This window comes from Amaranthus tricolor, chromosome 6 (genome assembly GCF_026212465.1).
Source record: "Amaranthus tricolor cultivar Red isolate AtriRed21 chromosome 6, ASM2621246v1, whole genome shotgun sequence".
Taxonomy (NCBI): Eukaryota; Viridiplantae; Streptophyta; class Magnoliopsida; order Caryophyllales; family Amaranthaceae; genus Amaranthus; species Amaranthus tricolor.
Window position 1 is genome coordinate 10,495,960 of NC_080052.1, and position 72,089 is coordinate 10,568,048.

The 72,089-nt window shown below is 35.1% G+C and overlaps 4 protein-coding genes and 1 non-coding gene across 6 annotated transcripts; 2 read left to right on the plus strand and 3 right to left on the minus strand.

Annotated features, from left to right (window-relative positions):
• Window positions 1–1,654: 1,654 nt before the first annotated feature.
• LOC130815070 (transcriptional corepressor LEUNIG-like) lies at window positions 1,655–17,562 on the plus strand. The gene is made up of 18 exons (XM_057681408.1): window positions 1,655–1,864; window positions 2,460–2,557; window positions 2,652–2,761; window positions 8,129–8,425; window positions 8,529–8,620; window positions 8,705–8,792; window positions 9,127–9,211; window positions 10,174–10,223; window positions 10,957–11,208; window positions 11,327–11,491; window positions 11,697–11,939; window positions 14,776–14,893; window positions 14,974–15,083; window positions 15,171–15,320; window positions 16,020–16,178; window positions 16,270–16,386; window positions 16,677–16,889; window positions 17,140–17,562. The coding sequence occupies exons 1-18, from the start codon at window positions 1,830–1,832 to the stop codon at window positions 17,281–17,283; spliced, it is 2,526 nt and encodes an 841-aa protein (XP_057537391.1). The 5' UTR covers window positions 1,655–1,829; the 3' UTR covers window positions 17,284–17,562.
• Window positions 17,563–24,966: 7,404 nt separating this feature from the next.
• LOC130815069 (ABC transporter G family member 32) lies at window positions 24,967–37,376 on the minus strand. 2 transcript variants are annotated; one of them, XM_057681406.1, is made up of 24 exons: window positions 36,629–37,376; window positions 35,017–35,137; window positions 34,813–34,901; window positions 33,440–33,524; window positions 31,873–32,032; window positions 31,668–31,744; window positions 30,889–30,942; window positions 30,354–30,444; window positions 29,939–30,240; window positions 29,574–29,855; window positions 29,165–29,481; window positions 28,910–29,070; window positions 28,728–28,831; window positions 28,481–28,631; window positions 28,242–28,364; window positions 28,045–28,136; window positions 27,636–27,968; window positions 27,252–27,542; window positions 26,805–26,888; window positions 26,590–26,723; window positions 26,278–26,505; window positions 26,022–26,193; window positions 25,681–25,935; window positions 24,967–25,583 (listed from the first exon to the last, which is right to left on the minus strand). In XM_057681406.1, exons 1-24 carry the CDS (start codon window positions 36,907–36,909, stop codon window positions 25,311–25,313), a joined length of 4,260 nt encoding a protein of 1,419 aa, XP_057537389.1. In that variant the 5' UTR covers window positions 36,910–37,376; the 3' UTR covers window positions 24,967–25,310. The 2 variants fall into 2 exon arrangements, with proteins under 2 accessions (XP_057537389.1, XP_057537390.1); XM_057681407.1 differs by lacking the exons at window positions 35,017–35,137; window positions 36,629–37,376 and having other exon boundaries at window positions 31,873–32,042; window positions 34,813–34,859.
• Window positions 37,377–51,813: 14,437 nt separating this feature from the next.
• On the minus strand, window positions 51,814–52,740 carry LOC130815540 (uncharacterized). The gene has a single exon (XM_057682028.1). It carries the CDS (start codon window positions 52,738–52,740, stop codon window positions 51,814–51,816), a length of 927 nt encoding a protein of 308 aa, XP_057538011.1.
• On the plus strand, window positions 52,331–52,438 carry LOC130816755 (small nucleolar RNA R71). The gene has a single exon (XR_009043294.1). It is a non-coding gene; the product is annotated as a small nucleolar RNA R71 (small nucleolar RNA).
• A 42-nt stretch (window positions 52,741–52,782) lies between the features above and the next one.
• On the minus strand, window positions 52,783–59,167 carry LOC130815541 (uncharacterized). Its single transcript, XM_057682030.1, has 5 exons — window positions 59,142–59,167; window positions 58,718–58,993; window positions 58,194–58,207; window positions 57,764–58,037; window positions 52,783–52,948 (listed from the first exon to the last, which is right to left on the minus strand). The coding sequence occupies exons 1-5, from the start codon at window positions 59,165–59,167 to the stop codon at window positions 52,783–52,785; spliced, it is 756 nt and encodes a 251-aa protein (XP_057538013.1).
• Between the last annotated feature and the right edge of the window lie 12,922 nt (window positions 59,168–72,089).

Sequence of the window (72,089 nt, forward strand, 5' to 3'; positions counted from 1 at the left end):
GCATAAAATCAAGCAACAAAAACCGAAATCATCACAAGAATAGAGGAAAAATAGATCTAGATGAACAAACCCAAATCAGAGGAAAGAGATTGAAAATCGTACAATCCCATATGAGAAAGATGAAGAACCTGATGAACTAACCCAGATCAGAGGAGAGAGTATGAAAATCATACAATCCAGATGAGAAAGATGAAGAACTTGATAAACAAACCCATATAAGAGGAGAGAGAATGAAAATCATACAAACCCAAATGAGGAAGATGAAAAACATGTTGAACAAACCCATAACAGAGGAGAGAGTATGAAAATCGTACAAACCCAGATGAGGAAGATGAAGAACTTGATGAACAAACCCAGATTATAGGAGAGAGAATGAAAATCATATAAACCTAGATGAGGAAGATGAAAAATCTGATGAACATACCCATATTAGAGGAGAGAGAAGGAAAATCATACAAACCAAAATGAGAAAGATGAAGAATTGAAGGATGAAGATGAAGAACTAAAATAAACATGCAGAGTTGAAAATGAAGAACTGACATTAGGGTTTAATGAGGGTGAATGAATCACATGTGAGGGGGGGGTGGGGTGCAATAAAAGGGAGGGAATAGTTAGGGGAACAATTAGGGGTACAATATTTTATGAGTTACATTAGGTAGTTAAGTAAGGATATATTTGTAAAAGCACAATGGACATAAGGATAAAATGGTAAAAAATTTTACACCAAAAAAAGAAGGAAAAATTACCCAGAATAATCCAACATATTCGTGATTTTCCTACAATAATCCACCTATTGATTAACTATGAATAATCCCAATTTTGAGGGGTATTTTTCTAGAGTAAACCCGGTGACCGGATGACTTGCTATAGCAAGTTTTATTTTTTTAAAAAAAGATAAATTAAAATAAAATGTCGAAGAAAATGTTAAAAAAATGTTCAAATTTTATGACCTTTTTTATCATTTACAATTTTTTATGTAAAATTTTAAAATTTTTTCTCTAATTTTAAATTAATTTTCAGTTTATTTTTTGGTGAATTACCTTCTAAAGCAGGTTATGGGTTAGCCAAGTTTACTCTAGGCAAATACCCCTTAAAGTTGGGATTATTCATGGTTAATCAATAAGTGAGATTATTGTAAGAAAATCAAGAATAGGTTGGATAATTCTAGGTAATTTTTCCAAAAAAGAAATGAGACAACTAAGATGAATTTACCCAATAAAAAAATAAAACAAGTAAATTGAATTAGAGGGAGTATATATAATTTGGGTGATAATGTATTGACTTATGCATAACTAAAAAAAATAAAAAATTCATATTAAAAAAATATGCTATTAGACGATTCAAATAAAATACTGCGTTCTCTGTTTGATTAAATTTTATACATTTAACTTCTTACTCTATCTAATGTGATTTTAATAATTTATATTTATAATATTATAAATAATTAAAAATAATAAAATATTAATATTTTAAAAATACACAATTAAAACACTCAAATAAAATTTTATTTGACTATATTTTTTATTGCTGAGGAACGGTAACATACATAAATAAAAATATAAGTAATGCCAATATGCATAATGTGGCGAGCATTTTAAAACTTGATACCCTATAAGTGACGTGTTATTATATTTATCAATTCGGAGGAACCTTCATCAGCCGGGATATAAATCATATAATAGTGTTGTAGTTAACTTGCAAAGAAACCTTTTCTCGTTGTCAACTAAAAATACTTCTTAGCCTTCTTTTTTCTCCCGCTTCTTCTAATTTTTATTAGCAGTATACAATTTTGCCCATAGAGTTTTGAGATTGTCTGAGATTCTTCAACTATGTCACAACAAACCAACTGGGAAGCTGATAAAATGTTAGTTTTCTGCCTAAATTTTTCACTTTATGAAGTTCTCTTTGAGCTAAAAACACCCATAAACTGAATTGTATTGGGTTTTTGTTCAATTTAAGGGCTATTTTTGATTATATTTGAGTTGTGATTTAATGGGTATGACAAAAATTGAGTTTTTTTCAATGAAAATTGGTTGTGTTTTATTTTTTTTTTTAAGATTTTCAATATGGCTTTGTTGTGTATATTGTTGTATTCTATGTTATTATACAGTAATAGTTGAGGGATTTTATTGATTGTTAAATTTATTGGAAGGTTCTATATTTTTGATGGTTTTTGTGTATTTACTTGTATTTTAATTATTTTTGATTAATCAGTTAAATATTAGGGTTTTTATTTATTTGGGGTTTGATATTTCCGAAAAAAGCTGCAGGTTTAACAAATAAATGACACTGAGAAACAAAATTTGAGATTGTATGTTCTTTTTTCTCAATCAGGGTTATGAAAATCCAGAATTTAGTAGGTTAAGTCAAATTTAAAGATTATAGCAGTAATTTGTTCAATAGGGGTTGGTTGTGTGATGATGAATCTTGTTTTTTGATACTCGCTCAATGCGTGTCAGGTTGGATGTTTATATACATGATTATTTTGTAAAGAGGAAGTTACATGCTTCTGCTAAAGCTTTTCAGCAGGAGGGAAAAGTATCTGCAGATCCTGTTGGTAAGTGAAGTTTTAAGATCGTAGTATATGCTGAATTTTGATAATATTTTGTTTTAAGATTTGTTGGTAATTTTTGCTTCGCTTGATGCTGTAGCAATTGATGCTCCTGGTGGTTTTCTTTTCGAGTGGTGGTCGGTATTTTGGGATATATTTATTGCAAGAACTAATGAAAAACACTCTGAACCTGCAGCTTCATATATAGAGGTAGGCTTTTTGTTATTCTGTTGTTAAAGTCCTAATAGGATTGTTGGGATGAGCTGAGCCTTGAAACATTTTGTATGAAATTTTTTTCCCCACATAGTGTTGGAAATACTTCACATGTGAGACAAGATCCCACAACGACAAAATAGTGGGTTGTGGACTTGCATATATTGGGTGTGCTAATCCTCCTACGACCATATGATTTTGGGAAACAAGGAACCTCACCAAGTGTATGTGCAAGTCAACGCTCTTGACCCTTGGGTTTGTAGGATCGAGCCCACGGGTGTCCCATGTCCACAAGAATGGGCCACGGTGAGATCATGTGGCGGATTTTCACGGCCTAATACATAGTACATGTAGTTTTTTTGTATTAAAATTTTGATTTTAGTGATTATGTGACGGACTGAGCCTTGATACATTTTGTTTGTCTCAAGTGAAATTTATTTGCTCGGATATTTGAATTGAGGCTTCTTGGTCCTGATTAGACAATTGAATAAGACTCTTTAGTGTCTTGGTCACTGTGAACATTGCTATCTTCAAATTGCAGATGGTTGACACTGGTTTAACCAAATGGTGATACTCAACCTCAACAGTTTAGCTTATCTCAATAACTTGTTTTTTTTATATTGATAGCTTCATGGTCAATGTCTAGTCAAAATTTATGGGCAGAAAGGATGGGGTTGTGACTCTTAAAACCTAATGATTCATTGATCTTTCCAACTGACATTGAAGCTTACTTGATTAGTGGGGTGGACAATATAAGAGGGCGTGAATTGTTAGGTTGTTATTTGTGTGGACATCTATTAGAATTAAAAGTAAGACAATCAAGAAGCGTAAAAAGACACAATAAATATCATTAGCAAAATTCCATGACCCAACAAATTAAAACCTCCATCCACTGTAAAAGTGCATTAAATGCGTTATACAAATCCGTTGTGTAGGGTGTTCAAATATACTGGACCCGCTTGATCCAACCCCTTGACCCGCTACCAAATAGTGGATCAATATTCTTATAAAAATATTTTTCCCGACCCGCTTTAATTGGGTCGGGTCATGGGCGACATATTAATTATTCGCGGGTACCTAATGACACGTTAAAAAAGCTATCTAGTTGAATTTATAATAAAAATATTCTAACTCTTCAAGTCTCATTTCTCCTACACTCGTTTTCACTCCCATTAAGCCAAAACACACTAACATTTATTGTTAAATAGTAAACATACTGCAAAACAAGGACAAAATTCAAACCTTATAACGAACCAATATTGTGTAATGTGTCATGGAAAAAACGATTTGGCTAGGACAAATCTCCACTTTAAGAGGTAAAGATATGTCTTAGAAGTACTCATGGAGTAACCAAAGTTATTAAGTAACTTGGATGATTTTGAAATTTTCTTGACCTATGTGATTTTTAGTGAGAAAACTGATTTTATCAGTCCAAACTTCCAATTTCCAAAGCATGCCATCGTACCTTTTGATTTACTTAGCATAGTCTCAGGCTTGCTTTCATCCTTTGTGCGGTCCTTACTCATAATTGATTTACTGAAACCAGTTAAGAGCTCAACGCTTGACATCATTTGTTTCTTTGTTTAGTCCCCTGACCTTATTCCTTTTCCCTCCAAGCTGGGAATGAAATAGATGAGGGTTGCATACCTTAAGATTTATAATGATAGGGTTTATGGGCCATGAGGATTCATTTGTTTGTAGTTCTAGAATTCTTTATGGAATGATAATTTTTAAATCGTTTTAAGATTTATAATGATAGGGTTTAAGGCACCAATATAGCATTAGAAAGAAAATTTTAAGTGTTTGCTATGCTCAATGCAAAGTGGAAAAGCATGGCCATGGTGTCAAAATTCGGTCGAGTCAACTCATAACAGTTGAGTTGATTTGGTTTTCAAGCCTACCCTTTGAGATTTTGCAATCTACCCACTGTTTCAAAATCCGTTGGATTAGGGCATTTATCGACTGCTTTGGTCGTTTTGAATCAGAATTTGTCCCTTTTAACACGCAAACTTGATAAATATGGGTGATATTCATCCTTTTATTAGTATAATCCTTACCACCCATACTTTTATGAGCAAGAAGCAACAATAAATGAAATAATTGTGAAGAAAAAAAGCATTGAAAACTTAGACATGGACGAAATTTGAAGAACACTCGAGTCACTAGACCACTGAACCAATTCGGGTTTCAAAATGAAGTGAGAGAAAGTTCTAATGTAAGTGAAAAGGAATCTTGAAAAATATGAAAAGTATCCCTTATGCGCATAGTTATTAGAATCCCGATTCTTATCTACGATTTTACGGTCCTACGATCCAAAAATAGACAACCGATTTGGATTGTAGGTAGGATTTTAATGTTGTTAGAATCGTGCGATCCTAATTAGTTCAACAATTTAAGCGGTAGGATCATAATACGATTCTACGATTCTACGATCCAACCACCCGATCCTACAAGGAAAGTTGCCATTGTAAATATTTCATATAATCTAGATTTTTCACATATGTATAAATATATATATATTTGAAATAATTATATTAATACAACTATAAAATTCAAAATTTTCTTTATTCGCAGTTTAAAAATTATTATTAAGAGTATTTTTGAAGTCAAATAAGTTTTTACTTACACCTTAAAACTTGAAAAAAGAACAAATATAAAATGATAATCAGTATTTCAAAGCACATCAATGCATATTTATAGGATCACACTATCCTACGATCTAATTCTACCGATTTCGATCCTACCCACTCAACGATCCTAGGTAGAATCCTGATTCTAACAACTTTGCTTATGCGTGCAATCTGTGTTATGAGTACTTTGTTATTTTTGTTAAATATTAAAAATGTTTTTATGTTGGCAAGTGGGCCAGTGGGCATGTGAATGTCAAGTGAAAGATTCTTTCATTTTTACAAAGTCTTTAATTATATGTACTTTTTTATTGTTAGAAGTCAAATGCGTTCTGAAAATAGGTGATCTTATTATTTTCAAAATTTTAAATAGTTATTAATGTTTTTGAACATTGAATATTTTGTTTATATCATTTTTTTGTAAAATCACACACTATAGAGTAAATTTATCATAATAAATTTTTTATTAACTGTGATTTTTTATTAATTAATTTTTTATCATAATAAATTTTTTCAAAAATTTACTAAAAACATATGGCGACCGCGACTGCGATTGTGTTTTTGCATCATGTTAATTACACCTTATTCATAATAAAGTCTTGACAAGATAATTAAGTCAAATAACTAAATAGGTTCTTGAGAACAAGGGAAAGGAAAGTGATTGTTTTTTTTATTAGCTCTACTGAAATTAATGCTCAAATACCAAGAGTTGCTAGCGCGATCACTACACCAAGTTTTCCCTTTTCAATTTCAAAGAAGTGAGAGTTTAGTTTTGCGGATGTTTGTAGAGAGGAGATATGGGAATGGACTTTTTGTGGGTGCTACCATTGAGTTTTTACGCGAACAAGAATTATGGTGGAGGCATGGAACAATAATGTAGGTCGTATGCCAGTTTGTAGCAGATTTTAAGCTCACCGAACAGCAAAATCTTGTGAAATTATACGTAATCTAAAATCGTAGATTAACAATAAGTCATAACAACCACTATAAGCTGTTATTTTAATATATTATCCTTTATTTTCTGTTTTGTTTTTTTTTTTTTTTTTTTTTTTTTTTTTTTTTTATATAAAGTGTGTTAGGTTCTATTATAAGTTTATTTAAATGTATATTCTAGAAAACCTGAATTACTATGATAAAATAGATATTTTAAAGTCATATATTCACATTGCCATGTCCGAGAAACAAATCATAATGCTGCGAGGTGTTGTGTCTAGGGGTGAAAGTTCGGTGTTCGGTTTGGACTTTTGATGAAACCAAATCAAACCGTATTAATTTCGGTCTAATTTTTTTCAGTCCAAATCCAAACCTTATTTTGTTCGTTTTCCAAACCACACCAAACAGCATTACATTAACCCAGATCGAGTCCAAACCGCCAATCGTGACGACATCGGTGATTTTTTCTATGGTCATAGACAGAGGCAGCTAAATGCATGTGCAATCTGAGCTCATGCACAAGGCCCCCAAATTTTGGGGTTTAAATATAGATGTTTTGTTGCATGTCTATTATACTAAATTTGGTTTGGTGGTATGATTAAGAATTTTCTAATCTAGAGGCGAGGTTTTTGAATACTAACAAACCAGTTTGATTTTTGCAAATTAGTCCTTTATATCATGAATAATTTTGCATCCAATGGCAACAATAACTTTTGTTATTCCTTTTTTTCTATCTTTTTGGTTTATTAATTGATTAATTTATTTAAGAATGTGAAGTTACTTAGCTTAATGGGGAGTTAAAAGACTTTCTTCCTTCCCTTCAATAATTACTCATTTAAAATTTCAATGAATTAAAAGATATCTTTTCTCCTCAATAATGGAGGATTCCCTTTAACAAATTATTGGGTTGGTTTGGTTAATTAGCGAGCATATTGGGTGAGTTTAATGTTAACTTTTTGCCTTTTTGAATTTCGAAATAGCCATTCTAGTTATTTTTTCCTTTTTCTTACTAGAATTTTCAAATTCTTATTTTTGGCATTGAAGTAAAGAAAACAAGATGTGTGGACATAAAAGGGTGAATGTTTTGCTATTCTTAAACAATAATTATCAACTCATAACTTATATGTATTAAGGTCATAGAAATTCATATTTTTTTGCTTCAAAGTTTGTATGACTATATTTATAAATTTTTAATGTAAACATTTCCGTTGCTTTGCTGCCCACTTTTTATCTTTCGCTTCAGACCTAGAAAATGTCTAAGACGGCACTGGGTGGAGGTGTCAATAACTTGTAGTGCTTTTTGGTTGGTTAGAAATCGGGGTTAGGGGTAGGCTGTGGTGTTGGTGCTGCTAGAAGTGGATATGAGATTGTAGGTTTTTTCTGAGTAGTCATGTTGCTGTGTCGGTTGTCATGGGAGAAGAGGCAGCAGACCCATGTGTTATGAAGATGATGAAGAAAGCAGAGGGAGAGAGATGATTTTTTAGAAAATGAAAATTTGAGAACTCCAATACCACGATTCCACGTGGCTTGGGACCTTAAGTTACCTATTGTTCAGGCTGAAATTCATTGTGGGCCATATTGATTAGACAATCCTCAAGGCTAGGACTGATAAAAGAAGGCTGGGCATTTTTGTTCTAGTCACTCAAAAGGTGGGACTGATATGAGAAGGAGGGCATAGTTGGGAGTTGGGATTGACCTTGTGAACCCTCTTTTTTAGTAATGAGTTATATGATGCTACTATGCTATTGTTATTGTCATCCTTTTTGATGATTAGCTTATGTTTTCTCTTGCATTAAAATGATAGACACAAATGTCCAAAGCAAGGGAGCAACAACAAATTCAGCAACAAAAATCACAACAGATGCAAATGCAACAAATTTATATGCAAAGGCAGTTACAGGCACAGCAACAGCAACAGCAGCAGCAACAACAACAACAAAGAAGAGATGGTGGCCAACTTTTAAATGGAAATACCAGTGGGATTACCAATGCTGATCCTCTTATGAGATCAAACTCTGGAAGTGCAAATGCTATGGCTGCAAAAATGTATGAGGATAAGTTAAAGCTGCCACAACAAAGAGAAGCTTCAGAGGATATCAAGGTAAATGTAGAATGATTTTTGGATACCCTAAATATAACTCTGGTTTTTCTTTAAGTACTCAAATTAAATTGGTAGGTGAGACTGTTTTTCAATTATTTTTCAGCCAAGATTAGGGGACAATGTTGGAAGCCATCTTCTAGATCCAAATCATGCATCAATGTTGAAATCAGCTGCTGTTGGTGGCCAGCATCAAGGGTAAACATGCTTAGTTTGTTGTTTCTATATCATTGGTCTCTTTTTAATGTTGCATTTTGTTAACAATTTGATTGTCTTTGTAAGGCAAGCCGTGCATGGGACTCCTGGAAGTATCTCAGGGAATCTTCAGAATTTTCAAAATCGGAGTCCACAGCTTCCTCTTTCAGCACAAGTATGCATATGAGTTCTCTTAGATACTTTTGTATTGTTATGTTGACATTCTTATGTACCTGATTGTTTTTCTTAGACTAAAACAACCTTGTGAGTTATATTTTGTGCTTTTGCACATCTTCGTTGTAGATCCAAAGGCCCTCTTGGCTGCTTAAATATATTTTGTTCACACTGTACTTGCCCATTTTTGATACTACAATATTTCATTGCTTCAATGCCATCAAGTGGCTACCACCTAATGTGGGATTTGGGGGTCGGATATACGCAACCTTACTCATGTTAGTGATAAGACTAATAAACAGTCTTTACGATTACTTACCCATTTTTTGATACAGGACATAAAACCTGAGATAAATCCCATGATTAATGCTAGAGCTGGCGGTGCAGGTGGTCCAGAAGGGTCTATGATGGGAATTTCTGGTAAGTTGTCAAAGAAGCAAAAACAAAAGGGCTTGAAGACTCAGTTTCAGATTTGTAGTTTCTTGTGTGTTTTGAGGATCTAGACCTTGACTGCTTTGACATCTTGAGCCATTCCTAGTTTTCACGTTATTTATCTATGAAAGCAAAGTAGTGTATAATATTGTTTCCCACTGGTTCAAGGCTTCCAGCAGTGGCAAAGCCACATGGGGGCCAGTAGGGCGGCCCCCACCATCTACTTTTGTATATTTTTAGTTCGGCCCTGTAAATTTTTTGATTATATATTGCTAGTATTTCTTCATAATTTCCCGGCCTCCTTAATTTTTATTTTTTGACTTTGCTTCTAGCTTCAAGCACTTTATCCTTGTACGATGTGTATGTATAGGTCATGATTTATAATACTTTACTATATCATTAAAACTAGTAATTCTTTCCAACTTGAAATCACAATATGCATGTGCGTGGTTTCTGTGTAAGAAATTTTGTTTTGTTATTATTTTTTTTCTTTTTTAGTGTTGAATTTAATGCATGAACTAATCTGCCAGAAGATTATTGCTGCCTATGACATCTCTGTTACAAATTTGCAAACTATTTCACCGTCAAAATATAGTTCATTGTTGACTTTTAATCATGTTAAAGAGTGAAACTAGGCCTGTATTCTATGTCACATTTTATATACAGATTTCTTAGAATATACTTTGAAACAAAATACATCCATAGTTTTCTTATATTGTAAAACTCTTTGATTCTAGGAAATCATGATTTGCATGCCAAATTTTACGCAAAATGCCAAGTAAAATTGTATTTTCTGAAGGGAATTTAATTTTGTTACAGGATATGCTTACATTTTAAAACATAGGTCCATGTTTTCTATTTTGGGTTTTTAGAGTGATTAAATGATTATGATTTAACCTTGCTAGCTGTTGGTTTGTTCAATATACTAACTATATGCATTTATGACACAGGTTCGAATCAAGGTGGTAACGGTTTGATGCTAAGAGGATGGCCACTAACAGTACGTTCTCTTAGTGCTCTCGCTCTTTCTGTTCTTCAATTGCTAAGTTACCAGTCCTCTGGCTTGTTCTACATTGGTCAGGCTAGAAATATAGTTATTCTTCAAGTATCTTTCCATTTCCCATTGGCTTCTGTTTTCTCTCGTGCTTGAATTCGAGCTGAGTGTGTGAATGTTTAGCTTGCTATGATTAGTTCTTTTTAGCTCTTCTTGATCTTTGTGGAAGGACATCATTTCCAAAAACATGGGGTAAAAAGCTTACTCCCTCCGTCCCATTGAATTCGCGGCATTTGCCATTTTGGTTCGTCCCACTTAATTTGCATCATTTCTATTTTTGGATAGTGGCCACCACTTTCTTTTACTCTCACCCATACATTTTAACTCTTTTTTAATTTCATCCACACAATTCATTCTCTCTTCATTTATTACCATTATCCACCTTTTTTCTTAAAAAATATATCAATTTTCTCTTTGATTCAATCTATAAGGGACAAAGTAGTATTTCATTACTGAATTTAGTGAGTCGAGAACAATTTTTGATGTCTCTATATTCGTGTTTCAACCTCTTTGCCTGTGTTTTGGCTTTGTCGACTGTTGTTTCATTTTTCTAGTCTCTTTCTAGCGTATCCTATGTAGTCGAATTTCATCATGTAATCGACCATTTACGATGAAAGTATATGCTTCTTATTAGAGAGCACAGTTGTTACCTTATTTACGTTTTGCTTGTGATTTTTAGGGATTTGATTCTCTACGACCGGGAATGCTTCCAACGCAAAAATCTATGATTCAGTCATCCCAACCTTTGCAACAACTCCAGCTGCAGCAGCAACTATACATGCATGCACAACAGAACCTTGCTTCCCCCTCCATGGATATGGAGACCAGAAGGAGGATGCTTCTTAATAGTAACAGAAATGTGAATCTTAGTAAAGATGGGCAGCTGAATACTCTTGGCGAAGTTATCCCAAATGTTGGTTCACCGATACAAGTAGGTTGTTATGTTTTTCCTAGATGGTATTCTGATATGATAGTAAAGTTCATTTAAATGTATGCATTATTCTATTGAGAATTTTTGCATGTTTGATTGATATTTGGATTTATTGCAGCAACAATTACTAAACAACAACCAACCTCAACCACAAAATTCTCAAAATGCTCTGTCAAGTCACTCTCCTCAGATTCCTAACCAACTTAACCAGCCTGATAAAATGGGTTCAGGCAGTATGGCAATGGATGCTAGTATGTCTAATTCATTTCGAGGAAATGATCAGGTTTGTTATGTTGTGGCTGAAGTTTGAATTTAGAAAAACTATTTCTGGTCGTTTATGTTGAATGCTCAGAACCTCAGAGTTACTTTTGTGACATGTTTCTTGCAGCTCTAACATTTTCATCATATGTTCTGATTTTAAGGTGTTTTTATGACACTTTCATGTGTTTACCATCTAATGGATTTATATTTTCTTATTGATAATTAAGTCTTCAAAAGGTCAGATAGGGAGGAAGAGAAAGCAACCAGTTTCGTCTTCAGGTCCTGCTAATAGTACAGGTACGGCAAATACTACAGGCCCTTCCCCCAGCTCAGCACCTTCCACCCCATCAACGCATACACCAGGGGAAATGTCCATGCCAAATTTACCTCATAACAGTGGTTCATCAAAGCCTTCTCTTATGTTTGGCTCTGATAGTGTTGGTACACTAACATCAGCTCCAAATCAATTGGTAAGCAACATTCCCTTTTCAATTTATTCAAGTCTTATCGGTTCCAAGCCCGCATAAAGGAGGAGGGTGAGCGTTAGATTAGTGACAACTAGCTTTGTAAAATTGAGTCACATCCCATGATCATGAACCCAATATTCATTCTTGTGGGGCATCCTCTGCTCAGCGTGTCGTTGCACTTGCGTAGTGAAAAGCATGCAAAGGTTGCTAGGTCATCGTTCAAAAGCGATGCACCACATTGTTTGATTATGATGTCAAATGAGTAAGGACACGTTATTTATACTAGAACGTTAAGGAGGTTAAGCGCACATAGAAGGTGTAGTGTCAAATGAGTGAGGGCATGAAAACCGAGTGTAGTGTCAAATGAGCAAGCATGTGGGGTTTACGCATTTAGGTTAAGAATAAGATCTTGGAATATTGGTAGCTTAAGTGATAGGTTTTTAGAGTTGGTGGATATCATGAAAATGAGTAAAATTAACATTTTATGTCTTCAAGAGAAAAAATGGGTTATAGATAGGGCTAAAACGATTGTTTGTGAAAGGTAAGAACATAAATTTTTGTACTCCGGACAAGATAGAAATCATTAGAGTTATTATAGACATGTTGAGGGGCAAGAGAAGATTTTCCAATAACAATCGATCTTTTCGCAACGGTCCTAAATGAGATAACTGAATTGATACAAGGACACATGTCTTAGTGGATGTTATTTGCTGATGACATTGTTTTTTTGGTAGATGAGACCAAGGAGGGGGTAAATGCTAATACTAGAACGATAAATACAAGAATCGGAGTCACGAGGTTTCAAATAAAGTCGGAATACGACATGGTACATGGTGTGTAACTTTAGTACGAACGAGATAACGAAAGACACTATAAAGCTAGTAGAGAAAAAAATTGTTTCAAGTGGATGCTTTAAATTTTATCCAACAAGATATGACTCATAGAATTAAGTATAGGTAGCAAAAATGAAAAGCGACTATTGGAATAATATGTGATCGGTGTGTAACCTTAAAGTTAGAGGGAAAATTTTATCGAACACGTATAAAGCCGACGCTACTATATAAATTTTTTCTTCTCCTATTTTCATTTTCAGAATATTTGGCTTTCAAAAAGGATCAGATCATTAGAGTAAAAGGATGAGAGTAATGGAAATACGAATGATTTGATGGATGATTGGGTGTACCTAGGGTGATAGAATTCGAAATGAAGGTATGACTAAGACTTTAGGAGTTGCAAATTGAGGAAATGATGAAAGAGAATCGTTTTAGATGGTTTGAGCATGTGCAAAAACGTTGTTTTAGCAAACTGATAAGAAAGATAGAAAGTTGGAACTCAAGAGACTAAAAAAGAGGGTGAGGAAGACCGAAGATGACTTGGAGGACTATAGTGGAAAATGGTATGGACGATTTAGACCTATGAATTGAGATGATAGAAAATCGGAATACATGTAGAAAAAGAATTCACGTGGACGACCATTGAAATTGATATATTGGTTCATTTAGCCAACCCCATTCTTTAGGATTAATGCTCTGACATTGCTGTTTTGATGTTATCAAATTTGTAACATTTAAGAATTAGACAGGTGTTGGCAAGGTCATTGGTTTTGAGTTAAATCTGTTTGGTGGCTTGAGTGAGTGAAAATGTTCAGATTCAATGGTGAATTTCGCAGCTCCCTAACTGTCTCAGTAAAGGCGAAAAAAGTAAAAAGAAAAAGACGGTCTATGTGCATTTTGGCACAGTTTGAGCGTCCAGGGAACACTGATAGATCTGTGGGTTTGCGGGCTAGTGATGGATGATGTAGAGGCATCCAGGAAACACTCCACCATGTTACGACTTTAGGGTTTTTTTGCCAAGGGAAACACTTAACCTTGATGATGGGGGTTTCGAGAGGTGGGGAACACTCAGCGGCACTCAGTAAACATCTAATTTAGAAAGTGGGTACACTTGGCAGCTCAATAAATTCTTCCAATTGGTCAAAATCATCACACAATTAGGGGGGTTCAAATACTTTACACTACTCGTGTACAAGTAGTTCACTCAAACTCAAAATACTTGAAAACTCAAATTTTATTAATCATCAAAAACCTTTAATAGTAAGATATAAAGAATAATTATGAGTTTTGGATGAAACCTTAGATCAACAAGTATCTTAAATCACACGCCTAATGCACGAAAAGCCCTAAGTAATCAGGTTGAAATTTTCAGCACACAAAAGGTTAAAATTTACTGTCATATCAGGATAAAAATCTTACTGATTTGTATTCCTGAATATTACTAGCAACAAGTAAATATTACAAGATTTGTTACTCTAATTTTAATGTTTCTTCAGACGTACAAATAGGGGAAATAAACTGAAAATATAGGAGTATGTCATAAAAAATAGCCTCTAAGCACTAATATAAGAAATAGGAAACAGGAAACCGGATACAGAATCTCTGGTAACTTGAAGATAAACGTTTGATTTCTGCTGCTTGTTAGACAGCATCGATGTCAGCATCCGTTCGGATGCATGAGTTCTAAATATATGCAGGTTAGTCAGCATGCAATATTAGGCTAGGAGCTACCATGAACAAACCTTTCAAATTTCCTAGAATCAGTATAGATGTGAATTAGAAAACAATCATTATTGCACAAAACACCTTAGCCGTATTGGATAACTATGTAGAAATCCTTTGAGAAGGAGCCCACTGTCACTGATAAAACGTCATGCTATGGGACCTTCATTATGGTCCTCTACTTGAAGGTTTTACTTGGTGCCCAACATATTTATCTTATCACTGGATCACTCAACTGAACTTTAAAAATTGGATATATATTTGAGAATCATCTTGTATCGCAGGCTGATATGAGCCGCTTTGGTGATGAAGCAACTTTGGATGACAATGTGGAGTCATTCTTGTCCCACGAAGAGGGAGACCCAAGGGATGCCATGGGTAGGGGTATGGAGGTCAGCAAAGGTACATGTTTTTTGCATGCAAAATTCCATGCAGCAGAGGTGCATTCAACGGGATTTGCAATTTAATGTATCTTTTTGTAGGTTTTTCATTCAAGGAATCAGCTCTGATTCAAGCTAGTATAAGTAAAGTCAATTGCTGTGACTTCTCATCGGATGGAAAATTGCTTGCCACCGGTGGCCATGATAAAAAGGTATGTGCTAGTTGGAGCTCTAAATTCTCATTCGTTTATGGCACATACTTAAAAATGATAAACCTATTAACTTGAAAAGTTTTGTAGGCGGTGTTGTGGTTTACTGATACTCAAAAGACAAAGTCTACTCTTGAAGAACATACTCATATGATAACAGATGTTCGATTTAGTCCAAGCATGGCGTGGCTTGCGACATCATCTTTTGACAGAACTGTCAGGGTCTGGGAAGTTGAAAATGTTAGTACTTACCTTTTTACTCAAAGCCTCTGTTGATTCTTTGTGTTTTTTGTCTGCTTAAACAATAAGAAGGATATGGTGTCAACATATTATCTATATAAAGCTTTCTGTACATCTCTTGTAATCATCCCTTTTTGCATCCTTCTTTTGACCATAAATTTCTTTTTTTCATTTGTGTTGTGCATAGTTTCTCATAAACTATATAAACGCATTTTGACCCTAAATTTCTTTTCTTCATTCTCTATTGTGCATAGTTTCTGATCAAGCATATAACTGCATTGTGTTGTGCAAAGTGCTAAAAGGATTACAAAGGTGTATGTATGAAGGTGATGCATGCAAGTTGGGTAGGATATTCAAATTAACTGACAAAAATTTCAATAAATGTCAGGTTTAGAAGAAATTTCATTCGTCTATTCGCGATGGTGTTAAAGATTTTTATTTCTTTGGTTTTGGATTATAATGGACTACTCTAAAATACTAACTGAATCTTGTATTCTTATCTACTAACTGAAATACTGAATTTGTTCGCCAATGATTTAAATCCTTATAACCTTGCCAACATTAATTTATACTCTAATAAATTCTAATGCTCTGCTGCCAAGTTGTAGAGGAGGTTGTGCACTTGGCTTTGTTCTAATGTTTGTTCTTTTGAAGTATGGTTGCTATATTTTTCTTATGTATAAACTTTTCAACTTTCAGACTGCTGGCTACTCGCTTCGGAACTTCACTGGCCATTCTACTTCTGTAATGTCATTAGATTTTCATCCAACAAAACAGGATATTATATGTTCTAATGATTCAAATGGGGAGATACGAATCTGGAGTGTCAACAAGGGTAGTTGTCCTAAAGTTATGGAGGTAAAAAGTTACGGACATTTATACTTTTGTGGTCCATCTTCCATGGTGTTAAGTGTTTTACTTTTTTTATCGAATTGTTTTACTTCTCCAGGGTGGCACTGTTCAGGTCAGATTTCAGCCTCGTATAGGGAAGTATCTTGCTGCTGTGTCAGAGGTTGCTGTAAAGATATTTGATTTTGATACTTTCATGTGTGTTGAGCAATTACAGGTCATCATTATCTTCTTACACCCATTTGGTTTTATTCGTATCAATAATTTACTTCATGTTCCGTTATTGTGGTTTCTTAAAAATTTGCTACTCCCCTATCTCCTTTAAAACTTGCATGATTTTTTTGGGCAATGAATAAGAATTGTCAAATTCAGAAATTGGGTACATTTGATAGAAGTATGATACTTTGAGGATGTAAGAAGGGGATAAAGACAGAGGTATTTCCAGGAAGGAAAGCTACAATATGCTTGAATCTTGGAATCTGATTGTACGATTTTCTTCAAATTCAGGGTCATTCGCAAAAACTTCATTCAGTCTGCTGGGATTCAAATGGTGAACATCTTGCGTGTGTAAGTGAGGACATGGTAAGAGTTTGGAGTGTTGGATCTGGTAGCGGTGGTAAATGGCAATGTATTCACGAGCTCAACTGCACTGGCAATAAATTCAACACTTGTGTTTTCCACCCCCTTTTTCCTTCTCTTCTGATCATAGGCTGTTACCAGGCAAGTATCTCTTTTCTCACTTGTTCTCTATGTTTCCATGGATTTTAAAGTCCATTATATAGTGATGGTAAATATTACCTAAGAACGCATTTTATCAAAAAAGATTCTATTTTTTTCCTTTAAAAAAAAAAATCAAACGGGTCGACCTTGTGGCATCCTATCAGAAAACTAGGCTATATTGCCTATAATTTGACCGAAAGGCCTTCATATGTTTTATTCACGCTCAGAAAATTTGTCATTGATTTGCCAGAATTTGGAACTCTGGAACATGGTGGACAACAAGACATTGACAATGGGTGCTCATGAAGGACAGATTACATCCTTGGCCACATCGGGTGTCTCAGGTTTGGTCGCTTCTGCTAGCCATGACAAGTGTGTAAAGCTCTGGAAATGATTCGCAGATCATGCCCTGTTATTGGATCCCATACACATATTAGTAGCCCTTTTTAGGGCTTCTTCCGGAAACATGCTCTAGTTCAATAAAAAAAATCTCGTTTACGATTTCTATACTTAGAATCGAACTATCTTACGCTTAGTGATTAGAAGTCCGTGTTTGTGTATTTTCCGTGCTAACTCATCAGCTGTATGATGATCCTGAAGATGGTGTTTCTTAAGTTAAAAATGCATCACGTTTTGTACTGAATTGCAGCTATCTGATTGGATTTTTCTAGAATGTGTAAATAGTTCTACGGCGCTCTACCTTGTCAAATTGTTTTCACTTTACATGCTTTACTATTTTGAGTTTTGATGGTAGATCATTCATCTTTTTTATATAAATAAATTGTTGATTGTTCTGATTTATATAACCGACCTGTCTTTTTAATGGGGAGGCAAAAATATGATCTAAGTGTATTTTTTTCAGGTTGGGTCATATGTCGTTTTTATTTTTCTTCTCGTTCTCGAATATTAAAAATCTGCTTAGTTTTAAGAAAAAATTTGCTTGTATTAAAAGGTAGGGAAAATATAAGGAGAAAAATAGTATAAGAGATAAATTTATATCCGATTTATCTTCTATTTCATTTTCTATATCAGTATTCAAGAACTTGTAACACAAATGTGTTACTATTACAAAGGATAGTAACACACAACTCAATGCATTCATGAGTTGTTACATCAATCACAACACTCCCCCTTAAATGCATTAAATATATGTGGAAATTTTATTATGACATTAATAATTCTAAAACTGTCTCATTAAAAGCCTTTGTCAGGAAAAACCCAGTGGAATAAAAAAAACCTGATCAAAGGAAAAAAGAGTAACAAGTGTTTTGTTCTGTCTCCCCTGACGTATTCTTCTCTGACTTGGTTGATACATGCATCATTATCTTCATAAATTGTAGTTGGTGCCCTAGTTGTATCGTTTAAGCCACAATCTTTTTGGAGTTGGCTGATCATGGATCTCAAATATACACACTCTCGGCTGGCTTCATATAAAGGTATAAGTTCTGCATGATTTGAGGATGTAGTCGTTAGAGTTTGTTTTGTTGATTTCCAAGATATTACGGTTCCTACATATGTAAATACATATCCAGTTATATCCAGTTTGTGACTTGGCCATCTGTGGATCAGATAGATATCCTGCATCAGCATATCCAGTGTGTATGGCATCATTTCCTGACTGGAAAAATAATCCAAGGTCTATAGTTCCCTTTAGGTATCGAAATAGATGCTTTACCCCATTCCAATGTCTTTCTGCTGGTGCATTGCTATACCTAGCTAATAAATTTACGGAAAATGCTATATCAGGTCTTGTATTATTTGCTAAGTACATTAAGGCACTATCAGGTCTTGTATTATTTGCTAAGTACATTAAGGCACCAATGGCATTCAAGTATGACACTTCCGGGCCTAAAATTTCTTCATCTTCTTCTTGTGGACGGAATGGGTCATCCTTTATGTTTAGTGATCGTATCATCATTAGGGAACTTAGTGGATGAGCCTTGTCCATGTAAAATCGTTTCAAAACTTCTCAATATAATTTCTCTGATGGACAAATATTCCACTTTTAAAATGTTCAATTTGTAGTCCAAGACATAATTTAGTTTTTCCTAAATCCTTCATCTCAAATTCTCTCATCAAATATTTAGCTGTTATCTCAATTTCTCTTGGAGTTTCGATCAGATTTAAGTCATCTACATACACAACAATTATTACGAAACCGAATTGAGATCGTTTGATGAATACACATGGGCTAATTTGGTTGTTTTTGAATTCTGCTTTCATAAGGTATTCACTCAAACGATTATACCACATTCGCTCAGATTGCTTTAATCCATACAATGATCTTTAATTTTATAGAAAACATTTCTCTAGGTACATTCTTTATTGGTAAGTTTAGTCCTTCAGGGACCTTCATATAGATGTCTGTGTCGAGCGACCCATATAAATACGCAGTTACGACATCCATCAATCTCATGTGTAGGCATTGAGAAACTGTTAAACTTACCAAAAATCTGAGTGTGGTTGCATCAACTACTGGGGAATATGTTTCTTCATAATCGATTCCTGGCATTTGAGAATAACCTTGAGCTACAAGTCTTGCCGTGTATCTGACAGTTTCATTTTTCTCATTTCTTTTTCTTACAAATACCCATTTGAAGCCTACGGGTTTTATGCCTTTTGGAGTTTGGAAAATATGCCCAAAAACTTCTCTTTTTTCTAATGATTTTAATTCTGCCTCAATTGCTTCTTTCCATCTTGGTCAATCAGGTCTTTTCTGCATTCATTTATCGATATTGGCTCAAGATCATTTTCATCACTTATTATATCAATAGCTACGGAATAAGCAAATAATTCATTTGGAATGACCCTTTTTCGATTCCATTTTTTCTTGGAGAAAATATAATTTATTGAGGTTTCATAATTTTCATCTTTTTCATTATCGGAGATGTCTTGATTTTCTCCTTTATTTTCATTTTCATTTTGATTATCATTTGGTGCACCTTCTTATTTTCTCAATTTTCTTGGTTTTAAATCCTTTGAACCAAGTGGCCTTCCACGCTTTCTTTAGACAACAATTTCATCACTTTTTGCCTTTTCATCAGGAATTTCTATTCGAGTAGGAGTATTTGCTGCTGGTATATGTGATTTTGTAACTCTCTTAGTATCTATGAATGCATCAGGTAATTGGTTAGCAACATTTTGTAGATGAACAATTCGTTGTACTTCTTATTCACATGATTTTTTTTTTGGTCTAAATATTCTAAATGTGTTGCTTTCTAAATAAGTTTCATATTTCTTTTCTGTAAGTTCACATTCTCTCCCCCTAAGGATGGGAATATTGTCTCATTAAAGTAGCGATCAACAAATCTAGCTTGAAATTGATCACCAGTTAATGGTTCAAGATACCGAATGATTGATGGAGATTCAAAACCGACATATATTCCCATTCTTCTTTGTGGACCCATTTTTGTATGTTGAGGGGGAGCAATGGACACATATACAGCACATCCAAAGATTTTCAAATGTGAAATATTTGGTTCATGACCAGTAACTAATTACATTGGCGAATATTTATGATAAGCTGTAGGTGTTAGCCTAATCATGATGCTGCATGTAATATTGCATAACCCCAGGCCGATGATAGTAATTTTGATTTCATTAGCAGTGGTCTTGCAATTAATTGCAATCTCTTAATTAAGGATTCAGCAAGACCATTTTGTGAATGAACATGTGGCACAGGGTGTTCCACTTTAATTCCAATTGACATGCAATAATCATTAAAAGTTTGAGATGTGAATTCGCTGGCATTGTCCAACCTAATACTTTTTATTGTATAATCAGAAAAATGATTTTTCAATTGGATGATTTGTGCAAGTAGTTTTGCAAATGCATTGTTTCTACTTGATAGAAGGCTTACATGTGACCATCTTGTGGAAGCGTCTATTAAGACGATGAAGTACTTAAAAGGTTCACATGGTGGATTAATTGGCCCACATATATCTCCTTGAATTCTTTCAAGAAATATAGGAGATTCAGTCACAATCTTATTTACTGATGGTCTAGTAATAAATTTTCTAAGAGAACAAGAGGTGCATAAGAGCTCATTTGACTGGGGAATCTTAATATTTCTTAGTGGATGCCCGACTGAATTTTCTATTATTTTATACATCATCCCAGTGCCAGGATGACCTAAGCGGTCATGCCATAAAGTGAATAGCTCCTTATTGTCTAGTCTTATCACATTTATTTCAATCGGGCGTATATAAGTGAGATACAACCCCGATGAATATGCTAGCATCCTTTCAAGGATAATTTTCGTTCCATTACTTTATGCTGTAAGGCATAAAAATTCTTTTTCATTTATGGTTTTGGTTTCCATATGGTAACCATTTTGCCGTATTGCCTTGAAAGTGATAAGATTTCTTCGAGATTTACTCAAGTATCGTGCATCATTTATTACTAATTTTGTCCCCATAGGGAGTATGATGCATGCTTTTCCAATGCCTTCGATTAATTTTGCTGTTCCTGATATGTTATTGACATTTGCCTCAAGCAATTTTAGGTTTAAAAAATATTCTCGATTTTTTAATATCGTATGTGTTGCTCCACTGTCCAGGAGACAATGAAATGTTGATCCACTTACTGACATTTTCTTTTCTAAGACAAGAGAAGAAAAAAAAATACATTATTAATATAAAGCTAGAATACTCAATACAAAAATATAAGTAGAGAATTACAACTTATCAAATGAAAACAAGTTAGATAAACAGAAAATGCATCTAGTCATCTCAAAAGATGTAATTATCTTCTTTTTGGGGATCAAGTTTGTGGAGGTTCACATCCTCATTAAAGAAATCGGAGTAAGGTGGGCCCAAATGTACTTGCTTCATTTACAAAATTTGCTTCTGCCCCTTTTGCTTTGTTTTTCCGAGTAGCTTGACATAAATCCACTAAATGTTTGACGGTACGGCAAGTTCGCCCCCAGTGTCCAGTCATGCCACATCTATTATATGTGCTTTTGTGTTTTTGAACTTGTTTAAAATTATCATTTTGGGGGGTAAATATATTTCTTTCATAAATGTGGCTATGTCCGCGGCCACGACTAAGTCCATGACCACGACCACGACTACGACCATAGAAATTTCCTTGTTCAAAAGTATTCATGCCGCTCTTTTTGTGATATTTTCCACAACCTCTGCCTCTTATGAAATAGTTCCCACGACCTCGATGGCGAACATTCCTCTCAATCATATTTGTCTCATTAAAAGGGCATAGTCCCCACTGGTCTCCTATTGTGATTTTTCAATAATAGTTCATTATTTTATTCCACAACAACAAGTGTTTTCAGCAATTCATGATATTTCTTGAAATGTCGTTCATGATATTGTTGTTGTAACAAAATTCTATTTACGTGAAAGGTTGATAATGTTTTTTCTATCATTTCTTCATCTGTTATTATTTGTCCACAATAGACTAATTTTGATTTTATTAGATGAAGGGTTGAATTATAATCACTGATTGATTTGAAATCTTGAAATCTTAACTCTCGCCATTCATCGATGGCCTTTGGGAGAAGTACACTTTTATTATGGCCAAATCTTTCATTTAGCTCTTTCCAAAGTAATTTTGGGTCCTCATAATTGGTGTATTCGTTTTTGAGACTGTCGGTTAAATGATGTCTCAAAATTGATGCAACTTTTGCCTTATCTTCCTCAATTTTTATGGGATCTCTTTCAATACCGTTTCCTTTACCGGCGGAATTAAGTTCAATTATTGTGTATAATAAACTTTTTCCTTTTAGATATAATTTGACGTCTAAGGCCCATTGTATAAAATTGTTTCCTGTTAATTCCAGGGCATTTAATTCTCTTTTTTTGAGATCAGCCATTATTTTCTACAATTGAGAAAATGACAAGGTTATTTAATGATTTTGTGTATCATTAGAGATATTAAAGCATATTAGTATTATTTCCCCCTGATTTAATATCTCAAATATAATAAGCACAATATAATGATAAACAAAAATAAAGTAGATAGTATTAATAGATGATAAAACAAAATACAAATTGCTAAACAAATACAAGATTTATAATTTATTTTTCGATAATCAGGTAGAGCACTAGCGCTACGAGTAATACAATTAAACCCATAATGATAAGGAATGCTTATAGTATTTTGCTTATATTGTCGGCAATTGGATTAATATGGGTGTTTGTAGATGTATTGTTTGCCATGGATGGTTAAAGGAAGAAGAAGATGAAGAAAAAAAAATTTATTTATTTATTGTGTTTGGGATAGGTGTGAGTGGTGTGTGTGTGTGTGTTTGTGATGGGTAGAAGACCCTATTTATAGGGGGTAAAAAGACCATTTTCATAATTGATCTTCAAGATTAAAAAAAAATGGTAAAATTTTTTTTATAGTATTTATTATTATTATTATTATTATTATTATTATTATTATTATTATTATTATTATTATTATTTTTATTATTATTATTATTTTTTTCCAGACTCGAACCCTTGACGATTTACTTAAATTATAATTTTTGGACCACTCTGGCATTCATCCCAAGGTAGTATTTTTACAATTAAAATAAGATTTTATGTTGTGTAGAAATAATGTAATCATGTCGGATAATAATCTGTGTTATATGTAAATTAAGACAATTTATTATTATAATGTTAAACGAAATATAATCAAATAAAATCGTTATTTATTATTATTTGAAGGTGAAATTAAATTTTATGAGTTTATTAAGCGATTATATAGTTATAAATATATAAAAGTTTGATGTATATAATTTTATAGACTAAAGTAACTAAATGCATATGCACATAATATGATGACATGATCAGATAAATAGAGATAAAACCGTCCATAAAGGCGATAACAATGCTAAATTAGCCAGTCCATAAATGCGGTCATTACAAAATAATATTAGCCAGTCTATATAGGCGGCTGAAAAAAGTAAAAAAAAAAAACGAACATAAAGGTTAAACGACATTATTAAAATAAATTATTTTATGGGTTAATAGTCTGAAAACGTTTGCTACTAGTTTCTTCGCCTTCGTCATTTTTTCTTTTATTACTTTCTTGTGGGATTGTAGGATCATTAGTTAGCTGGACTGGTGGGTTATCAGTAGATTGTGGTGGCTGATTAGTAGGTGGTTGTGCTGGTGGATTAGTTGCATTATTGGGACTTGGCATTGAGTTTTCATTTATATGGGGATTATTTGAATTATGTCTTTGCAGTTGGTTTGAACCACTATTAGCTGGGTTGGTGTAATAGATATACAATTTTCTTCAGGGATAAAGTATAGAACGGTGTTAGTAACACCTTGAATAATAATGTTGATACTGTTTGATTGTTGGTCCATATTGTGGCTAAAAAAATATTATAATGTTTTGAAAAAAATATTACCTTCTTGGATTTTTGAGAGCGAAAGTTGGTGTTGATAATATATTAAAAGGTAGGGAGAATATAAGGAGAAAAGTAATATAATAGATAAACTTATATCGATTTATCTTCTATTTCATTTTCTATATCAATATTCAAGAATTTGCACATATATATAGTGCAAGACGATAAGAGGAAACAAATGTGTTACTATTACAAAGGATAGTAACACACAACTCAATGCATTCATGAGTTGTTGCATCAATTACAACAGCTTGAATAATTCAATTTTTATTTATTTTATACAATAGTTTAAACTTTTGGTTAACTATGAATAATCCTAATTATAAGGGATGTTTGATAAGAATGCACCAAGATAACGTTTTATTTATATAATAATTTATTTTGCATTAAAAAATTTGAAAAGTAAATATCAACCTCTTTTTAGACAAAAAAAATATAAAATTAAAATTTTAAAATTTTTAAAAAAATTTAAAAAGAATCAAGTGAGTTTATTTTTTGATTTTAACTTTTATTTTTAAATATTTAAAATTTTTAAATTTTTTTTGTATTGTAATTAATCTGCAAAACCGATTAGCATTTGGACAATAATGTTTTTGGGTAAGTAAACTTGAAATTCGAATTATTTATGATTAATCAAAAGTTGAATTATTATAGAAAAATCAATAATCCCAACAAGGTATGGAGAGATAATAGAGAAAGTTCAATATCAAGAAGTCTTCATCAAGCTTCAATTTTTAGTACGTAAATTTGGAAGGACAAACCTTTATTTGGGTTTGTGTTCAAATTCTTCTGCCATTCTATTTTTGCTGAACCATATTTTTGAAATAGTGCCAGACTTTCTCAAAAGAAATGATCCAACTTAAAAAGAACGCAAGAAGTATAAATAAGAAAATACGTGACTCGTATCTTACTGGAGTTGTTTCATAATGCAATACAAAATAGAAGTATTATTAATATCCCAATTCCCAAATATAAAAATGATTGGTCCTATAAGTATAATATTGTTTTCTATACAGATTACTCGATCATATGTTTAAATACGTCTAAAATGTGTTTTATCACCTTTTCTGGAAATTGAATGATTTTATTGCATATGCAAAAACGACTGCAAAGAACACACAGAAACCAGACACTACTATACCGGCAACACCCACGAAATCATGCCTGTATCCCAGCCCATCTTTTAGTAGCTGCTGTATAGCTGCCGAGTGTATACCGTCTGATAACTTCACCATCGTGTGATCATCACCATATTGTGATGTAAGAAGCCCATAAAGACTCCAGGCTACTGGGTTTATCCAGTAATACCACCTCCACCATATAGGAAGTCTCTGTAGTTTTTATCAAATATCATGTTAGGCTCTCAAAATGTATCTAATATATCAAAACGAGGGTAAGACTGTGTATATCAGAATTTAGAAGTAGTACCTTGTAAGGAATCATGAGGCCACTGAAGAGGTTCCAAAGCATATAGAACGGAGCAGCTATAATTGACGCGACATTGTGATTGGGTGTGATCGCTGTTGTCATCATTCCGAAAAATGTGAAGTATAGTACTGTGAAGTATGTGAAGAAGATATACCAAACAAATTTCAGAGCTGTCCATTCGAACGATGCCATAGCATAGAAGATTACTGCATATATGATTGTCTGTCCCAATAGATAAGGAAATTCTATGGCTACCTGGAAAAGAAATATTTCTTAGATCAAAGAAAAGAGACATCCCCTGAAATGTCAGGATTTAACCAAAAAAACGCAGGAACAATTACCTGTGCGAAGGCGAAAGGTAGAGCTGAATATAACCCTGCCGCTCGCTCTCTGTAGGAAACAAATCTTTCAATGGAAACAACAGGCTGCACTGCTGTACCATTGGTGATTCCAAGGAATAGAACCGCTGCATATAGTGAACCCATTGCATTTATAATATCCTGCTGATTTTCCCTGTGAATTTCAAACATATAAGTATATTGTTGCATAAAACATTTTAAGCTTTCTCATTGATGAGTCGAGTCCAAATAAGCATACTTTTTAGAGCCAAATTTCCAGCATATCGAACCAAGCATCAGTGAGATGATAATGGTGTAGAAGAAACGAACAGCAGTGTACTGAGGATTCCGCCAGTATGATAGATTTTGCTTCCAAAGACATGTCAGGAATTGATCAGAGAAGGATCTCGAATATTTTGTTGGAAAAGTTATTTCTTTAGAGTTACTTGGCGGTTTTCTCAAACGATCAACCAACTCTTTGTTATACCTAAAGCAAGGAAGAGTGCTAGTTAGTTATAAGTTAAACATGAGTATCACACACCACAGGGATAAAATTCAGAGGTAAACTTACTGAAATAGCCACGACTTTTTGTAGATTTCAGCGAAATCTACACCCAGACGTGCTTCTTCAGTCACAGACGTAGCTTCAAGCATCCATGCTGCGGGGTTGTAACCAGGCTTGATCGTTTGCACCCCTTCCACAGCCTACAAAATAATTCCCATTATTAGCCAGATAATGAAGTAAAACAAAAGATCGGGAAACGGATCAAAAGACTTAACACTAACCTCAAAGTAATCGATGAGCTTGCAAGATTTTGGTCCTAGTTGACCAGCATAAATGACTTGGCCTCCGCGTTTCATAAACAAAAGCTGCCACATAGACAAATTTTGGTAAACTTACTGTTAGAGTATATAACATATCCTGGGACCTCAATCATTAGCTTAAGCTTTTGGTTGAGTTGGTTCTTTGATATGGTATTAGAACCCAGCTTGAAAAGAAGTCACGGGTTTGAATCTCAACCACCCCTCATTTAAAGTGGATATTTAGCACTAGGTATGAGGAGGGTTATGCTCATCAACACTTCTAACCCAAAGGGCTCTCGTGTGAGGGGTGTTCAAGTATATTATATATCTTGAGGCCTCAACTATCAGCTTAAACTTTTGTTTGAGTTGGTTCTTTGACAATCACTTATCACAACTGTCCATATGATTCAATCTAGAGAAGTTAAATACCTCATCAAAGGATTCAAAAATGTCAATGCTTGGTTGATGAATTGTGCAGACAATAGTTCGACCAGTGTTAACGATATTCCTGACAGTTCTCATCACAATGGCAGCAGATCTTGCATCTAATCCAGTTGTTGGCTCATCCATGAAGATAATAGATGGATTTGCAACCAATTCAACTGCGATAGTTAACCTCTTCCTTTGTTCTGTTGACAAACCATCAACTCCAGGGAGACCGACCAATGCCCCACTCAACGAACTCAGTTCAACAAGTTCCATAACTTCGTTTACAAAGGCCTGGATATATATATGCCGAACATGTCACACATAGACAAAAAACGCGCTTTTTTCTTTGAAAAGAAAAGGGGAAAAAATCCAACTGGTACTTACCATTTGTGTCTCTAAGTCAACTTCTGATGATAGACGCAGCCACGCAGAAAACATAAGAGATTCTAATACCGTCAAGCAAGGAGAATGAATATCATTCTGCTCACAGTAACCAGATACTCTGGCAAATGTTTCTTGTTTTTTAGGATAACCCGATATGTAAACGCTACCTTCTATGACTCCGCCGGTTTTTCTACCAGCTAAGACATCCATAAGGGTTGTTTTACCAGCACCACTAACACCAACCAATGCAGTTAGCACACCAGGTCTAAATGCTCCCGTGACATCAACTAGCAGCTGTAATCTATCCTCCGTTACTCCTTGTTGTTTCATCTCCTGTCTCATATATGAACTTATCAGAAAAAATTACTAAAAACAATCACGAGTTTACTTTAATTAGTAATGTACTAACCAAAGGAACATCGACGTAATAGTTGATGTTGCTGAATGACATAGACAGTGGTTGAAACGGTAGAACCATACCCTTCTGTGTAGTTGCTTTACCTATGTTAAGCGAACGCACAAAAAACAGACAAAATAATAAGTTTCTTAGACATATAAACTTTAAAAAAGAATGGAATATGGATGTAAGCTAGTCAGTTACAACACCATTTAACTGGCCTGAGTGTTGAAAGAATTCTCTCAACTGGATGACAACAGTTTCATCTTTCCTCTTCCTTTCTTTCTCTAAGAACTCGGTTCTTGAAATTACGGCTTGTCTCTTTCCAAGGGCTGGTTTAAACATTCAAACATATGGTGATCAGGATCTTTTTCCTCAATGGCTAAAACATTCAAACATAAGTAGGAAAGAACTTCCAAAGATTTAGTGTGTAGGATGCATGGCTTACGATTAAGATAAGTTAGGAAGACAGTAAATAAGACATTGAACAAGAGTACATATCCAGCCATAACACCCACTCCAATCCAATACCAGTAACTCTCTGTAAACAAGCTTCTTGATCTCAATATGGCTTCACCTAGTCTCACGTCTCCAAATGGCTATACAACCGAAACAAAAGAACAGATTTCAGTTTCTTTGGAGTTCAGTACAGGGTTTATTTTGTAGATTAAAACAAAAGGAAGATAAAAAATCACCTTATCCCAGGAGTGCCCAAGAAACTCATTTACTGAAGCTGCATTTTGACCATACATGAGTGGAGAAACCCAGAAACCCCAGACCCACCACTTGGGTATGCTATCTGTGCAAATAAACAAATTAAACTCATTAAAGTTGGGGTCTTTGAAGTCTATGTAAGTAGTCGCTCGCAATATATTACCTTTTGATATGATGTAATCCCCTAAACCCATCACAACTAACATGGCGAAAGAACCAAATGTGTTGGCTACTATCATATTTCGGCCTAAGGATCCCATCACACGAAAAAGTCCTGTTGCCATCTGGTGTATGAGAAAGAATAACAAGAACTGCTTGAAAAATCTGAGAATGAGAGCAAGGAAAAGTTAGCATTTCGATTTTATGCAGGAGACCTGAGAGAGTACTGATCAAAACTCTGCCTTCAAGCATTAGTTACCGTATGTAATTAGGATCGTAACCAATCACAAAGTACGTGACTGCCACCCAAACACCGGATTCAATTAGCGAAGTTGGAATGCTCAATAACCATGAAGGGATAGAATAAACCCAGGAAGGGTAGAAATGCAAGTCCCTGTGCTTGTAGATAACAGGTAGTTTCATCACTAACATAGGGACCTCAGTAAATCCATTGAAAAGCATTATGACCATGGAAAAGAAGAGAGCCCCAATATATAGGCCTCCATCATCGACTGTATTGTGATGCATCTTTGATCTAAAAAATACCGTCATTGTGACAGCTGCAACAAAAAGTAGCTGCGAGAGTGTAGACAAAATAATCAGGATAGATCGTAACATACTACAAAATATAAGGTAAAGAATCAACAGAAACTTTAGTGGCCTAGTACCTGTATAAACTTAAAGACATAGATGAAAGAGTTCCTTTTCATTAATAGCCTATGCCACGAATATCCAATCTTAAAAAGCTCCCATTTACTGACACCATATGAAGAGGTTGATAACGCTGCAGGATGATTATTCCACCTATTGAATGGAATAAACAGATCCCGGCATAAATTGCTCCCCACAGTGTAAAAGCGAAATGCTTCCACAAATTTATCTACTGGAACATAGCGATAAGCACATGTATGATCAGACCAATACTGTTCCTGATCCTTCTTTGATGTAACCTGTGAACAAAGTTTGCAATGAGAAACTAACAAATCCAAGTAGCAGCCTATAGTACCATTCATCACAGTACAAAAAATTCGACCTCTTGCAGGAAATCTGCAACATTTTTCCTTTCAGGACAAGTGAATCCCATGGAAGCGAAAAAATCAAGGACAGAATCACGAGGTCCTTGATAAACAATCTGGCCTTCACTTAACAATATAATGTCATCGAACAGTTCATAAGTCTCCGGAGCAGGCTGCAGGAGGGATATTACTGTTGTGCCATCAAGTGCGCGAGTTGAATGTTTGAGATACTTAATAATCTGGTAAGTTGTAGAGCTATCGAGTCCATTGGATATTTCATCCATAAAAAGAACTCGAGACTGTCCTGCTAGTAGCTCACCTATTAAGGAAAAACGAAATCTATATCAGCAAAATATGATGAAATAATAAACAAGCATGATTAAAAAGTATTTGTACTCTCAACTCAAAAGGTTAATATATCACAGAAAATACCTGTGGTGAGCCTCTTCTTTTGGCCACCAGAAATTCCTTTAAGCATCTCATCTCCTACAAGAGTGTCCGCACATATATCTAAACCTAAAATCTTTGTATTAAAAGTTTTAGTACACACCATCACAAGAAGAAAAGTTCCAACTCTAACAAGTGCCAAAATTAAGTTGAACCTGACTAACTGATAGTTCCTCATGTCTTTTAATCTCACAACTTTTGCATATTACATATTCTTCATCCACTAATATTGTACTATATGTGCTTCCCAATATGTAGTATAAGAAAAAGTATAGTCAACTGAGGTCTTGTTTGATTCGTCTAAATCTATACTTTATTGATATCAACTCTATAATTTGTATTTACGCCCAATTTACTAAGACTTTGAAGGGTGCATTAGATTGTACACAGGGAGGAAGCATTGCAAGTAAAAAAGATCGGAGGGAGTATGATAATTTGTTTAAGATTTTGTAGAACTATCTTGTGTTTGACATTGATGCAATGCTTTTAAGGTAAAAGTCAGATGCAATTAGTTAAATACCTTCAGTATATAATCCACAAGAAGATTTGTGTCTTTGCCATCCAAAGACATTGCCTGTACCAAGTAAATAAATTACACTATTAAAGGTAGTGAGGTGACATGAACATAACTCTTACAACATGGTTGGTTGTTGGTATTAAATAGTGGAAATAGTAATAAAAAAATAATGTCATTTAGCTTGGAAAATTATTTAGCAAGGTTTATAATAATGCTTGTCATGCTATAATCATTTTTTTTCTTCACAAAATTTATTCCTATTGATTAACACAAAATGCACATCCTATGTATGTGAACTTCTAATTTAAGTGAAGTTGCACATGACGTTTGTGTTAGAGTATATAACATATCCCGGAGTCTCAACCATCAACTTAAGCTTTTGGTTGAGTTAGTTCCTTGACAAGGAACCAACTCAACCAAAAGCTTAAGATGATGGTTGAAGGCCTAGGATATGTTATATACTTTAATAATTTGCTATCAAGGGTCAATAGAAAACAACATCTTTGTCAGTTTTATCATTAACAAGGGTAATATTGCATACGTTCGACCCTCCCAAATCCATTCTAGATTTGAGCCACTTAATGGCAATGGAGTAATGAAAAAATGCAAACAAAAACACATTTTTGAATATGAGAGCTTTATTACCATGGAAAAAACATAAGATATTATAAAATTTTACGCTAAACATAGAAGTAGTTCCATTACCAAAGGCACCATCTATGACCGAGTACTAAATGAAGCCTTAAAAAGAAGGATCACACATATTCAAACACAGCACTAACCTTGATAAAAATGTCTAGGTCCTCTTCAGGTTTTAGTTTACATTGTTTTTCCCTCCTTGCAAGTTCAAGAAGCATATCTGTTTAAAGGTTATAACATTTCTTTTATTTGTCAGGAAAATGAAATTCGTTTCATTTTATAATTTATATAGTGACAAAAAATAGGAGGAAAAGAAAACCAAGTTTAATTAAAAAAAAGAAAACGTACCATATTTGCTTCCAACACCTTGACAACGCGCGGCAAATGAAAGAGTTTCTCTAACAGTCATTTCAGCTATATGGCAATCTTGTTGGCTTACATATGCTGATGTCCTTTGGGGTACAAATTCTCGGAAATCATGTCCGTTGTATGTGATTCTACCTGACATCTTTCAATCACTAAAACAGATTTTAGGAGAAAGCCATACTGCCATAATCTACATTCTTACGTTTTTACTTTTATTCATTATTATGCATGTCATCCAAACCACATCATCATTTATATTTTTACCTTAACTCCAATCATAGGGAAAATTACTGACCCATCACTTTATTGGGAGCACATTGTTAAAATTATTTTTGCATACAACGACTGTAATATGTATAGGTCGCCATAATTACAAAAAACATTGGCATTGACTATTGTTATTTGTTAGTGCAAGAGCTAAATCCACATTTGTTGGAAGTAATATTAATCACCAAATGTCTTTAAGCAAAGATACATCATGTCGTGAGCAATTATGGGGATGCAAGGGGTTGAGTGCATTGAAGTTGGGGCTTCAAGAAAGCAATAGAGGAGATCTTTTATGTGCCATGGTGATGGATCAATAAAGGATAACAAGATAGAAGTGCATAAAGAATGCCTTGAACAAGGGCAAGAAGGTGCACAAAGGGTGCTTTGAACGAGGCATGAGCATACCTGGTTCAAGCCAATGGTATTTTGCTTCTTTTCTCTTCCTTCTATTTCCTCTATTTAAACATAGTGTAAGTGTTTATTTCTAAAGGAAAAGAGAAAAGAATATGAGATTTGCCAAGTCCATACGTCCCTCTTATTTAGTATTATTTTTCATTTTAGTTATCCCATTTATTTTTAACAATTTCTATTTTGAAAAATGGACTCATCGCTCATGCATTTTATCTATCTTTTAAAAAATTAACTCATTTTTTCTTTAATGCCAATTCAATGGAACACTAAAGTACTTTTTATCTATGTTTTATCACCATTCACCATATATCTATTTTTTCTTTAAAAAACAACTCACTTTCTCTGTAATGTTAATTCATGAAATACTATAGTACTTTTTATCATGTTTGATATTAAATGATTAAATATAATAAAGTAATGGTCAAAATTACTTAAAAAGTCACAAAAATAAAATCAGTCAGAAATACTAGGAATAGATCAAATTAGTCCAATTCTATTAACTTCTATGTTCACTTAATAAGAGTTTTTACTTCCAAATTATTGGTTAATAAAAATTGATGCACTATTCTTTAATAAATCAAAAGTGTACTTATTTTAATGCCAATTTATACAATAAATAATCACTGGCTTATTAGTGTGCATTCACCTTAAAGATTAATATCATTGTGATATGAAACGAGTATTTCAAAAGGCTTGTTTTCTTAATATTATCATTCCTTTAATTTCCTACGTTGTAATTGTAAGACTTTTTTTTAATACAATATATTACATATTAAGGGACAGAAATAACACTATCAAAGTCAATATTGGATCTTTGACTTAAGTACTATATCTAATTATGAATAGTGTAGTGAAATTGGAATGTTGTTACCTTTAATCCAGGTGTTTGGCGTCCTGCAAGAGCTAATAGCAAAGATGTTTTCCCAGAACTTGGAGGGCCTAGTAGTAAGGTCAACCTGCAATTTTTTTAACTGGATCATATATAATTTGTTCTCTATATATTTAAAGGAAAAAGTGTCAAAAAGTATTTAATGAAAATTTTTTTTTCAAAAAAATACTTAATAAATTTTTTTTTTTCCAAAAAATACCTAATAAAAAATTTTCTTTTTAAAAGAGTACCAAGTAACGGTTGGGATCAAGTTTTTCGTTATCTTTTTTGCCATTTTTAAAAAGTAACTAATAAAATTTTTCTTTTCAAAAGAATACCAAGAACACAACATAATTATCCAATACAAACACAACATCATATATAACTCTAAGAAAATCATCCATAAAAAGTTCACACATCATCCAATCAAACACAACATAAGAGCATCATCCAACACAAATCTAGAGGTTCATACAACTAAAGTTTCATAATTATCCAATACAAACACAAAATATGACAAAAGTCTTCTTGTAATGGCTAAGCCCTCTATAATTATGAAACTTTTGTCATATTTTGTTTTTGTATTGGATAATTATGAAACTTTAGTTGTATGAAACTCTAGGTTTGTGTTGGATGATACTCTTATATTGTGTTTGTATTGGACGATGTGTGAACTTATTTATGGATGATGTTCTTAGAGTTATATATGATGTTGTGTTTGTATTGAATAATTATATTGTGTTCTTGGTACTCTTTTGAAAAGAAAAATTTTACTAGTTACTTTTTAAAGATGGGCAAAAAAGATAACGGAAAACTTAACCCTAGCCGTTACTTAATACTTTTTTTAAAAGAAAATCTTTTGTTAGGTATTTTTTGGAATTTTTTCGTATTAAAAACCATTTTAAAAAAAATTTTATTAGGTACTTTTTGACACTTTTTCCATATTTAAATGACTCATTAAATTAATTTATGTAAAGTTGGTACAATATTTATAAGCTAAATAAGAGTGTGTTTTGATAGCACATTGGGTATATTTTGATGCCCTATAAAAACCAGTGAAAATGGAAAGGGGAATCAACTCTGAAAAAATATGTATAACTTTTATTATTGATGCACGATAATTTAATTATTATGCACCTAATAGATGCAATATTTTTATTACATCCAATGCTATGTTTAGTAGTTGATACTTATAGTTGTAATGAAAATGATTTACAGCGTAGATTTTTATGATATATACTTTATTATTTTATACCCACAGCAGTGAAACATTATGATCATAAAAAAAAAGTTTTTTATTTATAAATTTTCCTTACCACATAATGGTATATCTCCAAATGAAAATGCATTGAAGAAAATAAAATAGATTCAAGTACCTTGAAGGCCTTATGATTCCACTAATGTCATCTAAGATGGTAAGTTTCTTTCTTTTTCCTGGGAACATATGCAACTTCCTCAAGAGAGCCTACGGATCAGAATTATTGACAGAAAAAAAAAATTCCATGATTAAGACCATAATTTAAACAAATTAAATTAGTAACACATGCATGTTTGATAATTAAGTTAAGTTTGAAGTGCACCTCAGACATGTTGAGAATGAAATTAGGAATTGTTGGCAGTGCCCTGCTTCCAATTTGCACATAAGACTCCACTGTTAAGTTCATAAACCGAACTTCTACCTTTGGGAATTTCATATCTACCCTGTAACATTTTAATACCAAAATAATAATTATTATGTTATACACCTACTCCCATGATCAAATCATACTCGCTTTGATTATAGTTATTCTGAGCGAGATATATCAATATAATGATAATAATCATCTGTTATTAATTTTCTTGATGCTTTCTTGCATTTTGTACAAAAATAATGTTAAATACTTCTTTTGTTCTAAATTACATGTAACCTTAGAAATATTACAATATTCATTCATCATCATTAATTTATGATTAATTTTTAATTAATAAGTCAAAACATAGTCCAATAAAATTTTATTTGATTCGTCTTAATATAATAATTATTAACATTAAATTTTTATAATTTTTAATAATACATAATTAAACTTATTAAGAATTAAATTAATCTATTAAATTTGATTTATTTTATCTAATAAATAAAAGTATACTTCATAGCATCCAATCTCCTGCCATTTAAAACAAATCAAAAGTTGAAGTACTATATTTTTATACAGAACAAACATCATCTACTTTCGCTACTGTATTAATTATCATTGTCTACATTTTATAAAAAGATAAAGTAAATAAATAATAGCATTGTCTGCATTACCTTCGTCAAATTCTCTCTCATCTATGATTCAACCACAATTTTATTAAATAGATAGCGACTACAAATCTGCATTAGTCAATGAAGTATACTATAGTCCGTCCATTTGAGTTTGTTTTTAACCATTTTTTGGGAAACTTTTTTTTAATCCAATGGGGCTAAACTTCATCCTTATCTAGACATGAATTTTCTGTTCCTTATAAATCCCTATAGCTATGAATACTCTCATTTCAATATTGATTATTTTCCTTTTAAAATATTTACAACTAATATTCATATATTAGGAAAGAAAATATTATAATCCTATTAGAAAAATAACTAATTGATCCAAATTAAAAAATTAGTAAGATGAAATATATAATTTGTTATCAGACAGCTCTATTCCATAATTTGGATCTATAAGTATAATATTGATCATAACAAATTTAGTATATTAAAATGAATAAATTTTAGTTATTTACAGACAATGTGGAGTCAAAATAGCTTAGACGAATACCTGAAGTAAGCTCAATAGAGCATGGTCATAAGATACGAAGTTATTTTTATGGTTTAGCCCCATAAAACAAAAGAATAATGTTAGACTGCTACAAATTAATTTTTTAACATTTTCTAATATGCTATGTTCCGAAAAAATGATGATTTTATTTGGAAATCTAGCACTAAATTAGATTTAGTGTTTGACAATTAAGAAACTTCAAATTCATACACGAGTCAATTTCATCTATGTTTTTAAAGTATTAAAAGTCAAAATTTTGAGAATGACTTGCTAACCTTGTTATTCTCAAATTTCTCGTTTATGATTCCATAATCACATTAAAAATTTAAAATGAAATACATGTTGTCAAACACAATCTTAATAAATTCGCAATAAAAACAAGGAAAAGCGAGAGGAAGGAGCAAAAGATTACGCAAGAAAACGTTGGCGCATTCGATCAAAGAAAAGCTGAGGATCATTTTCAACAGAACTAAAAAGACGATCCAAAACGAGCTTGCGCTCATCCACTCCAAGTTTGCCGACATGGATCTCTTTAGTATCTCCTAGAAGATTCCTGAAGATTCCACGCCGTACTCTATTATACGTCGGAAGCCTCTCAAGTGCAGCCCATTTTAACGCATCTTCATCCTCGCCTTCGTCTCGAAACGACTGCGTTCGAGCGAATACATTCTCCGCCGCCGTCGAGTTCCACATGACGAAGGCGAGCGGACGAATAAACCTTCTAGAAAGTTCGTCCTAACAAATAACAATAGAGTCAGGATATATGGTGAATGATTGATTAAATCGAGGAAATGTGGATGGAAATAGTTAATGGAAAGAAGAAAATTGTTGTTAGGTTTAAAGGAGGAAAGAGTATTAGTTGTTTAGCTGAGCTGCCATTGTAAAGAGGGAGTGAGTGTATTTATTTCACTCATCTAATTTCTTTTATTCTCACTCTTGTTTATGTTGATGTTATGCAATTATGGTTGCTTGGTTGTTGGATTATTTCTCCATGCATTTAATTCTCCTATTCTCTCATCTTCCACCTTCTTTCTTTCTCTCCTTTTTACTACTTGTATTCACTATTATTGTGTGAATGTGTCATTTTATACACCCCATGTTTTGGATTATAAATGTATACTCTTATTATGTTTTATCCATGTCTGTATAAAATGTTGTAATGATTCATTACTAAGTTTCTTTTCTCTACAATTTATATATATATATATATATACATATATATAAAATAGCTAAATAGAATAAAATTAAAAGATTTATATAATACTTGCATCGGTAAAGATATCGAATTGAATTATACTGATTAATTAGTGATCCAATAGAACAAGCTATTTAATTCATAAACAATTCAAATGGTTGATTGTTTTTTTTTTTTTTGGAAAAATTACCTATAGAATAATCCAATTTTGTCATTTTTCTACAATAATCTCATCTATTGATTAACTATGAATAATCCTAATTTTAGGGGTATTAACTATTGATTAACAAGTTATATTTTTTAAAAAAGGATAAATTAAGATAAAATGTCGAAAAAAATGTTAAAAAATATAGAAAAAATTTCTAATTATTTTTATTATTCAAAATTCTTTAGTAAATTTTCAAAATTTTTCTCTAACTTTTTACATCAATTTTTAATTTACTTTTTTTGGTGAATAACCTATTATAGCATTTTCCTTGGTTTTTAAAAAGTTTTTCGAATTAATAAAAACTAAACTAAACTTATCTAGCTGTGGAAGAAATTAATAAATTATTTATCTACCTTATTCATAGTTAATGCAATTAAAGATATTTTGAAGAGAATATCTTTTTAGTCGTTTGATTTAATGAATATTATTTTCCTAAAGTTTTAGAGAGTTTAGAGAAGTGTTTAAAATGATTGTTGATCAATTGAATAGAAATTACATCCTATATATTATAACTGTAACTTATCAAATTTAAGGCTGAATAAAGGTCGGTCTAAACCACAAATCAAATCGAATTAGACCATAATTTTAATATTTGATTTGGTATTGTTTTTTATCAAAAAAAAAAAAAAATTACGTTTTAGGGTCTGGTCCCAGTTTTTTATTTGTCTAACAAACCAGACCGTAAACTATACTATGATCGAAAAGCATAATTTTTTTTATATAAAATAGGTTGCTACCTAGATATTTCGAGATATGGATATTTTATATAGTAATATATACTTGAATGATGTTGATGGAATCAACTAATTACAAATCACACTGTTAGGTGATTGTGAGTGCCAAATATTTGCATAAACGTATATTAATTTGGAGAAAACATTAAAATGAAAAATCATAGACCAAACTAGAATAGACTGTTGAAGAATGGTTTGGTCCGATCCGGTTTGCAAAATTTGGTTTGGTATGATTTTTAATGTCTAAACAAACCAAATCGGACCGTGTGTAATCCTACTCAAATCAGAATTGATAACATAATGAGGCTAATTGCAAGTCTCATTCATGCATTACAAACGCTTGTTCGAGCACTCTACAACCTAGTCTTTAGCAGCTTGCTATTGTGTTGTTGGTACCAGCCTTTGCACCCCTTTCCTTGCATTATTTTTTTATTCAAGTCTCAAGCACTCATACCCCAATGCGCATCCATCGTCTCCCTTTATGGTGTGTGCCTTAGTTTGAGCTAAATTGTGATTAAATTTACCTCCATGCATAGGTGAATTGACTTTTGTTATAACAATCTCCCATCATCAACAAATATCACCTTCATGGGTTACTCAAAAATATCATAATCAATCTTGTGGCCTAAGCAACCACCACCAAAATATAACATATACAAGCTGCTCACACTCCTTTTCCCCTTTAATAACACCACACTAGTTCTAATGACTTTCAAATACCCATGACTAGCATTAAAAAAACATCTCTTAGCCTATAATTCAGTCAGTGAAATTAGGTTTCTCTCAACTTTTGGCACATACTTGAGATTGTTTGAAGCCCTCCTCGTACATCATCCTGTGTCACCGCAAATATCTCACCAACACCCTCTCATTATTTGGTGAATTGACAAGGTCTTCATCTTAAACACTAAGCTTATTATTTTTCCTCTTCTCAAAAGTTATATGTTAAATGAGAAAATAAACAAATCCATAAAATATATGTTAAACACTAAGATTATCAAACACTAAGCTTATTACATCCCATAAGCTTCTCCTCTATCTATAAGAAGTTCTCCATAGTCATCATCCTTATCATAAACAAAGCCTACATCCCCCTTGACCTCAACATCCCTTCTTCCATCATCTTTTAAACTCCTTATCCTCTTGAGATCCTCTTTTATCTCTTTGCACATTATTTGTGAAGGTTTGAATAGGAGACGAAATACTATCTATGGGGTGAATGGAGAGTTTATGCGTTTTTAAAACTCTTTTGCAATGCATTTCAAGGTCTTGAAATTTGTTCCAACGTAATATGTTGATTATTGACGAACTATTAGATATTAGAGAACAAAATGGAATTTAGACAAAACACAAGAATTTTTTTTCGAGGTTCAGTTATAGATATTCTAGTCCCCCATAGGGTTCCCTTAATCTGTAGACTTTAGACCTTCTTTATATTAACCTTGGAACCTTAAATAACTAAAATACCTCACTTTCTTTTAATACATACACACCCTTGTTCTTTCCCTAAAGATCAATTTAACAATTCTCTTCTTAATAAAAGATAAAACCTAGTACACACAACACTTTAGTAATATATATTACTTAAAAAAAAGATAAAATTTAACTTTAGAGAGTAAGAGGAAAGAAGTAAGGAGAGCTTGTGAGATGAATTTTGGTATTTTGAACTTTCACTATACTCGTATGTCTGTCTGTATATCCTGAATTTCTTTTATATGATGTAGAAAAGCCATAAAACAACTGTTTGATATGGCTTCAACTATAATTGTAACACCCCTGAATTCCTAACACCTTAAATGAAACCAACAATCGTGAAGGAAGAGAGGAAATTCGGGTGTTACACAAAAAGAAAAGGGAAAATAATTAAAAATAAACGCTAAAGATTAATTGAAAATGTGGGTAAGTGAAAATTTCGGCAGCATCTCTGTTAAAAACTGAGGATTGAGGATGTGACAAAGATATATAAATGCATAACATAACTAAACTAATCTAAGGCCTTTAATGCCTTTCAAAAATATGGCACGACTGAATGAATCATCTTCGGCTTCTCTCATCATCAACTCTAACAAGGATTGTGGTTCCATTGTTAACGCATCAGTTTGACGGATACTAAATGAGTATTCTCACTACTATACATCCAAAAATTACGCAACAGAACTATGGATCATAAAAAGAGTCACATGGCTCTATACGAAGGAATTATAAAATCCCAAAAAGAAAACTTTACAAGTAATAGAAAAGCTACAAGCATTAGGCAACTTGTACACAATTGCTACGATCGTACTCCACTCCTTCCCCCAATGCGAGCAAAAGAAGCTCCTATACCTGTCATGTCAAGCTATGATCCTCCTGCTGCTCAACATAATGACCATAGTCAGATGTGTCATAGCAGGAACACCATAGGGAGTCATGAACAAACAACAACAAACACATACACGTCAATAATTAATGAACTTATAACAATTAGAGTCATTGAACAAAACTATAGACAACCATATAGCATAGCAATAACGAATCTACACATCTGTCTAAACATCTCTATTTACTCATGATTTCTCTTTCAAACTACTAATCCCTTGAAACATATGATAACCGAGTTTCTAGCACGTCGTTAATACTAAGAACCAAGTTATACAAACAATATTTATAATCACCCTGATACTACTACAACGAGTGTAATGGTAAGTTGGGGGTCAAACCACAAGGACAAGGGATGCTAGACTAAAGATTTGGTGTGGGAAGGTTATATGGAAGGTTGGTTGGTAGGTGAACTTAACTAATAACAAGTATAAAAAGGGAAACTCAACAATGAAAGACAAGCGGGGACTAGACTATGTCCACCCTAGGATGGTCTATTGGAAATAAAGATAAGCTAGGTCAAGGGAGTTCAAACTATAATCAATCAAGACACTCTAGATATCGAGAGGAAGTTGGTGGCCCTATAACCCACACCAATGACCTATAATCGCCTTATGTCTCTCTAGGAGTGGCAGGACAAGATTCGAATCGAATATCTATCAACAACCATCATCAACCTCAACCTTAATCCTAAACGTTGAAGACAAGACCAAACCTAGGGTTTCTCTAACCTAAAACCCCTAAAGAAACTACTCTAACATAGTAGAGGTAAAAGCAATAAACAAGAAAAGCATTAAAGGAATTGAAGAATCATGAAAGCATTAAACCTAAACTAAGAAAGCATTAAATGAAAGCATTAAAGGAAAGCAATAGAAGAAAGCAATAGAGGGAAGCAATAAAGACATCAAAGCATTAAAGAAATAAACTTACATAAATGAAGTGACATGAAAGTAGATGAAAGCATGAATGAAGAACTACAAATCCATATTAGGGCAAAAACTAGAGAAAGCATTAAAGGGGTTGATGTTCTAAAATGAGGCACAAAGGCACTCAAACTAAGCATCCCCTCTTTTACAGAAATGAGGGGTATATATAAGCTAAAGAACAAAAGGGGTAAAAAACCCTAAAAGCCCTCGGAGTTTGGTTTGCGAAGAAGAGAAGTCGCGCAGTCTGGGGCTTCAATTCGGCCGAATTGGAGGTACATTCTCCCTAATGGGCACCCATTCGACCGAATGGGGCTCCATTCGGGGTTTCCAGCAAGTCTAGGCACATTTCCATGGGGTTTTGTAGCCATTTGCCCGAATCAAAGTGTGGTTCGCCCGAATCGATGCCTATTCGGCCGAATGGTGCATCAATTCGGCCGAATGGTTATCTACATGGCCTTTTTCCGTCTTTTGAAGCTTTGGATGCATTCCGGACTTTGCGGGGACCTTGAGGAAGACTTGGAATGCTTGGGAAAGCTTCCATACGCGTGTCTAATCTTCGATCAAAGCATCTAAGTCTTGTACGCAACGTAAATGATAGGTCGTTTTACTGCCAAAAATAATTCCTATTTCACCAAACTAGTATAGTTGGGAAAGTAGGGTCGAACCACTGTGGAAGGACAAATAAAGTCACAAATTGAACCAAGTTCACTATTACTAACGATCAAAAGTTGGAATTTTGTTTATCTAAGTAGAACGCAAAAACAAGAGATGAATAGAATTCAATAATTGAAAACCTAGGGCTAAAAGGATTCACTATGCATCGATCATGATTCATGAACAACAATTGGGATAAGAATGAATATAGGCGAAGGAAGATGTTGCTCTCGCAAACAAATTCGACAATCAAACAATAAAACAAGCTATCGCGATTAAAGCTTAATTGTTCAAACAAGGAAATCGTTCACTCAAACTCGCAACTCTCGCTTATAGAATTGAGCGAATAAAACTTGCAAATTGGCCAAACATACAATCAATCTAAAACTCATCAATTGAATCGCCTAGACAAACCAAATTTAAATCCTAAAATCAAACAAGAATCATGACTTTTTGCATAGTTTCACCAAACCCTAGAAATAAAACTACTCACTAAGCATATTAAAACTAACAAGAGATTAAACAATGAAATTCATGGAAAAAATCAAATTCAAATTTAATGGAGAAACAAGCATTCAAAGATAACAATAATAAACAAGAACAAGAAATTAGAATTGAAACTAATACCTTCAATATAATTAAAATTACTATGTCGAAGTGTTGATTAACAATCCCCCAAGGCAAGTAATATGAGAAATCCCTTCAATACCAAACCCCCGAAACAGAGAAAAAAACCGTCCCCAAAATTCCTCCTCAAAAGCTATTTATATCCTTAAAAACAAATCGGAGGATATGGGAAGTTACTATTGAAAATAACTACAGGACCCGGCCGGATATGTGGAAACCCGACCAGGTGCGCAGCACAACTAAATCTTCAAGACAAAAAATTTTCTAAGTTCTAGAGTAAACCCGGTCGGGTAAGAGGAAACCCGCCCGGGTACGCAGCAGAGCATTTTGATCTTCAATGGAAGCTTGGTCGGGTGTCTAGAAACCCACCCGGGTTTAGAGGCTCACCCGGCCGGGTATGTAGAAACCCACTCGGGTATGGAGGCTCACCCGGCCGGGTATGTGGAAACCCACCCGTGTGCGTGTGGCAAGTTTTTCTTCCAAAGGGCATCTTCAAATTCTTCTAAGTGCTAAGTGCAAACCCGGTCGGGTATGTGGAAACCCACCCGGGTATGAGACCTGGTCAGCACAAAAATGACCCTTTGAGTAGCTTATGACCTTCCAACTTGCAAAGCTCGCTCCAAGAGTCGATTCCTAGCATAATTACAGCTTTGTACCTACAAAATAGATAGGAAACAAACACTCCAACCCAGCATAAAAAACCAATAGAAAATTGAGCAAAATACGCGAGGAATGCTATGAAAATGAAATGGGGGCATGGTAGAAAATAGTATAGAAAACACACATCAAACTCCCCCGAGCCGAACCTTTTCTTGTCCTCAAGCAAACAAGACAAGGTTCTAAGAATAAAAGTATGCTTCACCCTGTAAAAGCAACATCGCAATACACATGTGATCACATCCTCTCAATCAAAGCATTCAAATAATTCAATACCTATCCATGAGTAAAATATCATACAAGCGAATTCAAGCCTTATCACTAAGGAATAACGAGGAATCAAGGAAAGAGTTCTCACGGATGACACTCCTTTATCTGTGGTGAGTATAAAATGTACCCGATCGCTCTCCGACCATAAATATGCAAATGATGTGCATATGAATCAATTTTTGTAGCCTAAAATGCTAATAAGGCACCCTCCCATCTCAACAACACTCATGTGTTTAAAGGGGAAATAATATCACTCGACCAATAAAATTTGACTCGAAATGCGGCACATACTCTCAAATCTTGGAAAGATATTAAATCGAGGAAGCACATATAACTGCATGATTATCAAGAAGGTCTTTATTGAGCTTATAATGGGGTTTGGGTCAAAGGTAGGATAAAATTTGAAAGTATGCGAGCTGGAAGTCTATTTTAGGGGAGCATAATCTAAAAAGTAACGTAGCCTAAAGATGAGGCTAAAAAAAACTCCAAATAACTTCAACTCATAACTACCGAATCAACCCAACTAATGGAAAGCACCGTCATATCATCATCAAATTATTAGAGATTTACAGCATGCAAAGGTGAAAGTGTACAATAAATTAAAAGATATGAGACAAAATTTTTATTTTTATTATTATTTTTATTTATTTATTTATTTATTTATTAATTATTATTTTTTTGTTTAGTAGTAAACCACTCCCGATTGCTAAACCATTTTATTCATAAACTCACAAGCACACCATTCTCTCTTTTTTTTTTTGAACTGCATGAATATGAATAATGAAAAGATGATGATATATGACAAACCAAAGAAGTAGACTCCAACAATGAGGAAACAATCAACCTAACCCAAGTACCCCATGCAAGTAAATGTGAGCCAAATGACAGAATATATATCACCCACTAACCAACCAAATGCTCCCCCAAGCTAGACTTGGGTTGATCAAATAGGGTCAAAAAGGTTTGTAATGCGATTAGTTATGAAAGAAAAGGTAGGGCTTAAAATAAAGGATCAAATGGCAAATTATGTCTTTGAAAACAATGTTGCACGGCTTCTAGCAAATGAGGGCCTTCTATCATGCTCATCATACAATTACATAGCTAACAAGACCAGTACCAAGCCAAGATGGAGATTAGTGATACACTAGGAACTAATCACTCAAGAAGGAAATAGTGAGATAGAAATCAAAGTCCAAATCCTTACAAGGTAAACTCTTCCTTTTTCCAAACAATAGATAATAATGCTCAAAAACACAAGTTTCACTAATACTAAGGAATCGGAAAAAGAACCCAAAAGTCTACAATGACCAGTCTTAGCAATCACAAGTGTTAAAAATTTCAACCATAGGGCACAGGGAAACATACTTTGTCAAAAAGATCCAAAGGGGCATCAAGGGAGAAAGAAATACATTACAACTAAGAAAGCAATACAATATTTTTGGTCACATGTAAACTCCCACTCCTAATGAGTGGTACAAACCATGCAACAATCCTAAGAAAGCACTAAAAACACTCAAAGCTAAATTATGAAAAGAGTTGAGAAGATCTCACCAATTAACTTCCTAATGCAAGCTGAAGTACAGAAAATCATCACGTTATCCAAAACGCGACTTGCAAAAGAACCTGCAAAAGGAGAGAAACAACCAACTCCAACCAAAACAACTACACTAAAAGCAGTAGAATATATACAAGAGAGTAAGCCAAAGCAACAATCAAGACTCCCCCCTAAGCCAAATCAAGCACTGTCCACAGAGTTTGAGAGGGGGGGCAAGAGCCCAGTAACCCATGGGGTCAAAGTCCTTATCCTGCTGCTCATCATCATCGTCATCATCCTGATAGGTAGGAGGGAGAGAATACCAATCAGGATACTGAACGTCGGCATGAAAATGACCTTGCTGATGATAATAGTCAAGCAGTGGTCGAAAAGCAACCTGAGATTGGAGCTCGAAGTGAGTGAATCGAGTGTCTAAAGAGGTCAATTGGGTGGCCATTTGCTGCTGAGACAATTGCATAGCATTGAAATTATCGATCATGAGCTGTTCAAACGGGGAGTACCCTTGGGGAGCCACCGGAGATGGTCCCAGCGGAGGTCCCGTACGCGCTCCAGAGGACTCAGCAGGGAAAGCCGCAGGAAATAAGTAATGAGCCCGGTTGGGCTCTAAAGATGGCAAAACCTCTATCGGCATATCAATATAAAAGGGGGGACGAGAATGAATTTTCCACCAAAAACCCCCCTGACTACCCTCCACCAAATAACCACATAGACAAAGGTGCTGTAAAGACAATAAACAATCAGCACGCACAACTGCATCATCAGGAATTTGAAATTTAGTTGCGATGCGAGTGACCAAACCTCCAATAACAACATCCTGGCTCGAAGAAAGTGCATGGCGGGAAATAAACAACAGGTGTTTCCAAAGGAAAACAGGAATGTTAATATTGATATCTATATGTCCCGCCAAGAAATATTTAGCCAAAATGTTTAAATCCAAACTACGAGCAGAGTGAGGGTCGGCTCGACCAAACAGACAAGTACTAAAGAATTTCAAACACACACGCACACATGGATGATGAACTTGATTAATATGCAAGTGTGATGTGTTAACATTGGTCAGTCCAGTTAAACGACGAAATAAATCACATGCCTCACCCCCTTGGGGTATTCGCAAATCTCCTCCCATAGGGAGGCCAAAACATTTAGCCAATTGCGAAATGGTCAAGGAAAAATTCTGGTTATGCAGCCGAAACCGCAACCTAGGTTTTCTCCTATCACTAACATCTTCCCACAACGAACTCACGAATTCTAATGTAAGATGCTCATGAGTGTTATGACATGCATTTAACATAGTAGACAATCCAAGAGAAGCAAATAAATCACGGGTGGGTTCGAGAATACCTAATCGATCGAGTGCCGAACGATCGATCCACTTAGATGATACAATGCGCCCTTTATGTTGCTGAAACATTTGCCGTTGATCCTCATTGCAGAAAAAAACTCCGGGAAAATCCTCATCGCACTTAGTGGCTGGAACTATAGGTTGTGAGGTAGACCTCAGAGCTCGTGCCCGCTTGCTTGCCATTGCACTCCCGTCTTTTTTTTTTTTTTTTTTTTTGAAATTGATGGGTGGATGAGGAGAATAAAAGAATGGGCAAGAAGAAAGTAGTAAGAATTAGGTTAATGTATTTTGAGGGAAAAAATTAAAAATAAAAAGAGAAATGTGGAAAGATGGAGATTTGAAGGAATGGAGGAAATGATGAAAAAAAATAGTGAATAGGTTAGATAATGAGAAGAGGAAAAGGATGGTGAAATTTTTTTGTAGTTTTGATGAAAGAAAAGTGGAGAATTTGAGGAAAGAAATTTAGGGAAGTTGAGAGTAATGGAGGAAGAGAGAGAAATTGATGGAGGAAGAAGATGAAGTGGTGAGGTATGAATGAGGGACAAAGAAATACGGTGAGGGAGGAAAACGGACCCGGGCGGGGCAGGGAAGACCCAGGCGGGTGTGGGTGGTAAACCCGGGCAGGGCAGGGAAGACCCGGGAGGGTGTTGGTGGAAAACCCGGGCGGGTCCGTGTATTTTTTCTTTTTTTATTGAACTACCACGCAACTGGGCAGGTCTCCAGGGACCCGGGTGGGTACTGGCCTGATACGAACTCTCCAATCGGGTTACCTCCCGACAAGTGCTGGTTTTTAAGGTCCCGCACGACCCTCTTGTTCGACCAACTTAAGAGGAGAAAAAAGGATGAAGGTGGATAATTTCCATCGTTCCAACAACATTTCCTTCATTGTAAAGCTTTAAACGTTGTCCATTTACCTTGAAAACATCACCTTTCTCATTTTTCAATTCCACGGAGCCGAACTTATTCACATTAGTAACCAAGAAAGGGCCAGACCATCTAGACTTTAGCTTTCCGGGAAAGAGCTTGAGTCGAGAATTGAACAATAACACCTTATCTCCCTCTGCAAACTCTCTTGGGAGGATCCTCTTATCATGCCATTTCTTAGTTTTCTCCTTGTAAATCCGAGCACTATCATAGGCGGACAATCGAAACTCATCCAACTCGTTAAGTTGAAGAAGCCTCTTCTCCCCCGCCAACTTGTTATCCATGTTAAGCTCGCGAATTGCCCAATGAGCTTTGTACTCTAACTCGACGGGAAGATGATAGGATTTTCCGTATACAAGCCTATATGGGGAAGTGCCAATAGGTGTTTTGAAAGCTGTTCTGTAGGCCCAAAGCGTGTCATTAAGCTTCATACTCCAATCTCTCCTAGACTTTGCAACCACCTTTTCCAGTATAGATTTGATCTCGCGGTTGGAAATCTCAACTTGACCACTTGTTTGGGGATGATATGCAAGTCCAGTACGACGATAAACTCCATACTTCTTGAGAAGAAAATCCAACTTTCGTTCATGAAAATGCGAACCACCATCACTAATGAGAGCTCTGGGAATCCCAAATCTCGGAAATATGACTTTTCTTAGAAGCCAGATGACCACTTTAGAATCATTGGTGGGAGATGCGATTGCTTCAACCCACTTAGAGACATAGTCGACAGCGACCAAAATGTAGCAATTCCCATTAAAAGATGGGAAAGGTCCCATATAATCGATACCCCAAACGTCAAAAATTTCAACCTCAAGAATACCAGTTTGGGGCATCTCATGCCGCCTCGAAATGTTGCCGGTCCTCTGGCAAGAATCACATGACATCACAAAGGACTGAGCATCCTTGAACATCGTGGGCCAAAAGAAACCAGACTCATTCAGCTTGCGAACGGTTTTATCTGGCCCATGATGTCCCCCATAGGGTGAGCTGTGGCAGCGCTGGAGGATCCTATGGACCTCCCACTCAGGAATGCACCTGCGATAAAGTCCATCTGCACATTCACAGAAAAGAAAAGGATCATCCCAAAAATAATATCTAACATCATGCAAGAACCTTTTCTTTTGTTGGTAGGACAAATCAGGAGGCAAAATGCCGCCTACCACATAGTTAGCATAATCCGCATACCACGGACCCTGTGATGTGACTTCAAACAACTGATCATCAGGAAATGAATCATCAATCGAGGAGGGAATCTTACCTTTATCATACCTGATTCTAGACAAGCGGTCTGCAACTACATTCTCTGCTCCTTTCTTATCACGAATCTCAATATCGAACTCCTGAAGTAAGAGAATCCACCTAATAAGCCTTGGTTTGGCTTCCTTCTTAGCAAGAAGGTACTTTAAAGCTACATGGTCAGTATACACAATAACCTTGGAACCAAGAAGATATAATCTAAATTTTTCTAAGGCATAAATAACAGCTAAAAGTTCCTTCTCTGTGGTGGCGTAGTTGACCTGAGCCTCATCCAAAGTATTGCTAGCATAATAAATGGCATGCAAGACCTTGTCCTTTCTTTGACCGAGCATAGCTCCAACCGCAAAATCACTTGCATCGCACATAATCTCGAATGGGAGTTCCCAATCGGGAGGGCGAATGATGGGTGCAGTTATGAGAGCTTGCTTTATCCTGTTAAAAGACTCAACACACTCCTTAGTAAAGTTAAAAGGCGCATCTCTAAGAAGAAGTTGGGTTAGTGGTTTAGAAATTTTAGAAAAATCTTGAATAAAGTGGCGGTAAAACCCCGCATGACCAAGAAAACTCCTTACCCCTTTCACATTAACTGGTGGTGGTAATTGCTCAATCACCTGTACCTTGGCTCGATCCACCTGTATGCCCTTATCAGAAATAATGTGGCCAAGAACCACACCCTCAGTTACCATAAAGTGACATTTTTCCCAATTTAAAACCAAATTACATTCTTCACATCTTTTCAAAACTTTAGTGAGATTAGCCAAACAAGATTCAAAAGAACTACCATACACACTAAAATCATCCATAAAGACTTTCATGATAGACTCTATGAAATGAGAAAAGATGCTCATCATGCAACGCTGAAATGTAGCTGGTGAATTACATAACCCAAATGGCATTCTACGATATGCAAATGTACCATAAGGACAAGTGAATGTTGTCTTCTCTTGGTCATCAGGATGAATGGGAATTCGGAAGAATCCAGAATAACCATCCAAATAACAAAAATATTTATTACAAGCTAACCTTTCAAGCATTTGATCAATGAAGGGGAGAGGGAAATGATCCTTATGAGTAGCTAAATTCAGTCTCCTGTGGGAATTAATGTACATGCGACAACTGGTGACAGTTCTAGTGGGAATTAATTCATTTTTATCATTCTTAACAACAGTCATCCCACCTTTTTTTGGAACCACTTGCACAGGACTTACCCACTTAGATGCAGCAATAGGAAAAATAATGCCCGCGTCAAGTAGTTTCAATACCTCACTTTTCACGACTTCTTGCATGTTAGGGTTTAAGCGCCTTTGTGGTTGAATACAATACTTGTGATCTTCTTCCAAATGAATCCTATGCATGCAATAGTCGGGACTAATACCCTTCAAATCATCAAAACTATACCCAATGGCCTTCATATGAGTTTTCAGAACATCCAAAAGTTGTGAAAGTTGGGCATCATTGAGTGTAGTGCTGACGATAACAAGATGAAGCTCTTGCTCATCAAGAAAAACATACTTAAGATGGGAAGGGAGAGGTTTTAGTTCGGGCTTCTTTACCTCAACTTTGCATATAGGCTGAACTAACCTCTACATTCTCTTGCTCTTGCTGTGACTAAGCTCTTCATTACAAAGAGCTTATTCAATAGCGTCAATTTCAGTCTTCCAAATGCTAGCATCACCTGTAGAAGATTCAAGACAAAGAACGACCTCCAAAGGATCTTTTATAAGAGTTAGGGCCAGGTTATCATGACAAATCACATCAACTACATCAAGAACATAGCATTTTTCCTCAAGCATGGGACCTTTCAAAGCATTGCTCAAGTTGAAAGTTACATTGTCATCCCCCACAGAAAGTGTAAGTCTACCATTTTTCACATCAATTACTGCTCCTGACGTATGAAGGAAAGGTCTTCCTAAAATAATAGGAATTTGTTGATCTTACTTACCCTAATAGGGACGTCCTCCAAAATACCCAAAGGATATTTAACAGAACGGTCAGCCATTTGTAGAGTAATATTAGTAACTTTTAGATCACCCATTTTCAGTTTAGAACAGACAGATTAAGACATCACACTGACACTAGCTCCTAAATCACATAAAGCTTTATCAATAAACAGTGTTCCAATGTAACAAGGGACGGAGAAACTACCAGGATCTTTTAGTTTTGGAGAGGATTTATTTTGTAGCAAAGCACTACATTATTCAGTAAAAGCAACTGATTCCACCTCACTAAAAGCTCTTTTCCTAGTCAATATGTCCTTCATGAATTTAGCATAAGCAGGCACTTGTGTGATTAATTCAGTAAAAGGAACTGTTACCTGCAAATTCTTAACCACCTCCAAGAACTTACCGAACTGCTTGTCAAGTTTGTTCTTCACTTGGCGGTTGGGAAAAGGAAGTGTGATGGGAGGCACTTGCAATGCCTCTTCTTTCGCTTTCTCCTTCTCGTGCACTGCCTCAGAAGATGCTTCATCAATAATCACTTCAGAAATGCCCACTTCTTTTGAATTTGACTCTCCATTGTGAGGCATGGGTGGCTCATCATAACTCAACCCGCTCCTTGTAGTGATTGCATTGGCGGTCTCCTTGCCATGTGGTTGAGTAGGTTGGCTGGGCAATGCTCCTGCTTGTCTAGAGGAGCTAGATGCAGCTAATTGAGCGACTTGAGTTTCAAGCATTTTATTGTGAGTACCGAGTTGTTCAAGCTGTTTGGCCATTTGGGCCATCATGTTTTTCAACTCCCCCAATTCGGATTGGGGTTTTTGGTTCTAAAATTATTGCTGTTGATGGCCTTGAGGAGGCCTTTGGAAACCGGGTGGTCCTTGATTGGGCTGATATTGCTGATGTTGCCCATATTGTTGTTGCGGTGCTTGTGGTGGAAAGTGTTGTTGTTAAGGATTTAACACATTGTTGCTGCGATATGACAAGTTAGGATGATTCCGAATTCCAGGATAGTAGCTATTGTTGTTAAAAGGAGGACGAGCTTGAAAAGCATTGACTTGCTCTGGCACTCCCATAGCTCCATTGGGATTAACAGAACACTCCATTAGAGAATGACCATGCACACCGCAATAATCACAAGCAACTCTACCTTGGCTAGAGGTAGCCATAGCAGTGACGGGCATAGATGTATTAGCACTCATGCGCATCCCATCAATTTTCGCATTCAAAGCTGAGATTTGTGAAGATAGAAGGGAATAAGTTTCAACTTCATGCTTCCCCTTCCTTGGTGCTTGAGCTGCGCGCCTAGATGAGCTATTCCATTGATTTTCAGCAAGAGTATCCAAGAGTGAAATAGCCTCAGAAGTTTGTTTGTTCATGAAAGAGCCGCCAGCCGCACCATCTACCATCCTCTTAGTCTCATTATCAAGACCATTATAAAAAGATTGCATAAGAAATTCCTTCTTAATACTGTGATGAGGGCACATATATTGGTAATCTTTGAATCTCTCCCACGCATCATGAAAAGTCTCCCCCGCATCTTGTGAGAAACTATAGAGCTTAACTCTGTAGTCATGAGTCTTATAACCGGGATAATACTTCACTGGGAGAGCATCAAACAATTGCGTCCAAGTAGTAATGCTGTTGGGAAGAGAGTTATACCAACGTTGAGCTTTGCCTGCCAAAGAGAAATGAAAGAGGTACAAGTAGAGCTCGTCGTCAGTCATCCAAGTAATCTTTTGTAGAGAACATGCTTGAAGGAATTTCTGCAGATGATCAACAGGTTTTTCATTGTCAAGACCATAGAACTGATTTCCCGTGATCATATTCATAACATGGGATTTGATGTCAAAGTTTCCAGCATTAGTAGCCGGCATCCTAATCCCCGCGGTAACATTGCTAGCCTTGGGCTGTGTAGACTACCTAAGAGTTCTCTCGGGAGCCTGAGCCGCCATGTCAAGAGATTGAGAGGCCTGTTGAGCTTGTTTACGAGCCTCCGCTCTCCTTTTCTTTGCACTTGCGTGTGTTCTACGAGCAGTTGCCTCAACCTCAGGATCAAAAAGCAAAAGTAGCTTGTTGGTACTCCTGGTCATGCACAAAAACACTAAAAAAAACGTAAATACGCTCGAAGACCAGTTGTTCCTCGAGTGGGTTAGCAAAAGCAAACGCTAAATTCAAAAAGTAAAATTGTTGCCCTTCCCCGGCAACGGCGCCAAAATTTGATAGGTCGTTTTACTACCAAAAATAATTCCTATTTCACCTAACTATTATAGTTGGGAAAGTAGGGTCAAACCACTATGGAAGGACAAATAAAGTCACAAATTGAACCAAGTTCACTATTACTAATGATCAAAAGTTGGATTTTTGTTTATCTAAGTAGAACGCAAAAACAAGAGATGAATAGAATTCAATAATTAAAAACCTAGGGCTAAAAGGATTCACTATGCATCGATCATGATTCATGAACAACAATTGGGATAGGAAAGAATATAGGCGAAGGAAGATGTTGCTCTCGCAAACAAATTCGAAAATCAAACTATAAAACAAGCTATCGCGATTAAAGCTTAATTGTTCAAAGAAGGAAATCGTTCACTCAAACTCACAACTCTCGCTTATAGAATTGAGCGAATAAAACTTGCAAATTGGCCAAACATACAATCAATCTAACACCCATCAGTTGAATCGCCTAGACAAACAAAATTTAAATATAATTAAAACTAACAAGAGATTCAACAATGATATTCATGGAAAAAATCAAGTTCAAATTTAATGGAGAAACAAGCATTCAAAGATAACAATAATAAACAAGAACAAGAAAGTAGAATTGAAACTAATACCTTCAATATAATTAAAATTACAATGTCGAAGTGTTGATTAAAAATTCCCCAAGGCAAGTAATATGAGAAATCTCTTCAATACCAAACCCCCAAAACAGAGAAAAAAACCGTCCCCAAAATTCCCTCTCAAAAGCTATTTATATCCTTAAAAAAAAAATCGGAGGACATGGGAAGTTACTATCGAAAATAACTACAAGACCCGGCCGGGTATGTGGAAACCCGGTCGGGTGCGCAGCACAACTAAATCTTCAAGACCAAAAATTTTCTAAGTTCTTGAGTAAACCCGGTCGCGTAAGAGGAAACCCGCCCGGGTACGCAGCAGAGCATTTTGATCTTCAATGGAAGCCTGGTCGGGTGTCTAGAAACCCACCCGGGTTTAGAGGCTCACCCGGCCGGGTATGTGGAAACTCACCAGGGTATGGAGGCTCACCCGGCCGGGTATGTGGAAACCCACCCGGGTATGGAGGCTCACCCGGCCGGGTGTGTGGAAACCCACCCGGGTGCGAGTGGCAACTTTTTCTTCCAAAGGGCATCTTCAAATTCTTCTAAGTGCTAAGTGCAAACCCGGTCAGGTATGTGGAAACCCACCCGGGTATGAGACCTGGTAAGCACAAAAATGACCCTTTGAGTAGCTTATGACCTTCCAACTTGCAAAGCTCGCTCCAAGAGTCGATTCCTTGCATAATTACAGCTTTGTACCTACAAAATAGATAGAAAACAAACACTCCAACCAAGCATAAAAAACCAATAGAAAATTGAGCAAAATACGCAAGGAATGCTATGAAAATGCAATGGGGGCATGGTAGAAAATAGTATATAAAACACAGATCAGTAAAATACCTTGAACTCTCTAAAAATACCTTAAATTACCTCACAACACCATAGAGATAAGAACAAGGTAAAATCATGCTTAAAGTGTGTAAAAACCATTCTAAAACGCGAGACTCGACACTACAATGAGGAGATAAATGTGCTCTAGAGCACATCAATATATTCAAGGGTAGTGGATCTTTTCTCTATTCATGGCATAGTGATACGGCTAAGGGCGTTATCGGTTATCCGGCGCCCATGGCAAAGTATGAGCTCATACCCCCTCCAACTGACCCTTTCGAGTACTACTTTCGGGAAAAACTAACACACTGGGGTGCTAAACCAGTGAAGAGGCCACCATATTGGGGTTTGCAAGGCCCGTATGGTAACACCTCAATCAAGGGGCGGTATCGGCCATTCGGCACTCAATGACAAAAGTATGCTCATACCCCCCTTACGGTGATCCCGTTGGATCTTATTTAGGGGACTACTAAATCAACTGGACATAATCCAGTTGAGTCACGCAAACAAATCATAATCAAGGCTCAATAAGTAGGAAATCACTTGTATACCACACACAACCATGGTGCGTTCTCTACTATTTAGAAATCTATTCTCATAGTCTCCTAATGCTTTCATTCTACTTGCCTATATCACTATTTTGACAATTCGCTAGCATAGTTTACTTTCTGGCGCTCTATAATTCTAATATGATGCATATAATCATGAGATATTGCTAGAATTTGAAACGATGAATATGATAATTAATTACTGCGTGAACGTACCTGCAAGTGTCACTGCACGACCAGAAGTTACAAAAGTCACCCAATTAAGGCTCTACTTTCCTCTTATGAACTGGGACCCTATACAAGTTAAGTGTAGGAATGCTAATAGATGATCGAATTCAACAGGAGGGGGGGGGGGGGGGGGGGGGGGGGTGAATTGTTGTGTATTAAGTTTAAGATTTTTGCCTCTAATTTTTGCAGAATTGTATCAAGAAAAGAACAGAACTTAAACTCAAAACGAAAAGAAAAATAATAAAAGGAGACAAAGATTTTACGTGGAAACCTTCTTGGCCTAATAAGAAGGAAAAACCACGACCCCCCGGGATTTCAAAATTCTCACTATGTTTTAGGCAATCAAATACAATTACATAAAACAATATGCTTCACTTGAAGCTTCTCTACTCTAGGCCTACTTCTTTTCTCTTCTTTTTCTCCTTCTCTTTCTCTTTTCACGCTTCTCTTTAAGCTTCTCTATTCCCCTAGACTTCCCTTAAGTCTAGTTACAATAAAACACTCAATTACACTTACAAGGCCAATTCTTAAGAAGATTAAAATTTAAAATAATTACTTAAGAAAAATATAACAAATTAATTGGCATTTAAAAACAGAAAATATTTTTCTTAAATGATCTCCCTAAAATGGACACTCTTGGATAGATATCGGTTTGAGCAAAGTTCCTCCTATTTATAGTGGGAACAGCCAGCAGTTACCTCAGACACACCTCCCATTATCATCCACGTTCTCAAAACAAATGGTAGTGGAATTGCCAAAAAATAAATGACCGACTGTCATTTGCTCAGAGAGAAAATCAGTTTCCTTAAGCTAAAAATAGCATAGGAGTTAAAAACACAAGATCCTAAAAAATAGGAGATCTTAAAAAAGAAAAAGTCTTTTAGCCGTCCAAATTTAAAAGGAGACTTATTCAAAATGAAGAATAAGTCTTCTCCACATTTTAGGCGTTTAAAAAAACTTTTTGCCAATTAATAAATTAATTTAATTAAGCAACTATTTAAACTTTTAATCTTTTACATTAACTAAAAACAGAAAACATAATTTTCGTAACTTCCAGTCAATGTATTCTCCAGACCTGTATACAACGTACTGTCTCCATCTACAACTTTCGTCAAAACATTAACTCTAGGAACAGTAAGCTGACTTCTAAAGCAATTGTCCAATTTCTTGGATATTCAAGACACGTACAGCTTCCACGAACCAAGTCATAGGCTTCATCAACGATTAACACTATCGGATATTCACCTACAAAACAATCTCTAAAACATGCGTTTGTTTATTTAAAAGTGAAGTCATCATCAAAACCTAAGAGGCCAAAAAATTCCCCCTTTTTGATGAAGACAAACTTTCTAAACAAACTTAAGTAAGATTGAGTAAAATAAAATTCTTAGAGTATACTAGAGATTAAAGTAACTCCAAATAACTTAGTAAATTCACTCGTTACATTATAATTTACCAAGCACTTATAGTAGAACAATTTTCTCCATCCAAAACATAACATCCAAAAATACTTAAACAAAATAATTAAACTAACACAAATTAGTAAGTAATTAAACAAATTTAGAATTTAGAACAATTAAACTTAATCAACAAGGATCAACATAGATAATGATTTTAAGCCTAGCAGATCACAAATTATTTTCATAATCACAGTAAGTCACAGATATCACAGTCCATTATAGAGCAATATAAATTAGTCAAGATAGGAGACTGTGAATTCACAGCTTCTCTTAAGTTTGTGCATATCTTCCCCCTTTTATCATCATTCAAAAAGAATTGGGGGGCATCAAACCTCAGCACAAACCATATATATTTGTCAGTGATGAATGCAAGAAACAACAAATGAAAGTAAGTCCCATGAAAAGCAATTCAAATCTGCACAGACTTAATCATTACAGACCATAAAAACAAGAAAAGAAATAGTAGCAGGTGTTCACATACAAACGTGTACCCCAGATGGTACAAAAACAAAAGGAGAAATTGTTTAATAAGTGTTACAGCCAACAAATCATTAGAAATTTTGGGAAGATAATTAGGGAACAGTCTCTTCTTCATCTATGTATTCGGTCTGCACTACAACAGTATCCAACTTTGCACCAAGACGGTTCTCCATCAAGGTAAGTTGATCAACAATTGAAGCCAGAGAGACTCGAACTTCGTCTTGAAAAGCAGTGAATTGAGACTGTAGGTCAAGGAGCTTGGAGAGAATGAGGTTTGAAGAAGCTGCAGGAACAGAATCAGGGTTAGCACAACCATTACCTGGTGAGGATTGAGATGGTGGTGGTGTAAAGTGAATAGGTGATTGAGGTGGTGATGGATTGTGATGTGGTGGTGATGGAGTGTGATGCGGTGATGATGTGGTTGGCTTGGTAGCGGGAGGTTCATTTGATGTGGATTCAGGCATGGTCTCAAAAGTGGTATCATCAACCATTGTAGCCTTTTGTTTTGCAACTAACCTCCTACTCTTCCTTTGAACAGATTTAGCCTTTCTCCTTAAGGCTATCACTATCTCTTCATCACTTGAATCAGTACAGAGATTGTGATGAGCATCTTCTCCTAAGGCTTCCTCCTGATCTGCTTCCTCCTTACTAACTTCTCCTTCCTGTTCCTCTTCTTCTCCTGTTTTAGTGGGAACAGGCTCTTGTTCTTTTTCCTCTTTTCCTTCTTCCCTCAATTTTTCTACTGCTTCCTTAATTCCTTCCTCATCAGATCCTACTTCAACAACTTCCTCTAATTCATGTATTATCATCCCTTAACTATTTAACTTTAGGTGCAAATTTTGCAGGCATTTAGCACCTATTTTCATATTGGGGCCCATTGGGAACTCCAACCCTTCCAAAGGGACATCAAATTTTCTGAAAATCCAAGTCAGTAACCCTCCATAACCAACGAAATTCTTCCTTTCAATACAATCGGACAAATGAGAAATCATCAAAGATGGAAAATTTATCTTTATATGATTTGCCATGCAATAGATCAATGTAGCATCACGTAAACTTACTTCACTTCGTTTGGAGTTTCTTGGCAAAATAAATCTACGTGCAATATTGTACAGTAATTTATGCAGAGGTTTCAAAATGTTATGGCTAATTTTCCCTTTTCTTTCAACTCCTAAAAATTTTAAAATCGTTTTTTCATTTATCCCAGAAAATACTATTTTTGAACCAACACAGTAAGTATCAAACCCAACATTTGGAACATTAAACCATTCCCCCAGCAATGTACTATTAAATTCTATTTTAATGTTCTTGACAGTACTAGAACATACTCCACAATCATTTGAGAAATTTGAAATAAATTCTCGCATAATATTTGGAAAAATGGAATTGCAACTAAACTTTGACATCAAAACTTCCCATTCTTGATATTGCAGAATGTCATGCAGTTGAGGGAAATGGATAGAGTCATACCAGTATTTGTCTAGTCCGAAACCAACAGACATTTCCTTTGATATTTCTTCAGCACTATTGGGGTCACTCTGCTTCGAACGTTTGACTACTTCGGAAGATGAACCACCTTTTGGTGATGAGATCTTGCGTTTGGTTCCGGTAGGTTCAGTAGATTGTTTGGGTGATTCTTGTGTGGTTTCTTCGGTTGTAAGTGGTGCAGCATCCAGTAATGGTGGAGGAAGAACTACTCTTAGTGGTTTTGGCTGGTTTTGTGTACGGGATTTGGGAGTTTTCTTGCTGGATTTAGAGGATTTTGGGGTTTTCATTTTTGAATTTTGAAAGGCTTGAGAGAGAGGAGAAGGAAGGTTTCTTGAAGAAGAAGAAGAGTGTTTATGCGTGTTATGACGTAAAGGGAAGGCTTTTAAATGATTGAAATGACGGTTACCTTAAGTCCCATCTCTTTATTGCCATTTTCATTACTTGAGAGAAGATAACCGTTTCCCATTTTATTGATTTGTGTTGACTATTTATTATAAAGATATGGAATATGAAAAAAAATGAAAACAAAATAAGATAATATTATTTATAAAAATCATGAATTATGATATTATGAAATATTATATGAAGAAAATAAAGAACATACTGCTTTGGTCTGATCAAATTAACAATATGCAGACGAGAAGACATTCATAGTACAAACTTTATTAAATGTTTACCTGATCCATTCAATAATTGATACTCAATCAAGATATTGAGGTTGATTTCGACCTTTTCATTCTCATGATGCTTTAATGGGAAATATATGCAACTTACTTCAGTGGAGCTTGATCATACCAAGTTCCAATCTCATCTTTTCATATTGTTCCCTTGGAAGTGGTTTGGTCAGAATATCTGCAACTTGTTCATTAGTGTTAACATGCTTTACGACAATATTTTTATTTTCAACATTATCTTTAAGAAAATGATGCCTAATTTGGATGTGTTTTACTCGTGAATGATGCACTGGATCTTTAGAGATACATATGGCACTGGTATTATCACAATAAATAGGAACACATTCAATTTTAATACCAAAATCTCTTAGCTGCTGCTTTATCCAAAGTATTTGGGAACAGCAAGCTGCTGCTGCTACGTATTCAGCTTCTGCAGTAGATAATGCAATAGTGTTTTGTTTCTTGGAACTCCATGAAACTAAACATGAGCTAAGAAATTGTACCATACCTGATGTACTTTTTCTATTAACTAGATCACATGTATAATCTGCATCACTAAAATCTTTTAAATCATAGACATCACTTTTAGGATAAAATAGGGACAAATCATCTGTTCCCTTCAAATATCTCAAAATTTGTTTTACTTCTGTGAGATGTGATTCTTTGGGATTGGACTGAAATCTAGCACATAAACCAACACTAAATGAAATATCAGGTCTACTTGCAGTTAGATATAATAAGGAACCTATCATGCCTCGATACATTGTTTGATCTACGTTAGTTCCTTTTAGGTCTTCATCTAATCTAACATTTGTAGCTATGGGTGTATGGTTGATTTTAGCGTTGTTTAGCCCATACTTCTTAAGAAGTTCTTTTATGTATTTTTGTTGATGAATAAAAATACCATTTTCAGTTTGTTTAATTTGCAAACCAAGAAAGAAATTTAATTCTCCCATCATGCTCATTTCAAATTCAGTGCCCATAAGGTTGGCAAATTCTTGACATAACAAATCATTAGTTGCACCGAAAATAATATCATCAACATAGATTTGAACAACTAAAATATCATAACCTTTATTCTTAATGAATAAGGTTTTGTCAATTTTTCCTCTAACAAAGTTATTTTGAATCAAAAACTTTGATAGTCTTTCATACCATTGCCTAGGAGCTTGCTTCAAGCCATATAAAGCTTTGTCAAGCTTGTAGACATGATCAGGACAAGAGGTATTCTCAAAACCTGGGGGTTGTTCAACAAAAACTTCTTCATCAAGATAGCCATTCAAAAAAGAACATTTTACATCCATTTGATATAATTTAAAGTTCATGAATGCAGCAAAGGAAATTAAGATTCTAATAGCCTCTAACCTTGCTACCGGAGCAAAAGTCTCGGTGTAATCAATACCTTCTTATTGATTGTACCCTTTGACCACGAGTCTTGCTTTGTTTCTCACAATTATTCCATGCTCATCTAGCTTATTCCGAAATACCCATTTCAAACCAATTACTTTCTTGGTTTTTGGTTTGGGTTCTAAGTGCCATACTTTGTTTCTTTCAAATTCATTTAATTCATCTTGCATGGCTACTATCCATTCGGAATCCTTTAGAGCTTCTTCGTGATTTTTGGGTTCAAGAGATGATAGGAACGCAAAATGTGCACAAAAGTTTCTCATTTGGGATCTGGTTTGTGTTCCCTTATTCATATCACTTATAATCAGATCAAGATAATGATAACTTTGATATTTCCAAGGTTTAGGCACAAACTCTCTTGTGGGAATAGTAGCATGTTCTTGTTCAGCAACTTGATTGTCATTCTGTTCAGCTACTTGTTCATCTTGCTCATCAGTGGTAACAACTGGATTGGGAACAGTCTGCTGATCCTGATGTTCTGGTAGTTCCTGAATTTGATCAGTTCTTTCAGCTTCTTCTTGTATTGCCTGTTCACCTGCTGTTCCTTGTTCTAGCACTTTTATTTCTTCATCATCGTTTTCTAGATGAGCAAGACATATTTTAACATCATTGATATCCTGTTCACTTGTTGAAAAGTTAGTTTCATCAAAAATGATATGAACTGATTCTTCTACACACATTGTTCTTTTGTTGTAAACTCTGTAAGCTTTACTTTGTGATGAGTAACCAAGAAATACTGCTTCATCACTTCTTTCATCAAATTTGCCTATATTTCGTTTTCCATTTACATGTACAAAACATTTGCATCCAAATATACGAAAGTAGGAAATATTTGGTTTAACACCTTTGAGTAATTCATAGGGTGTTTTTGAAGTGATTGGTCTTATTAATACACGATTAAGAATATAGCATGCAGTATTGACGGCCTCAGCCCAAAAGTTTCTAGGTAGACCACTAGCAATCAACATAGTCCTAGCCATTTCTTCTAGGGTTCTATTTTTCCTTTCTACCACTCCATTTTGTTGTGGTGTTGTAGGAGCGGAAAAATTGTGATTTATACCGTGTTCATTACAATAATTCATAAAGTTTGAATTTTCAAATTCTTTGCCATGATCTGATCTAATGTGAACAATTAGATTATTGGTAGATTTTTGTATTTTGTTAGCAAAAGAAACAAACTCATCAAAAGCTTCATCTTTGCTTACTAAAAATAGGGTCCAAGTAAATCTACTATAGTCATCAACTATGACAAACACATATCTTTTGCCACTACGGCTTTATGTTCTCATAGGTCCACATAGATCCATATGAATTAATTCTAATGGTCTAGAGGTAGTCACCAGATACTTTGATTTAAAGGATGACCGCACTTGTTTTCCTTTAGCACAAGGATCACAAATTTCATTTTTGAGGAATTTTATTGCTGGTAATCCTCTTACTAGGTCTTTTGATCTTAAAGTGTTAATCAATGAATAGCTAGCATGACCGCTTGTGCCAAAGCAGTGGGTCTTCTTCTATAATGCTTAAACACGTTAGACTGGTTTTGGGAACAGTGTCCAGGTCCACAACATAAGTGTTCCCTTTCCTGATTCCCTCGAGCATAGTATCTCCTGTGTCGTTCCTAGAAATTATGCATCGTTCAGAAGTAAACTTAACAGAGTTACCTTTGTCACAAAATTGAGAAATACTTAGCAAATTGTGTTTTAAATTCTCGACTAAAAATACATTGTCAATGGCATGGGAACTTGACCTTCCAACCTTTCCGTTGGCAATTATATCACCCTTCATGTTGTCACCGAAGGTTACTGTTCCCCCATCATAGGCTTCAAGTGAGAGAAATTTAGATTTGTCACCCGTCATGTGCTTGGAACACCCACTGTCGAGATACCATGAGTTGTTCCCCCTCACTTGAACCTGCAAAGCAAACTAATGGTTAGGTTCAGGAACCCAGTCATCCTTGGGTTCCTTGTCGACAATACTTGAATCATACTTCTTAATCCATATGCGTTCGACATAATTTTTATTTGCTTTGGTATGCTGTTCCCTTTTTACACATTGATATTTTAGGTGTCCAATTTTACCACAAAAGGAACAGATTTTACTACTAGGGAGATCAACATAGACCTTTTTCTTTTTATCATTCTTAACATAACCTAGACCTTCTTTACTCTTTGTTTTAGCATCTATAATCCATTTGAGAACTTCATTGATTTTCCCTTTTCCTCTTAAGTTTAAATTATTTTCCAAATATTCATTCTCTTTTTCATAGGACTCTAATTTTGATTTCAACTTTTGAAATTCAGTGCTAAACATGTGAGTGAATATATTGTGTACATCTTTTCTTAATCCTAGCAATTTATTCTGATTTATTTCAACATTAAGAGTAATAAACTGCTACTTCAAATTTTCAATTATTTCTTTCAAAATAACATTCTGATCTAGCAAATTGAAAAATCTGCTTCATACATCTATCCTAAATGAATTTAGGTAAGACACATGATCCTTGCTTGAGTTAAGGTCTTTCTTGATTTGGAGACACTTGGTATTCTGTTTATCTAATTTCTCTTGTGTCTCCAAAAGCATCTTAATTAATTTATTCTTACTTAGATTAGATGGATGTTTAGGGAGTGAGCTAGAAGACATTACCTCTTTTTCTTTGGACTCTTCATCCTAATTGTGATGAGATGCCATGAGGCATAGGTTTGCTGTTTCTTCTTCCACTGGAGCTTCTGTCTCAGCCTCGCTCTCCGCATCACCCCAAGCTGCAATCATTGCCTTTCGAAAGTCAGTTTTGAAGTTTCTCTTCTTATATTGTCTTCCAACTTCTCTTGCTTTTCCCTTGCCCTTTTCATTCTTCCATTGAAGGCAATCCTTGATGAAGTGATCAGTGTTCCCGCACTTGTGGCATTCAAAATTTGTCTTCAAGTTAGCTGTTCCCTTTTCTTTGTTATTTCTTTGATTTCCATGTCTGCTGTTCCTGAAGAATTTTTTAAATTTTCTTGCCAACATAGCACTCTCCTCATCATCTGTTTTTGATTCTTCATGATCCTTTGCTGCTAAAGCCAGTCCTTTATTTCGGGAACTATCGGCTGTTCCCAAATGCAATTCGTGAGTCATGAGGGAACCAGCCAACTCTTCCAAATTAAACTTGGTGAAATCTTTCGATTCCTGAATGGCTGTGACCTTAGCTCTCCAGCGTTCGTCTTGAGGAAGACTCCTAAGTACTTTCCTGACTTGTTCATCAACGGGAATGATCTTACCAAGAGAGACTAATTCGTTCGTGATATTTGTGAACCTAGTGAACATCTCTTGAATGTTCTCCCTAGGTTCCATGACGAATCTTTCATATTTGGACATCAGCAGGTCAATCTTGGATCGCTTTACTTCACTAGTACCTTCATGGGTAACTTCCAGCAGGTCCCAAATCTGCTTGGCATTTTTACACCCCATAATACGATTGTGCTCATTTGGACCGAGACCGCAGTGAAGTAATTTGATAGCAAGAGCGTTCATCTTCATCTTTTGAAAATCTTCTTTCTCGTATTCAGTGATTGGTTTTGGAATAGTTTCGTTGTTGGAATTTATGGTCGTCACCTCAAAATCTCCAATTTCAATGACTCTCCATACTTGGTAATTTTCGACCTTTATGAAGATTTCCATTCTATTTTTCCAGTAGGTATAGAACTTCCCATCAAACATGGGTGGCCTTTGCGTGGAGTACCCTTCTTCCATGCGTTCGTTCATCTTCAACATCTGGCCAGGGAACTGAAAACTGCTCTCAGGGTTTTCTGATTAAATGAGGAACAGGGCTCTGATACCAATTGTAGGAGTGCTAATAGATGATCGAATTCAACAAGAGGGGGGGGGGGGGGGGGGTGGGGGGGAATTGTTGTGTATTAAGTTTAAGATTTTTGCCTCTAATTTTGCGGAATTGTATCAAGAAAAGAACAGAACTTAAACTCAAAACGAAAAGAAAAATAATAAAAGGAGACAAAGATTTTACGTGGAAACCTTCTTGGCCTAATAAGAAGGAAAAACCATGACCCCCCGGGATTTCAAAATTCTCACTATGTTTTAGGCAATCAAATACAATTACATAAAACAATATGCTTCACTTGAAGCTTCTCTACTCTAGGCCTACTTCTCTTCTCTTCTTTTTCTCCTTCTCTTTCTCTTTTCACGCTTCTCTTGAAGCTTTTCTATTCCCCTAGACTTCCCTTAAGTCTAGTTACAACAAAACACTCAATTACCCTTACAAGGCCAATTCTTAAGAAGATTAAAATTTAAAATAATTACTTAAGAAAAATATAACAAATTAATTGGCATTTAAAAACAGAAAATATTTTTCTTAAATGATCTCCCTAAAATGGACACTCTTGGATAGATATCGGTTTGAGCAAAGTTCCTTCTATTTATAGTGGGAACAGCCAGCAGTTACCTCAGACACACCTCCCATTATCATCCACGTTCTCAAAACAAATGGTAGTGGAATTGCCAAAAAATAAATGACCGACTGTCATTTGCTCAGAGAGAAAATCAGTTTCCTTAAGCTAAAAATAGCATAGGAGTCAAAAACACAAGATCCTAAAAAATAGGAGATCTTAAAAAAGAAAAAGTCTTTTAGCCGTCCAAATTTAAAAGGAGACTTATTCAAAATGAAGAATAAGTCTTCTCCACATTTTAGGCGTTTAAAAAAACTTTTTGCCAATTAATAAATTAATTTAATTAAGCAACTAATTAAACTTTTAATCTTTTACATTAACTAAAAACAGAAAACATAATTTTCGTAACTTCCAGTCAATGTATTCTCCAGACCTGTATCGTGGGGAACAACGTACTGTCTCCATCTACAACTTTCGTCAGAACATTAAATCTAGGAACAGTAAGCTGACTTCTAAAGCAATTGTCCAATTTCTTGGATATTCAAGACACGTACAGCTTCCACGAACCAAGTCATAGGCTTCATCAACGATTAACACAATCGGATATTCACCTACAAAACAATCTCTAGAACATGCGTTTGTTTATTTAAAAGTGAAGTCATCATCAAAACCTAAGAGGCCAACATTAAGAATAGAACTAATAAGTTCCCTTAACTACTTTGTCATACTAACTAAATGCCCAAATAATCACTATCACCCATTCAACATGAGTTTTCGATTACTCTAGCACGCACATAACTCATTCAACATAAGTCAAAATCATTAACTCAACACAATCTAAGTCTTTTCACCAATTTAAAAGTAAAAGCATATGTGAATCGTTCCTTTCCATCAACTAAATTTTGAGTATGTCGGTTCGCATTACCCAAAAATAACTAATCACAACTAAGCTTTACAATTTTAATATAACACTTATATAACGATAAGGCAAATCTTAGAGTTATCGACTCGCGATATCATTTGTTACATTCTCCAAAGCTAGAAAGAACTACAATCAAAGTAATACGACAATTAATTTTAACAACCATCAACGATAAGTTGACATTATGCTCTAGGCTTTACTAAGATTATGCATTTATAACTTCAATAACGACCTACTAAGAGCATTTGTAATTCACAGCAATCAAGTGACTACAATTAGTAACTATTATTCCCAATTAACAACCAAAACCATTTCTATAGTCAACTATATAAAAAATCATTACCATCTAAATATATCATAATCACAAATAACACAACTAAACCTTAAAACAACTTATGAATTTATCAAATCAATCATCGCACCACCAATATAAAACATAAGGAGCACACACTAATAAAATTTCATGCCTAAATTAAACCCTAATCAATTCATTGTTCAAAGATAACATCTTTAATTACTACCCATGCTAAGATTCAGAGAAACTAATACACAATCATCACACAACCCATAATTTCTAAGCACACTTCAAACCCTAAATCATAAATATGCTCCATTCATCCATCAAACTCTTACCTACAAAAAGATTCAACGAAATTAACACAAAACCAACATCACTCAATACACTTAATAAAACTCCAATTAAAAACTAGAAAATTGATTAAAGAAGAGGAGATGGCTCACAATGGGGAAATAAGAAAAGAGGGGTGAGAAGAAAAGTGTTTAATGTAGTGGTGGTGGCATAGGAGAGACAAGGCGTTGCGGTAGGCCTTGTTGGCGGTGCAGGCAGCCGTAGCTGCTGGTAGGGGTGCACGAAAATGCAGCAGCAGCTGTTTGGGCGAGGGAGTTGCAGGACTGCTGCCGGCTGCTGCTTTGTGCGTGGGTGGAGCGGTTGTCGGTGCTGGTGGAGCAAGGAGGAGCTGCGGCTGGGCTTGGGTGGAGGAGCAGGCAGTCGTGAGTGAGAGGAAGAGTAAGGGACTGCTTGCTTTTGCTTGCAAAATGAGGGAGTATTGGGTGTTTACAACTTAAAACCCTAACACCACTTTTTATTTTATTTTATTTATTAATTAATTAATTAATTAATTAATTTATATTTATTTATTTATTTCTAGATTATCTTCTTGGAGTGCCCAACTAAGAAAGCTCACTTATGTGTGCTCACAAGTTCTAATAAATAAAATGATTTCGATTCGAACCTCTTTATTTTTAGTAATCGCAATTCATTTTTAATATAAATATGTTAATGTTTAAATTCGTATATGAAAGAAATTTATTAAACTACTTCAAAAATAATTAAATATAATTGTAAAATCTTTAAAAACTATTAAAATATTAAATAATTACGTCTTTAAAATCTCGGGGTGTTACAATAATGTAGGAATGCTTCAGATTGTTGATTCAAAATAAAAAATGTAACAACCATATTCGCAAGTATAAGGTCAAGGCTTTGGAATTTCGAATGCTTTGAATGTTTTATGTTCTTTCATAACATTAGCTTATAGCAAACGAACTTATTATGAACAATGAAACAATATATATTTCAAATTTTCTACGTTGCACAAAATAGGCATGCAGCTTGTAGGATTGACTGATTCAAAATCCTGAACCAAATTAGTCCAGCGTACCAGCTTTTTCCTATGTTTGTGAGTTTAAGGTCAATATTAAGATTAAACAATATTTTAGCGTATAAAAACATATTTTTCCAATTTCTTTTCAATCAATAGATGATATTTATTTTCATTTTGTGACAAAAGTTTGTATCTACAAAGAAAATAATACATATCTAAAGTATCCAGTAGGCAACAGCTAACAATAGCAAACATTGCATACTACCATATTGTGTGCATACATATTTGGCATACACCATTTTATAGAAAATAATGTAACATATATCAGGGTGGCATAACAATATTAAAGACGATTAATGCATCGCAAATTTCTTCCCCTTTTTGTCTTTTCTCAAAAAAGGTGGGATACTTAAAAAAATTATCGAATGCAGTTTAGTTACAAACCAAAAAAATATTGTTCAACCAACTATGGTTAATAAAATGTTCAAAGAGAGGTAATGATTTCTTTGCTTTATTATTCGGAGGAGAGGATGTGGTAACTTCTTCTTGTTTAATTTCTTCTATGCTATTCCATTCATGTCTTGCATAAAAGAATTTAGCGTATCACGCACAGTATCAACCTTGTCCTGGAGACAGACCATGATTGATTTTTTTTTTCTCATCCAATTCGGACTCAATAATATCAAGACGTCCAAATAGAGATAGTTCTTTAGGCTGACCAAACAATTTTGCTATTAAAGAGCCATGAATGTGTTGTAATGCTTCTTTCTCATGTGAAGAAAGATTCACTAGTGTAAAAATACATCAAATGCTCCTTTTTTAAATTTGTTTTTTCGATCAATTTTATTGCGTCTTTAATTGAACCGTACCATATGTTACGCAGCAGATAAAGTATTTTCCACTAGTGATTGGCCAAATGTTCCCATTTGTTTTTATTTGGAAGTTTAGACTGTATAGATCAAGGAAGAAACAAAACACTTATATAGAAGAGACCAAGACTGCCAGCATAAAAAACCCTAGAGAGGGGAAAAAGCCATAGGAACAATATACCAGGTCACTTAAACAACATAGGAGTGGACTATGTTCATAGGTTCGGAAAAACACCAAAAAATCAAACAACACCAAAACTTCCCAACACCTAACTAGTTACAAAACCAACAAAATCTACAAAACCTAAAATAAGCAGCAAAACACACGCCCCACCAACAATAATGTTTCACTAAACACAAAAACACCAGTCTGCACTACCCTTGCAGCCACAAACCTCCACAGAATATCTCCTAAAATACATACCCGAACCAGCAAACCCCGGAAGCAACCAACCAGATAAGCAACGCTGAAGTAAATTAATAGCAGCATGGGCAGATTATACAGATTATGACCAAAACAGCATCATAGCCTGAAACAACAAGCCACAAAAAATAGAACTCCATAACAAAACAAAACAATCCCAGCATACCACAAAACATAAAACCCAAGAACCCAGGAACAAAAATAACCCACAATCAAGAAGAAAAAATCAAAGCATGCATATTATACAAAACATCATGACTAGAAAAGATAGATCCACCTTACAATTCCCCCGCCCAAACATTAACCCGTATCTTCGACATCATAATCATATGGTTTTAAGATGAAACCAACTGCTCAAATTTCACCTTATTACGCTCATACCAAAGACCTCAGACAACATAAAACATAATAGTTTTTCATAACCCGACAAAAGATATCGTATGCATGAAACCCTACCACCCGCAAGTCACACTCTGTAAATCTTCTGGTAAAATCCCTTAGATGCCCAATCACTCGAAAACGCTCATCCGAACCGACCACAAAACCAAACAAGTTAGCAATATATGGTCCGTGGTTTCAAAATCCACACAACAAAAGGGCAAAGGGCATGGAATTGGTCAATAACCTCAATCGCTAACAGAATAGAACTCGTCTTAAACCTACCCAAACACCTGAGTCAAACAGATAACTGAGCTCTTAGGGGGACTTATTACCTATACGAACTTGGTAATAAAAGTAGGTAAGATCAGATTACACCCTTTCCGAAGCTTAGCTAATAGGCTATGTGAAGAATGCCTCCAATCATTAGACCACTTCCAAGACATCGAATCCCTACCAGACAAACAAGGAACAAATGTTACAGTTCAAGCAAGAAAATTCTGAACGCCCCTTTCTTCCCCTACTGAAAGATCTCGACACCAAACAAGACTATAAACCCATCACTCATTCAACCAGTGACCCATTTTCAAAATAGAAGAATTCTTTTGAAGAGAAAGCCCATAAAGACCCCAAAAAAGAGACATTGCGCTGCAAGGAGATAATCTTCTTAACAATCTCCTTAGGCATCTTAAACATACCCATATAATAAATTGGAAGGTTGTTTAATACATTCTTCATAAGGGTTAGTTTACCCACCTTGGATAAAAACTTCGACTTTCACCCTTGAAGTTTATTCTGAAGCTTAGCTAGAATCAGCTTCCAAGCTCTTAGTATACTCATACAATTCCCGATTGGGATACCAAGGTATATAAAAGGGCATGTTTGATGTTTACAGCCAACCTCACGTGCTCTCTCTACCACCAATTGACTATCCTTATATAGCCAAGATGTAGTATTTATGATAATTCAGTCTCAAACCCGACATCACACTAAACACATCCAAAATACGAAAATAGTTCCTAACAAAACCCTCGTACCTAGGTACAAAAATTGAAGTATCATCTGCAAATTGAAGGTGCTTAATCTTAACTTAGAGTCTGCATTTTGAAGCATGCTAACCAAAGTTTTACTATCTCATTTGAATGGATACAATGATAAGGGATCACCATGTCTAAAACTCTTCTCCATGTTAAAAGGATGTAACGGAGACCCTAACAACATAATTGACATTGAGGCGGTACTAACACATGCCATGATCCAACTAATCCATTTCCAGCCAAAGCTCATTTTACCCATCATCTGTCTAAGAAAAGTCCATTTCACCAAGCCATAGGCCTTTTGAAAATCCAACTTAAGAGGAATACCAGACTTTCTCCTCAACTTTAGCCATTGGATAGTCTCACTAGCTACCAACATACCATCAAGATTCTGTCTCTCCATAACAAAAGCAGACTAGTATTCGTCAATCGAAGGAGCTAAAACAACCTTCAATCTCGTGGAGAACAACTTAGAGACAATCTTATATAACGCACTATCTACTAAAGAAGGCTGTTAGAGTTTCGAAATTAAAACAACACAGGTTAATAGCCCTTGGAAATCTCCCAGACCTCATAAACTCACAAACAAAACCAAAAACATCGAGCTTGATGTCCTCCCACATTTCCCAAAAAAATCTAAAATTATATCTATCAAAACCTAGGGCTTAATCGACACCCCAAGCCCATACAGTCGCCCTAGCTTCCTCCAAACTAGGTTGAACTTCCAACCCCATAGCTTGCATAAGAGTAATCTTCGAGAGATCATCCATCGTCAAATCTATCTCCGAAGAACGCTTTTGGGAAAATCTCTCAGCAAAATGCTCTCTAGCCTTCCTCTTCAGATTTGCCACCCCATAGGTCAAAACCTCATTAATCCTCAAGGAAATAATTTTTACGCTTGCGCTTCCACAAAGTAAGAGCATTAAAATACTTCGTATTAGGATCCTTTTGCAGGAAGCTTATCATTCGAGCCTTTTATCTCTAGACCCATTTTTTCTCATCCATGTATGCAAAAACGCTTGTAAGGCCTTAAGAAAAGCTTGTTCGATATTGGTAAGGTCCCTTGTTTCCCCAATCTGTTACAAGTCATGAATAGCCAGCTCCACCTCAGAGATTTTTTCCCATCTATATCATTAAAATGAGTTCTACTTCATTGGATAATTGGCTTTTCGAGAGCCTTTAACTTGTCATTCAAAAGAACCTCTGGTAAATTCCTCCGCTCCTCACCAAGTAGTCTCAAAAACCTTGAATGCGAGAATCGTGCATCGTAGCACCTAAATGGTTTAGGACCATAATATATTGCTTGCACTAGCTTCAATAAAATAGGGTTATGATCTAAAAAGCTTCGCTTCAAACTCAACAACGCCATAACAAGAAGTTGTCGCATCTAAATCCCATCCCAAAACCCTCTATCAATTCTAATTTTCAAGTTACTTCGCCTTCACTTAAATTTACTCCCCTTTAGAGGTAATAGGGTGTTTGATTAAATTTACTCCATCATGCTAGGTGAGATCCTCCATTGACTGTGCGTTCATTAATGTTCTCGTTTTCGAGCACGTTTACGATCCCTTTTTATTGTCGAGATTCGCTTTTTTCAATTGATAATATGCTCATTACGCATGATTTTACCTTGTTC

Bases quoted from the DNA above. Each gene is read 5' to 3' on its own strand.
- LOC130815070 (XM_057681408.1), top strand. From the start codon at position 1,830: ATGTCACAACAAACCAACTGGGAAGCTGATAAAAT. The intron at 8,621-8,704 runs GTAAACATGCTT...TGTCTTTGTAAG, and splicing joins GTTGGTGGCCAGCATCAAGG to GCAAGCCGTGCATGGGACTC. The intron at 16,890-17,139 runs GCAAGTATCTCT...TTGATTTGCCAG, and splicing joins TGATCATAGGCTGTTACCAG to AATTTGGAACTCTGGAACAT.
- LOC130815069 (XM_057681406.1), bottom strand. From the start codon at position 36,909: ATGTGGAACTCGACGGCGGCGGAGAATGTATTCGCTCGAACGCAGTCG. The intron at 32,033-33,439 runs GTAACAACATTC...AGTGATTGAAAG, and splicing joins GCCAAACACCTGGATTAAAG to ATGTCAGGTAGAATCACATA. The intron at 26,194-26,277 runs GTATGCTTATTT...TGAAATTCACAG, and splicing joins TGGAAATTTGGCTCTAAAAA to GGAAAATCAGCAGGATATTA.
- LOC130815541 (XM_057682030.1), bottom strand. From the start codon at position 59,167: ATGGCAATAAAGAGATGGGACTTAAG. The intron at 58,994-59,141 runs GTAACCGTCATT...CTCTAAATCCAG, and splicing joins ATAAAGAGATGGGACTTAAG to CAAGAAAACTCCCAAATCCC. The intron at 52,949-57,763 runs GTTAGTTGCAAA...GTGCATGACCAG, and splicing joins GTTCAAAGGAAGAGTAGGAG to GAGTACCAACAAGCTACTTT.
- LOC130815540 (XM_057682028.1), bottom strand. From the start codon at position 52,740: ATGCCGGCTACTAATGCTGGAAACTTTGACATCAAATCCCATGTTATG.